Below are 54,296 nucleotides of genomic sequence, written 5' to 3' on the forward strand. Positions count from 1 at the left end.
ATTGAGTTTTTCTATTCAGCTTTCAACAGAAATCAAGGAAATCAATAGTATTGCCAGGAAAAATTAGCTTCCTAAGGAATGGTGTAAGCAGGACAGGTGCAAAAAAGATGTCAGAATCTTACTTTACAACTGCCAAAAACCAATGCAAAAAAAAAAAAAAAGAAATAAAAATTAAAATTATATATATATATATATATATATATATATATATATATATATATATATATATATATATATATATATATATATATATATATATATATAAAAAGAAATTACAAGAAGTTACGGCAATCTGACTCCAGTTCCTCAGTGACAGAGACTTAGCTCCTTTCGGACCGAGCACTTCTTGCACTGGACCACACAACACCAGTGGAAACGACACAGACAGTTCTCCTCCAAATCCACAGTTTCTTCGCGGTAGCCACGCTGGCAACAGAGCAGATCGCAGCCACTGATGTCCATGGCGGTGCTGTTGCACATGCGCCCCCGCGTCCCCAGTGAACCCGTTTTACGATTCGCCACACAGAAATCGGGCGACTCGTCCGAGTAGATCAGATCCTGCCTGTCCGGGGGCTTGATGTTCTGGCCTACGGGGATCAGGGTCTTGCCGTCGTTGCCGCCCATCACTTTGGAGGCCCCGTTAAATCTTTCCAGAAGGCGGTCGCCCACCTCACGAAAATGAGGCATCTTTTTCCAGCAAGTGCGTAACGTGCAAGAGCCGGACAGTCCATGGCACTTACACTCTGTCCGCATGTAGAGTTTCACTGCCTTGGGAGGGGACGGGGGCAAACAGGTGGAAAAAAGACAAAGAATATTAGTCAAACAGGGGTAAAGAAACCCATCCTTAAAGACCCTAAAAATGATTGAGAGATTAGTTTCTACATTATACACATTTGAAGCTAATTGCTGAAAATGTGCCAAGCCTGAGAACTACGGAGTACTGAATTGTGGCGCTTTAGGGCTCTAATTTCGTAGACAGCACATCTGTGGTGGGGCACGAATGCCGGCGGATTGTGATTTTCATACAAGTGCAAGGTTCGCTGTGCATGTTTGCCAATTTGGCAGACAAGTCTGCACCAAGCTGGGCGTTCCAGCTCAGCTACGGTGTGTCCTTGGAGATGCACCAGGTGGAGTGACAATTTGGTGGGAGAAAGTCAGTCTAAACGCCAGCTCAGACCATGTCCAAATACAGGTGCAAGGTACACCACCGGTCTATCGCAATTTTGGTGAATTCGACTGGTTTGACATATTTAAGTCGCCAGCACTTATCACCAGCTCATTCTGTATTTAATAAGGGTACCGACTCGTATTGTCTGTTGCCACACCGACCAAGAACAGTGAGAATGCTCCACTGACACATGGATCGCTGGGATTATGCATCATCCTCTTTCTTACAGAGATGTCTGTCTATATATATATATACATCCATCCATCCATTTTCTGAGCCGCTTCTCCTCACTAGGGTCGCGGGCGTGCTGGAGCCTATCCCAGCTGTCATCGGGCAGGAGGCGGGGTATACCCTGAACTGGTTGCCAGGCAATCGCAGGGCACATACAAACAAACAACCATTCGCACTCACATTCACACCTACGGGCAATTTAGAGTCACCAATTAATGCATGTTTTTGGGATGTGGGAGGAAACCGGAGTGCCCGGAGAAAACCCACGCAGGCACGGGGAGAACATGCAAACTCCACACAGGCGGGGCCAGGGATTGAACCCGGGTCCTCAGAACTGTGAGGTTGATATATATATATATATATATATATATATATATATATATATATTATTATTATAATTTGGCAGGGTTGTTCACAACATTCTTCTCTGGTGTGTAACATTTAGAAGACGTTTATTTTCACTTTACAGGGATTTTAAATAAAATGCTTCTGACATATGGTCACTGCTATGAGGAGATTAGATAAATACAAGATAACTAGCTCGATATCTAGATAGATAGATATCTAGATAGATAGATAGATAGATAGATAGATAGATAGATAGATAGATAACATAAAAGCAGATGCTATTTAGAAGGAATTTAACTCTCTAACCCGCCCTCGCCCTTCATTTCGCCTCTGGCCTTCCTACATCTAACAAGCCTTGACAACAGATCATTCACTTATACTGCACATAATTAACCCATCACACACACACACACACACACACACACACACACACACACACACACACACATACACACATACTTTCAAAATGCCTCTGCACACATGCATGAATGCACATAAACAGACATTTACACGCATCATAGCACGCTTATTTCACAACCTCCAGGCGCTTGAGTGTCTTACGTTCAAAATGGTTTGTTCGCTAATGCTACATTTGGAAAATATCCCAAAATCCACGCCTGTTCTTCACTACCTGTCTGTGACCTCGGTTGCAGTCAGCTGTAATTATGTCCTTTGCTTGTATCGTTGCTACAAAGTGTGTGTACCCAAAAGTGCACTGAAAATTAAAAGGTTGATGTCAGTCTCGAGATGTTAAAAGCCGCACTTTAAATCAACACCATTAACCGATCTAAAAGGTTGCTACTTCATACCCGGTCTTTAAGAAGGATTATGACTTGCCCGGTCCATAATTCACGTGGTGTTGGTACAGGCGACAAACAGGAACTTTGGGGCGTCTACACGAGCTGTGGAAACGTTAGAGGCTACCTGCCTTGGAGGCTTGAAAACAAAATGTGTGGCACGCTCTTGTTTTTGTGTTTCAGAAACCTGAGTCTTGTTAGAATATCGGTTTACAGCACTACACGAACATGGCCGGGGGCGATCTGTTTCTCCTTTGAATGTTTGCGGAATGATGGAACATTCCACAGGACAAGCAGTGCCTTGGGAGTTAATCTCTTGAAAAATACTGTGAAATATTAAATCTGCACAGCAGCGTGAGTATTTAAATGAAGTGTATCAGGTACACCTATATACTGTAATAATACAGTATCTAATACCCAAGAACTGTATACAAAATTGGGCCGTTTAAGGGCGACGCAGCCAAACTTGACTGAACGGTGTGTGGTGTTTGGCAGCTAGTTTTCATGAGTGGCTAACTGTTAGCCACTAGTTTTGCTTCGATTAAAAATTTTAATCACAGGTGAATGGAATCGCAACATCGCATATGTAATGGCCATTCAAAAATGCCATGTCGTATCCAGAGGTGGGTAGTAACGCATTACATTTACTCCGTTACATTTACTCAAGTAACATTTTCCATAAACTGCACTTGTCAGAGTACTTTAAATGCACCGTACTTTTTAGTTTTACTTGAGTAGCTATGTGAAGAATGATCGATACTTTTACTCCATTACAATGATTGACTTGCCGTTCGCTAGTTGTATTTATTCATTCTTGCGTGCGCGCGTCTATTTTTAGACTCCATCTTCGACTTCCGCATAGGGTGCCCGTTGCGCCAATCAAACAGGATCACTAATGTCGTTTAACTCCAATTCACCAATCAGACGACACAAGGCAGTCACATGACCGTGCACGTGGCCTTCGCAAGCCAATCAAAATGACTAATTTTGGGGAAACAAAAAAAACAGCCGCGCGACTATTTATTTTGCAGACTCCAAAAAACAACAGCTTTGTCATGCAGCTCTTAAATTGTGACAGCCCAAACTTGGATATTTCAGCCCGCTTCTAACTTGAGAAACGTTGCCGATGTTTCTATTGTTGTTTTGGCAGTGGATATGACAAAATTAGCACTATCACTGTGGTGTCGTACACACACACACAATAAATAAGTCTGTCCAGCAAAAAGCTTCTTCATGAAGTAATTTAAGCGAATAACATCAATAATGTTTCTCGAGGGCCCGATGTGTGTGTTTTTGGGCAGTTAAAAATTCAAATGGTCGACTCCCATATATATATATATTTATTTTATTTTATTTTATTTGATGTTCATGCTCCGATTAAAATAAATAAATAAATCAGAAATTACTCACAAGTTACTCTTTCTTAATCTTACTCAAGTAAATATTTGGATGACTACTTTTTACTTTTACTTGAGTCATATTATTCTAAAGTAACATTACTCTTGAGTACAATATTTGGCTACTCTACCCACCTCCGGTCGTATCGCATGAGCTATTGCTACCGAAATACATTTTTCTGGAGAGAAAGCGAGATTCAGCTGGCTGCAAGCATTGCCAAGATGTACCAAAAATGTAGAATACAGGTGATATAAAGAGTTAAAATGTAAAAATCTCAATTTTTGTGAATTTGGTAAAATTATTGCTTTTATTTTCAGGTTTCCAGGTTAAAGCTAATAATTTTCCATCCATCCATTTTCTGAGCCGCTCATCCTCACAAGGGTCGTGGGTGTGCTGGAGCCTATCGCAGCTGTCATCGGGCAGGAGGCGGGGTACACCCCGAACTGGTTGCCAGCCAATCGCAGGGCACATACGAACAAACAACCAGTCGCACTCACATTCACACCTACGGGCAATTTAGAGTCTTCAATCAACCTACCACGCATGTTTTTGGAATGTGGGAGGAAAACGGAGTGCCTGGAGGAAACCCACACAGGCACGGGGAGAACATGCAAACTCCACACAGGCGAGGCTGGGGATTGAACCCTGGTCCTCAGAACTGTGAAGCAGACGCTGTAACCAGTGGTCACCGTGCCACCGCTAATAATTTTTATTTAGGGTATTCCAAGGTGATATAATGTAAGCTATTAGGAAACCCATCTAACTTGACTGGAGACTAGTGGCGACCTAATGGCGACATGAGTCTCCACTGGTTGTGGAGACGTCTCTGACGTCTCCTGGAGACTAGCCAGGGTGCCAAGGAGTCACGGTGAAATGGAACGAATGTTTGATTTTATTGGGGACCCTTTGGGGACTCCTCTATATGTTAACTATAGAGAAAAAGCTTAATGTACCTTATGTCACAGAACTGCAATCAATTGTCCCCAGAATTTATGTGGACATCTCTACTTATGCTCACTTCAACCTCTACAAATATCATACCGATCGCCCCAATATTTTTTAATTTTTTAGGGGACGTTAAGCGCTTTCCTCATATGCTCACTATTTAGAATATACTGTACTGTATATAGCCCTATATCAGCGACTTCCGGGTGAATTGGTTGTCACCTTGTCTAGAGACATCTCTCAGACATCTTTCTAGTGAGAGTGCAAGCGATATTTTGGTCTCCCGGGAACCAGAGTCTCTGCGGCTGATAAACCTCGGCAGTCTCTGTGACTTCTCCGCCAGTGCGATAGGCCCTCAAGAGGCTAATTTGGAAGACAATATAACTCTTAGGTGGCACGGTGGACGATTGGTTAAAGCATCTGCCTCACAGTTCAATCCCTGGCCCCGCCTGTGTGGAGTTTGCATGTTCTCCCCGTGCCTGGGTGGGTTTTCTCCCGGCACTCTGGTTTCCTCCCACGTATTGGATGCCATTTGTTTGTGTACTGTATCTGTACAGGTGTATTATATATTGAAGCATTTTTACCAGTCGCCCAGCTTCATTGTTGTGCAGATCAATTAACGTCCTGATATCGCTCTTGCCTCGTCTCCTCTTGGCATCCATGAACTGTTTGGACTTCTCATAACCAAACTCCACGTCGTCTCCGCAGCCGCCCCACTCCCACTTGACTCCGTCACCAGAGGAGGACGACAGAGGTTTCGGGGGGGCTCTGTTCCTGGTGGCCTCGCAGCCACACTGCAGCAGGTCTCCCATACTGCACGCCTGCGTCACCCCGTGGGTCACACCGGCTGCCGTGATGGCGTAGACAAACGCCGTCTCTCGGATATCTGAAACGCAGACGAGAGGGAGGTTCATTCGGTTCAACCTGCACAAATAGTCACCAGAATGCATAAGTAAAGTTCTGATATGATTACTATAATTTTGATATTGCTCTTGTATTAATTAGTACATTTAAAGCAATAGCCAGTTATCTACAAGACAGTTAACTCACTGACTTGCCAGCCATTTTAAAAGCAGAGTTCCTCATATTGCCAGCCGTTTTAGAGCATTTGGACTGCTCTTTAAGACCTACAGAATATTGTGTTCTGCCACAATATAATGAATTATTTACAGTTAAACAACTATGAAACACGCTGTGATCCACAGGAGTTCCTAACCCATTTTGGGGGGTCCTCAACACCCCTAAATTGAATCCCAGCACCCCTAAAACTTTCTACTGTATATCCTTTTCAAACAAGAAAAGTGTATACCCAACTTACAACTAGCTGTGAGCGATGCTGACTCATATGAGGGTGCGTTAGGGACAGTTAGGTTGAGCTCTCACACTTACTATTCAAATGCACACTACTGAAAGGCTCTCATACACAATACTGAAATGTTTTCGCTCATAAACACTTGTCAAATGCTCTCAAAAATGCTTTTGAAATTCTCTCAAAATTGAAAGGCTCTCATACACACGACTGAATGTGTTGCTCTCATAAACAATACTCAAACGCATTACACGCACTTATCAAATGCTCTTTGAAGCACTTGTCAAACGTTCTAAAACCCACTTGTCAAACTCTTAAACGCACCTGTCAAACACTCTTATACACACTACTCCTTCTTACGCTCTTATACACACTTTTATATGCAATAGTCAAACACTTTTGTAGGCACTACTCAAACGCTTTTATATGCCCTTGTCAAATACGCTTATCCGCACTTGTCAAATGCATAATAATACTAATATAACTATGCTAATATAAATAGCATTCATACACACATATAAACCACGTTCAAACACTCAAACAGTGTCAGACAGTGTGTCCACATCCAGGTGAAATAAGCATGACTAATCAAATGTGAAATGCAATCATCAAATTTACTGAAATCCTTTCACACATCAATCTGAAATGCATTCATACACACTCCTGGAAAAGATTTTCCTGATGATTTTTTTTCAGAGATTTATTTCATTCTAAGATAGATAGATAGATAGATAGATAGATAGATAGATAGATAGATAGATAGATAGATAGATAGATAGATAGATAGATAGATAGATAGATAGATAGATAGATAGATAGATAGATAGATCAATATAATCCTTTTAATCTAAAATTCAGCAGCATAGAGGGGTAGTGGTGAGCACTTGGGTCCTGGGTTCAAATCTTGGTTGAGCCCTTTCTGTGTGGGGTTTGCATGTTTAGTTCAATGAAGACTAAATTGACCATGGATGTGAATGTGATGTGAATGGTCATTTGTCCATATCTGCCCTGCGATTGGCTGCCAACCAATCAATGGGTGTACCTCACCTCTCGCCCAAAGTCAGTTGGGATAAGCTCCAGATCACCTTATCAAGGACAATCACAATAAAAATGGATGGATGGATGGATGGATGGATGTACAACCTTTCCAATATACTGTCACACCTGTCTGGCCATCAGTCTAGTCACTCTACTGTACATGCACAAGGATCAAAGAAACTTTCACACAATCATTACTACATTCTCAAACAACATTTGGATTTGCAGTGCTGAGAGGATATTACACACATACACACACACTCAGTTTTCAGACCACAGCTGCTGGTTTATTTCTGGTTCAGAGCTATACTGTCAAGGCTACAGGCAAGTCCGTCGACAACTGCAAATTGCCGTGTGTCCTCAGCCCCATTGCCATCATCAACACACTTTTATCTGTACTCATTTCTCTTGACGTGAAGAGCTGGGAAAGAATCCGACAACTGGCCTTATGCGATTTCAATTTGAAGTTTCATTCACCATTGGTGGAATATTCTCTTTTTGACCGTTTCCTCACAGGAGTCTGAGCCTGGGCTTGTAATGTCTTCCGAACTATACCCACAGTATGTGCTGAGAATAGAGTTGTTCGATCCCGCTTTTTTTTTCATACCGATACCAGTATAAGTATTCACTCATGAGTACTCACCGATACCGAGTACTGATACCACTTGTACTTTTGATACATAAAATTGCAGATTATTGTAAACAAAGACCTTTTTCTTTCTTTCTTTCTGACTGTTGTGCTCTCATCAGCGGTTAGGTTACCTAGTCAGTTAAACACAGAGTTCAAGAAATCCAGTTGAAGCCCGACCACAGTGTGAGAGTTGAACACAAAATATTCCAAAATATAGGTACATACAAGTAGAAAAAAGATTAGTACAGCACTCTGTATAATAGACACAGGTAAGTAAACGAGCTATGTATAATAGACACAGGTAAGTAAACTAGCTATGTTGATTGTACTGCATTCAACGTGAAAAATATACCTTATTAAGTCACTGAATAACAAAAACATTCTCTTATTCTCAGTTGATGAAAGCAAATGTGTAAATGTATGCATGAAATACCGTAATGCAGAAATTCATCATACGACCCAAATTGAGTTGGCAAATTAATATATACATTCCAGAAGCAAAAACACTAATAATGCATTCCAAGCATGAATGTTGACATTTACACTTACACACATGGAGCCTTAATGCTCGTATGAGAGGAGGGAGAAAGATGCAATTCACACAGAAAATGTTCTGTCAGCCATGCATGTCAGTATCGGTGTCTGGTATTGGCAGCCTTCACAAGTACCCGATACATTGAAATAAGGCTGATATCGGCCCGATATCACTCGTCCATCCTTTGCTGAGAATGAAGCGCTACAGACAATATTAATATTATGAGATATTATGATCAATTTTCTTGTGTCTTAACGACACCTTTATTTCAGGCAAGAAAGCAAAATTAGCAATTTTTTCAACCACCGATTTCCACAAATTCCAACTTTTTCACGGCCAACTGCTGAATTTGCTGATATGGCAAAAATTCCCTGTGCGTTGCTCCTTGTCTAAGAAAAGCAACAATGCCAAACGAACATCATTCCTCTCGTTACGCGGATCATGTCAACACTTGTTCATGAAACATTGTGTCTCATCAAACCCTCATTCAGTCATCTTGTTATCATTCCCCTTAAATTGTTCAGATAAGTGATGGAAGAACTGGCCTGAGTTCTGGATGGCCCTTTCGTCTTTGTTTACCCAAGAGGAGATTAAAATAGCATTATTCATGCGAATGGGCCTGGTCTGTATCAGATTAAGGGAGCTATTATAAAACTGGCCAAATCTTTTGCGTGATGCACTTGTCATTTACTTGCTACGCAATGACCATGCAGTTATTAAAAAGGAAATAACTGTCATGTTTTAGTCACAATTCTGACTCTCATTCTCATTCCCATTTCATGTTGTCATCGTCAAAGCTATTTTGGATAACTGTTAAATTAGGATAGTGATTACATTAGGATAAGCGTTATGTTTGGGTAATGGCAACTTTTAGAATTTTAACATTTGTCCTACAATCGATATGACGGTTGTGGTCTCCCCCATGGTACCCTAATCAAACATGCCAAGATAAATTTTACAGCTAATGTTATCATTCATGCAGATTGGTTAATTAAGGCCCTAAGGGTCTATTTACACCACTTAGTAAAGATGGGATGATCAAGAGGATCCCTGTTTAACGCAGACCTACCAAAAAAATGACAAATATTGAAATATTCATACTATAAACAAACAGTGCAACACTTTTGTTTTCAGAGGAGGAAATAAAAATAAGCAACTGAAATAATGTGGTTGCACAAGTGTGCACACTGTCAGTGCCTCTGATTAACCCCAAATAAAGTTCAGCTGTTCCAGTGGGCTTCTCATGACATGACATGATTTTTTTTTGCTTTCTGGTAGAAGTCCAAGGTTTTGTGCTAACGATGACTGCTATTTGGAATTGTTCATAATTTCTTCCACCTTGCCTAAGGCCCGAGTTCCCGCTGAAGAGAACCAGCCCCAAAACATGATGCAGCCACCACCATGCTTGACTGTAGGCATGCTGTTCTTTTGGTGATGAGCAGTTTAAACATGCCTTTTGGAATTGTAGCCAAAAGGTTCAGCCTTGGTTTTATCAGAACATATCACATTTGCCAACATGTTTTGGAGATTTTGTGAATTAGAAACAGTTCGAAATAGTAATCAGTGTTACCACAAAAGCTTCAGAAAGCAAGGCCCACTAGAACATCTGAAATTTATTTGGGGTAAATCAGATGCAGTTAGTAGCAGGTATATTTAAAATTTAAAAAGTGTGGATAATAATAAATAATAATGTATAACATCTGCACATTCGTGTACAATCCTATTTTATCTGCTCCAACCCTGACTCACTGCAATTTTTACAAGAACAATAAATGTCTGTAATCTGACTTCTGAAAATATCTGCAAACAAATACCTAAGACAATGAGTGCAATAAACGAGCCGTCAAAAATACAAGCCAAGTGTCCGAGGTACAGTAGACTGTTTAGCCCCTTTTTTCACTACTGGTCTCATCAATGTTGTACTTGTTGAAGCGTTTCCCTCGTAAAATCAAATATGGGATACGATTTATAGTAGTAACAAATGCATTATCAGCAAACACAGTCTTGAGTTATGGAGTTTAAAGACTTTCACCTTTGACCACCAAAATATTAGCTGTTCATCAAGTGGACATTATTAAAAGAAGAACTTCCCTGAAGGCGTTGGGCTACGCATGCAGCGAGAAAGATGGACAGCCAGAAAACATTTCCTCGAGCCATGCCTGTCTCCACCGCTGAGGTGTGAAAAGTTCTCGAAAACAATTTCTCAATACTGGCTCAGCATCAAATCTTGCACTTTGCACCAAACATACCTTATGGAATTAAGGCCAAAAAGTTTGGTTTCATCAGACCATAACACATTTCCCTACATGCATTTTAGAGATTTTAAATGTGTGTTTTTGTTTTTGTCAGAAAAGGCTTCCATCTTGTCTCCACAGTCCTGACATATGGAAAAGTCAGGAGATTGTTGTCATATGTACTAAAGAGCCAGAAATTCATACAGCCCCTTCAATGTTGCTGTCGGCCTCTTGGAAGCCTCCCTTCTTCTCGTCTTTTCATCAATTTTGAAGAAATGTCCAATTTTCCTTGATGTCGCTCGTGTACCATATTGGTGATGACTGTCTTCACTGTTTTCAATTGTTTATTTAATGTCTTGGAAATACTTTTGAAATGGTGCCAGGTGTCTGCTAGCTCCCATTTAGCATGAGTTTGGATGTGATTGGTTAATTTTGAACACAGCCACATCCCCAATTTTCTCATTCACTGGCGTGGACATTTATATTTGTCAACTGGAATCCAACCGTTTAATGCCACCAATGTATATCTTCGTCAAGTTTGTTTTTAAATGGGCAGGGGTGGAAGGGGTGTCTGTGAAATTCATGTTTGTATACCACTGTAATGTCTAAAAGAAGATGGTGCTATTGCAGATCAGCACAGCTTTTGAAAAGAAGATAAAAGGTTAGGGGGTGAATCTCAGCTTGTCATGTCGTTTATGAGGGACCGAAATGTCAAGACGTTGGAAGTCAAACATATAGGCACCTCTCACTGGAACGGAATAAATATTTGTGTGGCATAAACAGAGTATTTGTCGCGGTTGGTAGTAGAAAGTGTGTGTCACGATTATGAGAAAAGATTATGCCGTTCAGTTGTGCAGGTTATATATAATTTAAAAATGTAATGAAAACTAACCATTGAAATTCAGACATTGCTTTTGAATTGTGGCTCAAGTGAATTATTTTTAAAAAACAAAGTCGTGAAACAGGCCTGGACAAAAATTATGGTAATGAAGAAGACCTACTGAGAGGTGCAGAAGTCTCATTGAAAGTTACATAAAACATTTGATTGCAGTGATAGCCTCAAAAGGTTATGCAACAAAATATTAAGTGTACTATTGTTTTTTTGCAGGCCTGTTTCATGAGTTTGTTTTTAAAATATTTCTGTTGAACCACAATTCAAAAGCAACGTCTGATTCCCATTGGTTAATTTTCATTTCATTTTTATTATTATTCCTTTTGACAGATTCAAGTTATTTCAACGACCGCTGTGGGTTTTTCTTTCATTAAGAGAGGGGTACCAACAATTTGTCCGTGTTATGTCGCAGACATTGACACAAATAAATCCCAGCATGTGGGGGTTATTGAGAAGTGATATCCGTTACTGCAACACACACACACACACACACACACACACACACATCAGCAACAATTCCAGCCACATGTGACGACAATAGCTGGACATTGTCTACTGAATTTGAGGCATGAAAATTCCTGTTCATCTTTCACTTGCTATAAAACACCTGTTGCTTAATGTACTAATTCAAAATATGTTTACGTCATTTGCACTTGTTGTACAATCATACAATATACAGTATATATTAGTGGACAATAGTTACGTAAATAGCTACAGTACTCATTTGCTAATTACTATTTGTCACTACCTCGACCTTATACACTTTCCAAAATGTGTTTAACCCCCCCCCTCTCCCCGACAAAAAAATAAAATAAAAATTGTTATATATATATATATATATATATATATATATATATATGGTAGGAAGCATTTATGTTATTTCACTTACGAACCCAATATTGTCCCACAACATCGCTACAGTTATGTTATGTACATTAGAAGCATTTGGGGTAAGAATGTATTCAGAAATTGTGTAACATTGCAGTAAGAATCTGAATGTGAACAACAACACTGTTGCTCCCCTTCTGAATGTGTAAATTTGCGAACAAAAGTGACACTTATTAACAAACACAATATGACATATCTAGCTTGTGGACTGACAGTGTGTGCGTTCGATAGATTTTGAGAATGGGTGTGTGCGTGTGTGTGTGTGTGTGTGTGTGCGTGCGCGCGCACGAGTCTGCAGCCAAATTCAGTGACTTTTATGTCTAAAAGCTGGAAGCGGATGAGTGTGCAGTCACCACCATCTTTCCTGCCAACTCCATATCTCATGATTCTGAGAATGGGATTCATTAGGAATGGTAACACACACACACACACACAAAATGGGTGGCGTGCAATGAGACCGGCACACGCCAGTACGTTGTGATATCAATACCAGCTGTGCACCGCGCAACGCAGCGAATACAGAAACTTCATATGTGTATACATTTGCAAAGCATTGTTTTAGTTAAGACTTTGAACCATCACATATGGTTACATACTGGACAGGATGATGCGAGCATGATGTGATGCGTGGTGAGGGTGTAATGATGTCACATTGAAACGCAGGCAAAACATCACAGTGTCGGTTCAAAGAATCTGGTGTGCGTTTGCGTGTCTGTGTGTTATCAAAGGTTATCTGACGTCATTGCGACGTGCCGTTAGCTACCTAGCTGAATCTTGTCTGGATGCCACAACTGACGGAACAGCTTGATTTAAATTCCCAAGTGAGAAGGTGACACCCCCCACCCCCCACCGGCCGAGAGGATCCTCATAAGCCTGTTAGCTCGCAAGTTAGCAGGCGGCTAGCACCTCGAGTCCGGTGGGCTCTATTTCAGCCACTGGAGGCTTTAAGCGGATATATTTACTCGGCTCAAACATATAGTTATGTATAGGCATAAGAAAGTTACTAGAGGAAGTAGCATCCATTTGTTTTTCAGGTCGTAGTAGTGGCATTTGATTGACAGTTGACATTTCAGCGGGGGCGTGGTTTCAGCAGATTCGGCGAACTCGCCCACAGCATTCGCGAGTGGAGACGCCGTTTGATTTTTTTTTTTATTTAGCATTCTGAAGCCTCATTTTACCTGTATATACTTTTTTAAAAATCTTTGAAATTGGGTAGGGTTGTTAACAACACTACTCGTTGGTGTGTCAAATTTACAGTTTTCACTTTAGAGAGTAGATCATCGCCATGCAGCTGAACAGGACAGGTTTAAACAAAATAAATAATTAAAGTAGATTTTGCATGTAACTGTATTTCATTTCCGTATTTATTTTTCAGATGATTTTTTTCCTTTGACTGTCCACATTTGAAAAGAGATACATGTGCTTTCTGGGTTTTACTTTGTCAAAATAGGTTTGTTCCTTTTTTGAGCCTCTGCCGATGACTACATGATGAAAAAAAAAGAGAAAAGAAAAAAGATGTAAACAGAGAGCGGTTAAGTCAACTGTGGTTGAGATCTTGATTGATTAATATCTTGGTGACTTACAGCAAAAAAAAAAAAAAAAAAAAGATGAGATATTTCTCATCTGTGAGAGATTGTTTTTGGATGTTTTCGGCTATGAGAATGAGTTGTTGTGAATGCCTTATGTCTCGAGTCAGTCTACAAACCATTAAATCTGAGAAAACACATACAGTAATGAGGAAGGTGCATTTTTTTCCAGTTGTTATCATTAGCTATGTTTTTTGTTATGTTGTTTTGTCTTGCTCATGCAGGACATGTTGTCAGTTCTGTCTTGATTATCCTATCAGAATTGAGCTTGTTGCAAAGCTGTGTCCAGTGTTTTCTTTCCTTCTCAGTACGAGAACTATGCAAGTTAAAGTCACTATAAAGTAAAAATAGATGTGTCTTGTAAATTTGACACACCACCAAGAAGAGTGTTGTTAACAACCCTGCCAAATGTTAATCATTTCAAAAAATTGTCAAGTATGTAAGAGTGCGGGTGTGGGACCGGGTTTCAGTCCGTCAGTGCTGTTTCCCGGTCTCGACGCCCTGCCTGCTCCCTACGATTTTAATGCATTACACACTCTCACCCCCTTCTTTTAATGCACTACATACACCTATCTCTGGAGAGCATCAGGTTTTGGGTGGGGGGTTGGCTGTGGGGCAGCAGTGCCCGGCAGCCTCCACCCCCCTAACCCCAACCCCTCCCCCCACCCTCATGGGCCACACCAGATTTTAATGCACCACACCACTCTAGGGCCACTCTTGGGCCGATGGACATGTCAGTTCAGCCCTGATTATCCTGTCAGAATTTAGCTTGCAGCAAAGCTGTGTCCAGTGTTTTTTCCCCCCCCCTTCTCAGTACGAGAACTATGCAAGTTAAAGTCCCTATAAAGTAAAAATAGATTTCATTAAATTGTAAATTTAACACACCACAGAGAAGGGTGTTGTTAACAACCCAAATTTGAATAATTAAAAGAAATTGTCAAGTACATAAAAGGAGACGTCATTCGTTTTTATCAATTATCTTCAAACACGTATAATGTAATTAGAAACAAATCTCTGAATTGACTTTACAGGGTTGTTAATAAAGGAGGGAAACGATATTTGTGTACAGAAAAGGTTTTGTTTTTGTTGTGTCAAGTTATAAAAATGGCTATCGTATATAACTGACACTAATTTTGACTTTTTACTTTTGCGCTCAAGTACATTTCAGTTTGAACTGGAGTTGATCCAGTTCTTCTACTTTTACTGTATCAGACGTTTTTTTGTACTTCTACTACTTGTACTTCTACTTAAGTACAGAGTACTTTTGCCACCTCTTCTAATATTAGTCAAACAATGACCGTTATTTTGTCTCCTTTATCAGCAAATCATCCCAAGCGTAACAATAAAGCGCTCGGTTGTCAGAGCTTGTTGTGCTCCGTGGAAGCTATCAAAAAGTTGGAAGATACAAAGTGCCTTGTTTCATATTTTCCTTGGAGACATGAATTCCAAACAAATTCTCTGCCACAGCGGGTGTCTGGGCCTGTCTACGTCTGCTTCTAATTCCACAGGGCCCTTCTGCGGGAATTAGCGCATATTCTTTCAATCTTCTGACTTTTAGGCAATGGTACCGGGAGGTCTGGGATGTCAAAACATGAATTACGGAGGCTGACATAATACAAATGTGTTAACTGCATTTTTCTTTGCTTTGGAGAATTATTTGGTGACACGTAATGGGTGGCAGACTCACATCATCCACCAAAATAGATAGGACTTACTGAAAGTGCATTTATCCAATTTGGCGATCCATTTGTATTGTTTCAAGAAAGACATGCCCAATTTTATTGGATAGGTCTTTGGGTTAATAGTGTGTGGAAATTGCGGTGGCTTACGTTAGCCTCAGGTAGGCAAAATGTATTCGTCATACTCGCAATGATTTTTGCTTTTCCAACTCTGTTTGATTTATTTCCCGAAAACAGCTGCACCTAATATATTTCTGATGAAAGTAATTGATGACAAATTAAACTTTTCCCAAGCGACAGGCAAATGTCGATACCTACCGCACGCATCTCAATCATGCCAAAATCAAATAATATCAACATGGGAAACGCATTTCTCTCTCTCTCTCTCTCTCTCTCTCTCTCTCTCTCTCGCTCTCTCTCTCTCTCTCTCTCTCTCTCTCTCTCCGAGCAGATGTTTTTCCAACATGATATATCGCCTGAATCATATTTTCTTATTGTGTTGTATGGGCTGATGTAAGTGTAATGTGTGACACTAAAATGTTTTCACAGTCCTTGATCAACACATACTGTTTGAGTATAAAATGTATATTTTCTGTGTATTTTGGTACTGGATCATTATAACTTTGACATTTTAGAGTTTTTTTTCAACAAAATATGTTTTGTTCCTTTTTTTGGGGGGGTGGGGGGCGTAATCCATGCCACATCTCAACTGCATTACTGTACTTTACTTTGGAGTCAGCGAGTTCGCCCTCAAAGAACTGCAGTTGGTTCAAAATGCTGCCGCTCACCTCTTAACCGGAACACCTACGAGGGAGTATAAACAATAACTCATATTCTAGCGTCCATCAAGTTCATTTTAAGACCCTTTTATTTGTCTTCAAATCTCTAAATGGTTTCACCCCGGATGACCTCGCCAAAAGGCTCCATCCCTATGCCTATGCCTGGAACGACGTCTCAGGGCACATCAAACAAGCACCACTGAGCCGTCATGGATGATCCGTATTTTGTTACGGAAATCACTGAACACTGACTCGTTCTGCCCGTATCTCTGAATCCTCTCGATATTGAAGACAAAAAGCTAAATCTAGCACCCAACATTAACGCCGCTGTGTTGGGCTACTGAGACGGGTTAATAATGCTGGTAATCATGACGAGCGTTCAAGGAATTGCTTTCTGAAAGGATTCAGACGTTTCGATGTCCGCTGTTCACATATTGATGGATAAAATATGTCTGATCTACCCAACATGTCCGCGGAGGTCATGTATTTGTCTGTCTACTCTGAGAGGAGGTGGGCTAGACCCAGTTTTGGTACTTTCGTGGACCGGTCTACCCCAGCACATTTAAAATGGGACGTCTGCATTGATATGGGCATCACCACATCCGGCTTCAATCCTGTCCAATCAAAGGGGGTTATGGCATACCCTTTAAAAAGTGGCGCAAACAATCTCGCATGGTGAACTCATATATGCAGAAAAAGTCTCAATGACCCATGTGAAGCTGAAGCATTCCACCTTAGCGGTATACCCTTATTAAATACAGAATGAGGTGGTGAAAATTTGCTGGCGACTTGAATGCGGACCTCATTGACCTAAATAATTTGGAATTGCTAAACTATCGTGACGTGACATGCAGTCGCCAAACACCGAAATAGGTGATCGGGTGATACAGTTCACTTGTCACATAGGTCTGGCTAGAATGGCATTATAGCAGAGAGTAACCAAATTTGAAGAGCATAATAGTAGGCAAATGAATTAGTGTCTGGGGAGAAAATAACACACTGCCTTTGACAGCCACACAGGACGCCATCTGAAACATCACTGCATACGTTACCGGAGAACAACGGCCAATAAGGTTAAAAGTATAGTATTATTAAAAAATATATTTATAAGATAACTTTTATCAGTCTCATAATGGGGAAATTTGCATCATTTTAGTAGCAATCGTGGATACAGGAAATAAAAATGGCATGTGAAGAGAAGAAGTACATTGCACAAAATAGATTATCCAATCCAAACAATCACCAATGGTATTTGTTTGTTTACAAAATAAAGTTTTAATTACTATTCATATTTGAGTAATCTGATTGAATAGACTTGCTTTTTTACTACGGTTGAATACAGAATAGGTAAAAGCGAATTAATCCATAGAGAGATTTTTGACGATGGCACATCGAAATCCCATATACAGAACCATGACAACTCTGTCCGCTAATACAAGGTTGATGCAATAAATACAGTACATTCAAAAAACAAACTGAAGCCACAATTAATGATTACGAGTAATCATTCATTGATTACTTATTGATTACGTAATAATTATTATGTTGTACAATTAACAAAATGAAGTTTTATTTTAACCCAATTACATCATATATTGCAGTAACTGTGCCGTGATCATGTTTTTGAAATTTGAAAAAAATATGGAAATCCAGACAAATTTGGATAAATAAATAGGGGATTCCTATGGCTTGGCAGCTCTGGCACCCTCACTCTTCATTTTTAAAACCCTTTTTTATTCCTGGCTTTCCTTTAGTGTTCCATTTATTTTTATTGTTTTGACTTTGTTATTGTTTGTAAATTATGTTATGTTCAATTAACTCATGTTTAATTTGTACTTGTTTCAGCTGTAGTTGTTTTTAAATGTGCTCTATAAATACAATTGAATGGCGTTTTTTTTTTGTTATGTTGTATTTACATTACCTACATGACACATTTTACTTGTGTTTGTGGAGTATTCTGTCACTATTTTATTCAACTGATCCATCCATCCATTTTGTAGCGTTATCCTGTTCAAGGTCGCGCGACAGGGTGAAAGGCGGACCACACCCTGGATTGGTCATGAGTCAATCAGAGGCAACATACCGAGACAGGCAACTATTCACATTCCAAATTCAATGAACCTAACATGCATGTTTTTGGACTATGGAAGGAAAACAGAGAAAACCCACACAAGCATGGGGAGAACATGCAAATTCCACGCAGGAGGGCCTGAGCAGAGATTGGAACCTTCACTCTGCGGGAGCTGTGAAACATTATGTAAGATTGAAAGTCAGGATGTTTTTTTTTTTTTTTAATGAGTCGGCGCGTGCACAGACATTTTTGGTGGCAGGTGCTCAGGCCAAAAAAGGGCACCCATTGCCAAAATTATTCATACAGAAAAAAAAAAAAAAAACAGTAGTAAGTGTTTAAATTATGAATTATATGAACACAATTATTATGAACACAAGCAACACAGTCAATCCATCCACCCATTTTCTTTACCACTTATCCTCATTAGGATCGCGGCCAGCTGGAGCCTATCCCAGCTATCTTCGGGCGGGAGGCGGGGTACACCCTGAACCGGTCGCCAGCCAATCACAGAGCAAATAGAAACAAACAACCATTCCTACTCACATTCACACCTATGGGCAATTTAGAGTCTTCACTCAACCAACCATGCATGTTTTTGGTATGTGGGAGGAAACCGGAGTGCTCGGAGAAAACCCACCCAGGCACGGGGGAAAAACATGCAAACGCCACACAGGCGGGATGGGATTTGAACCCCGGTTCCCAGAACTGTGAGGCAGATTTGCTAACCATTTGGTCACCGTGCCGGCCAACGCAGTCAATATTACCACTACTAACAAAGGAGATGTAGGGAGGCTACAGTGGATATAAAAACAAACCCCTGTTCAAAAGGCACGATTATGTGAATTACAAAAATGACGGAGATAAAAAATATAACTTTTTTAATAGTTTTTAAACTTTAATCCCACTATTAGTTAAGCGTTAACCTGTAAAACTCAATTAAAAAAATACATGTATATTAAAGGTACATATTTTACCAAACCAACTTTTTCTAGTATTTGGGATGTAATATTTTCTCTGTGGTGCCTCAGTAAACATGTGAAATATGAATTAAAATCCATTCCTTAGTTCCAGACGGTTGGAGGCCTGAAATCAGGTCATTTGAATTTCTCGAGCTTATCCACGTCAATAGCGAAGATCTCCGCCTACCTCTCCACTCCTGAGTCAGCGCTGTCAACGTAACAAACGTGTGCTCTCACAAGTGGGTCTTCTACACAGAGGCAACCAATCAGAGGAAAAGGGGCGGTCTTAGCCAAATATGGACAAAGCAGATACAAAACTGGGTCAAACAGAAGGAACTGTCAGAGGGACCTTTTCTGGACAGTAGTACGACAAAACCAAGGTGCTTTTTTAAAAAATGAAATTGGCACTTTTATACGAAGTCCATGTTAGAGAGTCACTCTATGGAGGTCTATATTGCCCAAATATGGGACCTTTAAAAAATAAACTGCAGCAAAAAGAGCACTTTTTTCATCCAGGGCGAAGAGGCAGGTGCTTGAGCATAGCTAGTGGCTATGTGTGCGTGATAACGAGGGAAAGTAAGTTCAATACATTTGAGCAAGCCTATTTTATTAAAAATGGATTGCTGTAATGCTTCGGTGCAGAAGGAAACGAATCGCCACGAAGGTAAGTTGCGTACATATTCATTTTCACCTATTACGCTGCTTCGTCAGCTCATCGTTTTATTTATTGCATCACTCATGCCTCTAAGACCTTTGAAAATGTGTTTGGGAAGATGATGTAACCACAATCATTTGCTTTTATGACATATTAACCATTTAATCAATGGAAATGGAATAAAATAGCTTCTTTTTTTTTTTTGGTTATTCAATTAATGTTTGAACAGAAATGGTGTGGACAGGTTTTGTCAGCCCAGGAGTGGAGTGGATTTAATGCTAGCTTATACAAAAGTTGAAAAAAATAAAAATAAAAATGCACCCTTGGAACATCCTGCAAGCTGTAAAAGGTTTGTAAAAGTTTATGTCCAGGGGAGACATCATAGACTGCCATGAAAAGTAATGTTGTGAAATCAATTAAAACTATTATTGTTGTGAATACACTCCTTACACACACAAAAGCACACTCACATTCACACAGCTTGTTGGCATGTCGTCAAAACATCTAACACTAACTGAGGTTTAGATGGATAGCCTGGAGATATTTTCACAGAGGGAGATGAGAGTGATGTTTCAATCATTCATCTTTGTGTAACCCTCCAACGGCTCGAGCAAAAGAATTAGCGCAAAAGCAAAACAGTGTGCGCATCATTGCAATTGTTTGCGCGGTAGAATTGGGCAAAACACCCAGAGAAAAATAAATAAAGGTTAAACGGCTCAATAATATTGATGATAAACATAACATATGGGTAGAGACAGAGCAAACACGTTGTGATAGTTTGTTTTGACTTCGGTGTGGTGAAACAGCAGTCATTCTAGCAGCAACAAAACTTAAGTGGAAGAAACAAGCTCAAAAGGTGAACAGAGGCAAATGTCAATAAGCAAGTTAAATACACTTTTTACTATCAAATAACAGCTAGTACAAGGTCTCCTGATAAGAAAATAATTCATACACTATTACATCCACATAAATTCACTGCCAGCTGTTTTCATACTCTCTTCTTTCACCAGAAAAATGTCCAATGTTTTCCTTTTCTTTAGTAATCAGCAAAAGAACATGGGTAGGTGTCTGACCAAAAAGTGGACAAAACAAGCTTTTTGTGAAAAGAACCATGTCAAGCAGAATAGCGATTTTTCAGCATACTAAATTAACGATTGAACATAATGTTGGGGTGCTATAGCTCTTTTTTTTATGTCAGAGAGGAAAGAAACGGTGTATGATTGTTTGGGTTCATGAGGCTTGCAAGGAGGGGTGTCACTCTCTGTCATGTTTGCATCATTTTAATCATGACACCCTAACTAACTGGTGCTTTTTCAGCATGTTAAATTAGTGATTGACCATTATTTTGTTGAGCTAGCTGTTGTTCATATTGTAGTGCAATGTTACAGTATATGACAGCAATATCAGGTATAATATCAGCTTGAACAAAACACTGCTTTCATTTTCTTGCGCTAAAAACTACATAAAATCAACTTGTTAATGAAATAAGGACCATTAAGACCTCATATTCCCTTTAAGTTTGTCCCTTCAATGTAGCTGTAGATCTCCATCCTTCCCTTTTCCCCAAGTGTAATCTGTTGCATCCATTCATTGCATTCTGAACTATAATGTACATTAAATGCAGGCATGAAATAGTTTCCCAGACAAGAAGATATAAGTCTTTGAAGGGTTATAATTTACCCTATCACTGGCGCTAATGTATTTTTTTGTTTTCCTTGAGTTTGTTGTCACACTTCTGTCGGGCCAATTATAAATTACTCGTGCACTCACTGTAGTAGCCACCCTGCACTATTTGCATATTTGTTGTTGACCAATACTGGCCACTCATGTGCCTGAGTAGCATCTGCACCATTTGCACAATCGACTGACTGAGTAGCATCAGCAACATTTGCACAATCGACCTTGTCCCAGATTATCGCACTACTAGTCACTTTAAAGCGCAAACCTGTACATTTCTTGAAGTCTCAGCGCCCTTTGCACAATGGTCATTGCACCAGACTACTGTTCCATTAGTCATTTCAAACTGCTCTAATTGCTAGAGGACTCAGCATCTTTGTTTGCACAATTGTCAAAAAATAAATACATTTACCATTACTAGAGTACTAGCAACCTCTTATTACTCAGTGACTGTTTTTTTTTTCTTCCAATGTCTTTATGTCTCAAAGGTATTCTCTGTCAATTGACTGTCTGTTGTCGTACTAGAGCGGTTCCAACTACCGGAGACAAATTCCTGTGTGCGTTTTTGACAGGTGGGTAGCCGACATGCGTTGTTTAATTCTTTGTTTTACGTGACAGTTTTCCAGTAAACTACAGCTGGGAGTGACGAATAAAATCTTATTATTTCGAGAATGTTTTGCTATCTGCCAAACTATTCACAGTATGACTGTGATTGCTGAAATGATGCGCACAATGCATGTTGGGTGCCTTAGTTCTTTTGCCTCTGTCATCGCAGGACCTTGCGATGTGACTATTGCGCATGGGCACATCGCGATGACGATGCTCAAACAATTCATCGTGCAGCCCTCATCATACACTTTCTACTACCTATCATGACACATACTGTTTATACCACACATATACATACTGTCAGGTGCCGATTGTCATCCGAATTCCAACGTGTTGGCATTTCTCTCCCTCATAATCAATGTGACTAGCCAAGATGAATTTCCTCATCTTTATCTTTCACTCAAAGTTGATGAATATAAATGTCTATGGCAGTAAATGAGTAAATGGGAAACATAAAATTTAATGTAAGCAATACTATGTAGTTTCAAAAGCAACCAATTGTGTGTATTGCTGACACAGCATTACTCCTTTACGATCATACGATACACATTTAAGGATTTACGAGTTCTTTCAGATATGTTAACAATTAAGTTATAAAGTCAGGTATAAATGGCTGTGGGCTATTACTGGGCAAGCTACTGCTGCACTGTATGAAAGCAGAACAGCCAAAAGTAGGTCTTCTATTTGGCAAGCACTAAGTCACGCTTGTATTCTTATCAAAGGGGGATGCGTATTGAAGTTTTATGAAGTGTTGACAAACTATTTAACGATGCTTATTTAAACGGTTTAGAATTTGATGAGCGTGCCTAGTCTGCATTACTTGAACGTTCTCCAAGGAGGAAGACTTGTTAGAATGTGAATCAGCGGCCCTTACAAGTAGATGCAGGTCATTGAGTGCTGCAAAACAAAAGAGCAATTTGGTCTTTCTTATAGACAGGCAGGAATGTGTGATTAATTGCCAGTCTGTCTTCTGCCGGTACATTCTTGTCCTGTCTTCCTGTCTTTTTGTTTTTTTTATTGCTAATAGGATAACAGCCAAGATTCAAAACCCTAATGATGGAATATTGATAAATGTTAAATGAGCATAGGACAATCATCATAGGACAACAAAAAACAGGTAAGTGCAAACTTCCAAGATGTCTGAGAGATGACGCCCGAATTGACTCATCTCTTGTGTTGGTAATGAATATTCCTTTCTCCTGTTGGTCTAGCACAGAAAATAAAGGCCATGCAGTGTCCCTCAATCATCTTTCTATGAACAGAATCACATGATAGGAAGAGCAACAAATCTTGGAGGGCCTACCTAGGGCAACCATATTGCAGACATCAAAGAGCTGCAGGAAGATGCTGGGAGATCTTAAGAGGAGATATTACTTGATCATTTCAAGCATGCCCAATTTGATGAAGAGTGGAAGCAGTCACTTGTGAACATGTCTACGCTCTGAGACAAGAGCTGCCCTTGTCTTCTAGACTGGTATTAGACAGGCATCTGACCTCCAGTTGGCACGAGACCGTCTAGTGAGGTCAGAGGTTTAAAACCCTAACAACCCCTGGGTGGAAAATTGGATATTGCATTATTACTATATAAGGTTCACTCACTAGGAAGTCCATCCATCCATCCAGCCAGCCGAACATCCAGTGGTCCTCCCAGTGTTGCAGAGTAACGAATTACACGTAATGACGTTGCGTTATTTAATTACAGAATTTACACAATGGTAATATGTCACATTACTCAGAAAAAGGGTAATTAAATTTGCTTTTGGAAAATTCTTTTTAAAAATAGCTGCAAAAGATCTGATATATGTATATGTTATATCTTTGTATATGTTTTTTAATTTCGACTTCCTCCTTCTAAAGCCAACACTTGTGATTGTCTCTCTCTAGTCATGTACCATTATGCTGTAGTCTCAAACATGACATGCTGGTAGTTTTTTACAAATAAGACCTTGAAGACTAGCAGTAGTCTTCAAGTGACAAATATCTCCCTCTTGAAGGAGGAGATATTTGTCCTGTTTGTTTGTTTTCTTTTGTACTGCATGTTTTAAACAAACTTCAGTTAATCAATCAAGCAACATCTTGTGTTGCAATCTATAAGTTTGTCTGGGATTTTGAAAAGGTTGCACCCATAATGTATAGGTAAATTTTGAACACATAAAAGAACATGGACTTTTTGCACACTTTTATCTTAAAAATTTATGGAATATTAATGGCATCACTTATCTGGGTTGTCATTTGAAGTGCGATAGTGCTATTGTCTAAATTGGACACCTTTGTCATGAGGTCAACATTGTATCATGTTTTCAATATGCTGTGCACATACAGTATACTGTAATGCAACAACAACAAAATTTACCATGTATTTACATTTCATCATGTTCTGCCATCTGTTTATTATTTGGGTAAAGAAAAAATACAGTATGTGGTTAATTTAAAAAAAAACATTTTTACCTACATTTTAGAGGAAACATCCAAGCATCCCGTTGACGCATTCACTCAAAATTAAGAAAGGTATTCAAAATGCAATCAAATGTAATTAGTTATATTACTTTGAGAATCAAATTGAAACAGTTACACTCCAATTACATTTTCAACAGGGTAAGTTGTAATTGTAACCAACTACATTTTGATTATATACTGTTCATGGTTGATGCCCACTGGGGATAAGAATTTTTAACCCACCCTGAGCTGTTTAAAAAAACAATAGTGTGTTCACGTTGAACATTCACCCATCTTTTCTTGCTTTACGCGTGAACTCCTGGGGCAATGCTAAGCGCTAAGCTAACTTGCTCCGCACGAGCTGCGGCTGACTACCGCGGCTAAACAATGTCCTAGCATGTCTTCCCCAAGTAACTAATCCTGGCCTTCATAAGCAACGTTTTTTGACGAGTATCATCACTAAAGGAGGTCAACAGTTAGCTAATCATGTGACACACCAAGCAAGAAGAGAGAAGGCAGAGAAGCTATGCTCAACGCTAAGCTAATTTGAAAAGTAGCGCAGCGAAACACCAGAATATGCGCTTACTGCATGTGGTACAGTACACTTTGAACAGAAGTCTGAACAGTGTGGAGAGAAACCAACTACGAACAGCAAATTGGCAGGTAAATTCAGTGTTTAGAGAGAAAATATTGGAACAGCTGCACAGTAGGCACACATGACAATAGTATGTTATATTATTTGTTATGGGAAAATATAACACATTTAGAAATACTTGCATTATTATTTTTTGCGGGCGCCACGGTGGACGACTGGTTAGAGCGTCAGCTTCACAGTTCTGAGGACCGGGATTCAATCCCCGGCCCCGCCTGTGTGGAGTTTGCATGTTCTCCCCGTGCCTGCGTGGGTTTTCTCCGGGCACTCCGGTTTCCTCCCACATCCCAAAAACATGCATACATTGGGGAATCTAAATTGCCCATAGGTGTGGATGTGAGTGCGAATGGTTGTTTGTTTGTATGTGTCCCGCGATTGGCTGGCAACCAGTTCAGGGTGTACCCCGCTCCTGCCCGGTGACAGCTGCGATAGGCTCCAGCACGCCCACAACCCTAGTGAGGAGAAGCGGCTCAGAAAATGGATGGATGGATGGATTATTTTTTGCACGATATTGCATATATCGTTACCGTGAAAGGATTCAATTCATTCAAAATTATCAAGTTATCACTCTGGCTTGATATACCAATTGCATTAAACCTGTTAACGGGGAAAGGTGTAGAATGAAAGAAACAAGTCACAAATTCCATGTATGTTTACTCACCTTGTTGCAGTATTTTGCCAAAGTACTTGTTGTGGCTCGTGCAGTTCCACCGGCGGTACCTGAACTGGTACTGACACTCCCTAATGCCCAGCCTGGCTCCTTTGGCCACCTCGCTGATGATTTCCGGCTGAGTCTGACAGAGCTCGGCATGCTTCCCCACCAGACGCTTTGCCTTCCTGCATATGCTGTTAGGATCCATCAACAGTGGACTGCCCACCGCCCTGGACAGGATCAAACAATATTAGTAAGTACAATAGGCGACGCCTGCAAATCATGCAGTAAATACTGTACATTGAATGGTGATTGCAAATTCAAGCCATTGGTAGAGTCCTGGTTCACATAGTTGACTTTCATGCAGTCGGTTAAAAGGTCACATTCAGAATTCTCCTGTGATTGACAGCCAGTCCAGGCTGAAGTGTACCTTTCACCCTTAATGAGCCAGATGGTTGAAAATGGATGGATGGCAGTGGAAGTCTCTTAACCCATTCAGTGCCGTGTACGTTTATATTTGTCATCCAAATGTTGACTGCCACCGACATAACTATTTATCAAGTACGTTTTTCAATGGGTAGGCGTGGAGGAGGGTCTCGCCCAGCTTGTCTGCAAAATTCAGGTTTGTAAAGCGCTGTCAAAATGAACGGATCCCTGTAGATGGCAGCGTTGCATCGCTTTGGATTTAAGACCGGCAGATTTTGAGATTAGGGGGTGAATTCCTCAAGTATTAGCCACCTGTCCCAGTCCCTCAGTGCCACCCCTGGTCATCATGGCAACGAAAGCCATACTTGCCATTAGCCTAGTAGTATATGAGACAGGGTGTCAAGTCGCTCGCTTGCATGAGAAGAGACCCCCCACAACCCCCCACCCCCTGCCCCCTTTTCAAATTGGCTTAATTCAGCAAGACAAGACATAGGGTAAGGTAGGGTAGGGTCGCTGTAATTCTTGAAAGCAATAATGACGCCTGAAAATTGGATTAAATTGTGTCAGGGAGAAAATGAACAATACTCTTTTAAAATTAGATTTTTGGTAAATCTTTGGCCAGTGTGCTCATGATCAGATCATAGCTTCTGTCTGCAAACTGACTGAATGAATGAATTGTTTAGTCTAACGTAGGGGTGGATCAATTATTGGCCGGGTCGAATCAATTATTGGCCGGGCCGATTATTGGCATTTTGACGCATATCGGCATCTGCCTTTTCTTTTTTTTTTTTTTTTTTCGTTTTATCTGACGGCCGATAAGAGAACAATTTAAAACTGTGTTAACTTCAGGGAAATATTTATTTATTTATTAAAATTCTCAGTTAACTTAACAAGGGCTGCTGCTGACCCTGGGAATACTCTGCACTTTTTGTTTTCGTTTGAACATGACAACAACGTGAACGATGAGCATGACGGTTATACTGAAATTTTGGAAAATGTTATCTACTGAATGTTATTTATTTGTTGAAGTTTTCATTTAACTTCATAAGATATGCGGCTGAGCCTGGGAGCTCCCTGCACTTTTTGTGAGAATTTTAAAACAACTTTGGATATTGTCTTCGATTAAAAAATACTACTAATAATAATAACATATGGCAAGTCTGAAGAGCTGTTTAATAAACATATGCTTAAAGGCATTTAAAAAAAATTTTGGACTCTGTATTATTCAAACTTTTGATGCTAATATCCTCTACTCTAAGTCTCGTGTTTATTTCAAATGCCTGCATCATCAGTCATCACCTCTCTCTCAGTCTACCTCGACTTTGACTTTGCATCCGAGCAGATGGGATCCATATCAGCAAATATGGGCGTGGAAAACCAAATGTAAGCCAAAAAAACGATTTTCACACACTTGCGCCTCGTATCTGTTCATCGCCGACACCTGAAATCATTCATCGGCTTCTTGAGTTTGTTTGCAGAAAGTAGAACAAACACTCTCGCTGGGAGGACTGATAACAAGAAAGACGCACATCTGGACACCTTTAACTCTCAACAAAGACACAAAAAAAACAACCTGACTATATTTATAAGTGATCTCTCTGAGTTGTTAAAAGTGAGTACGTGTGAGTATTGAAAAAAAAATAAATGTGAGCGCATGTGTAAATTAGCAGGTGCTAGAACAGTACTTAGCAACACTAACTCCCACTCAACAACCACTTATTATCTACACGCTGTCATCAGGATGGGCCTGTGTCTGTGTGTGTTTACACATGTTTGTGTTTGTGTGTTTTTGTGTGCGTGTTTGTGTGTGAGAGAGTGAGTGAGAGAGAGAGAGAGAGAGAGGGAGAGAGAGACAGGCAGGGAGAGAGAGAGCATTAAAGAGAGAGCGTGAATGAGATAGTGTATCAAAAAAATCAGAAGTCCACACATGTAAGAGTCTTCGTGTCTCCGTGTGTGTGTGTGTGTGTGTGTGTGTGTGTACATGCTATGTAGTGAGCTCAGTCAGCAGTTCACAAAAGCTCGTTTTACAGCAGGAGGCAAAGAGCAGTAAACGTACTCAAGTGTTACTTCTGGGTCCACGATGGAACAGTAGCAAGGGTTGAGGAATTTTGTGAAAAAACATGAAAGGGCCATGGATGAAAAAAAATTCTATGTGTGAAAGATTGTGAAATAGAATGCTCCAATAAACATAGTCAAAGGGGAAACACTAGCAGCACATTTTGGAGAATATTACATAATTCATGGATTCAACATGAAAAATAAAATTTTCTATAGCGCTTGTCCTTATTATGTTACATGAGTACATTGGGTGGCGTTCCAACACATTCATTAAGCACCCGTATGTGTGAATTCTCTTAAACTATTCTGGCAATTCCCAATGAGTGAGTTTAAATGTTTTTGTTTTGTTTTGTTTTTTTAGACAGAACAGCGAATATGAAAATGGAGTGAGCTAAGGTGAAAGAGTTCATTGGCGGAGATATTTCCAAAAAAAGGGTGTATCAGTCAGATCGTGACATGACTGTGGGCCAAGCATTCTTGCCTTTGTTTGGAGACGGGTACACTACATCAAGGTTTGTGTCCCTGCAAGGTGTGACTAGTGTAGACTCATAAAAGATTTGAGAAAATCAGTTGTCTTAACCTGTTGTTACAGAGGATATAAAAAGTCGACACATCACTCTTTTTGAGATGTAAAAAAAAAAATAAAAAAAATAGTATTGACAGTATAAAATAACTAATTAAATAATAATCAATATAATGCCTATTCTAGTGTAGGAATATCAAAGGCAGATGGCACTTCATTTGTTTGCATTGAGGTGTGCAGGTCACATTGATGGCGGATTTTTGGGGAAATGATCTATTTTACTTGCCCTGCGATTGACTGGCGACCGGTTCAGGGTGTACCCCGCCTCCCGCCCGCAGATAGCTGGGATAGGCGCCAGCACGCCCGCGGCCCTCGTGAGGAGAAGCGGTAAAGAACATGGATGGATCTATCTCACTCTCATCCCCAAAAATGGCCATTTGAACAGGGGTGTGTAGACTTTTTATACCCAATGTACACTCTATTGACAAAAGGTGGTGTCCACCAGCGGGTTCGGGGATTTCCGCCACGACAGGCACCGACCACCTTACGGCCACAGCTCCGGTCGGCCGCCTCAGCAATGGAGGCGCGGAACATGTTCCACTCGGACTCGATGTCCCCCGCCTCCCACGGAACATGAGCAAATTTCTGTCGGAGGTGGGAGTTGAAACTCCTTTTGACAGGGGATTCTGCCAGACGTTCCCAGCAGACCCTCACAATACGTTTGGGCCTGCCAGGTCGGACCGGCATCTTCCCCCAACATCGGAGCCAACTCACCACCCGGTGGTGATCAGTTGACAGCTCCGCCCCTCTCTTCACCCGAGTCTCCAAGACATGCGGCCGCAAGTCTGATGACACGACCACAAAGTCGATCATTGAACGGCGACCTAGGGTGTCCTGGTGCCAAGTGCACGTGTGGACACCCTTAGGTTGAACATGGTGTTCGTTATGGACAATCCGTGGTGAGCACAGAAGTCCAATAACAGAACACAGCTCGGGTTCTGACCGGGGCGGGCGTTCCTCCCAATCCCGCCCTTCCAGGTCTCACTGTCATTGCCCACGTGAGCATTGAAGTCCCCCATCAGAACGATGGAGTCCCCAGTGGGAGCGCTCTCCAGCACCCCCTCCAAAGACTCCAAAAAGGGTGGGTATTCTGAACTGCTGTTTGGTGCACAGGCACAAATAACAGCCAGGACCCGTCCCCCCACCCGAAGGCGGAGGGAGGCTACCCTCTCATCCTCTGAGGTGATCCCCAACGTATAGGCGCCGAGCCGGGGGGCAATAAGTATACCCACACCTGCTCGGCACCTCTCACTGTGGGCAATTCCAGAGCGGAAGAGAGTCCAACCCCTCTCGAGAGGACTGGTACCAGAGCCCAAGCTGTGCGTGGAGGCGAGTCCGACTACATCTAGTCCCAACTTCTCGACCTCACACACCAGCTCGGGCTCCTTCCGTGCCAGAGAGGTGGCATTCCACATCCCCAGAGCCAGCTTCTGGAGCCAGGGATTGGATCACCAAGGTCCCCGCCTTCGGCCACCGCCCAGCTCGCACTGCACCCGAACTCTATGGCTCTTCTCACAGGTGGTGAGCCCATAAGAAGGGGACCCACGTTACCCTGTAAGGCTGTGCCTGGCCGGGTCCCATGGGTGCAGGCCACCAGCCGCTCGCCTTCGAGCCCCACCTCCAGGCCTGGCTCCAGAGGGGGGCCCCGGTGACCCGCGTCCGGGCAAGGGAAAACCAAGTCCATCGTACTTTTCATATAATTTGATCAATGACAGTAAAGACATGGCCCACTGAATTTCCTTTTGAGAAACAATTCATTTTACTGATATGAGTATTTGAATTATTGGCCGTTGATATCCATCAAAAGGTCCTCATTGTTTATAATGACTTTTAATGTCAACTGTCTTTACCGATAGTTGTCCCAAATGAACTGAATGATTTGCAACAAGTTTTGTGAAGATCCTAATTACATTTTTGGATATACAGGATTTTGTCATACTGCTTAATATGCCTTATATACAGTATGCACAACATACACAAATTAATTTTTTTTCTTCTTTTTCCTATTTTTTTTTGGTTCTTTACATTCGTTGTTGCAACACACCAGAAGGATCTGTGATCCGAAGTGCCAGGATGAGGCAGTCCTTTTACATTCAGACAAGACCGCAAAATAAATGGTCTTATTTCTGAGATATGAATGAATATATACAGTATGAATTTGTCAGTGTCGGAACTCCAGTATTGCATGTATTTACCGTTACTATGATTGCATAAAAACAAGAACGTAATAGGTTTCATGAATAGTTAGGCTCATTTATGCACTTGTTTCTGCAGAGTTTGAGGGGCAACGTAAATTTTGCAACCTGCACGATTTTTATGAAGCTCTTTGTGTCTTGCCTGTTATGCAAGTTTGTCTTTACCGTTATAAAAAGAAGTGTATTTCAATGGGCCACCACCATTTGCTCTGTCAATAAAGATTGCTTTTACTATGAATGGGTAACATTTTAAAACATCAATAACTTTGAAACTAGGACTTCAAATATAGTTGTTAAAGCATGGGAGACATTTAGTTATATAAAACCAAGTCAGCATAAAAACAACAGCTAAATTAGTTTTTTAGTATCTCTACTGTTATCGATCAAATTATATGAAAATGAAAGGAATCAAACACAATTATCATTTGTTGCAATAATTAACAGACCACTCATAAATACATGCAGCATGTGCACAGAATCTTGTATATGCAAGCAGTACATTTGCCCATTTGCTTCTAACAGGTGAAGCCCCCCAGGTGACCCCCCCCCCCCCCTCCACACACACACACATGCAGTTAAAAGCTTGCAGTCACTTGTTAGAAGCCTCTCAGGTCCTGAGCATACAAAGTGCCAGTGTGCCTCAGGGTGTCATTCATGACATCCCTTCCTACGCGGACAATGAAACAACTGAGAGGAATTTACAGGAGCTGAAATTAGGGGAAAAGGGCTTAAAAGTAAAAGCTGTCCCACATGAATGCTTTGTCAGTTTGACATCAAAAAAAGGAGTAGAAAACAAAACAAAAACAAAAAACGCACAGATAAAGCCTTGACAAGCAAGATTTCAAATACTGCTCTCATGCAACATTTTTGGAATGTCCTTTGAAAGTTTTTATGATTTGCACCGCTTGCTCATATTGAAGAGATGTTATCCACTCATATATTGCTTGAAGTGCAAACAAAATATCAACTTCAAATGACTATATGACGATTAAATGGCTTATTCATTGGTTGTCCAGCTGCGTGTTAGGCACACAAGATTGTGTGCAAAGTGACCTCAGGTTTCATTGAGGATCTGAAGGTGCTGTACTATATGGAGCCCCTCTCTCATTTTTTTTTTTTTTTTTTTTTTTTTTTTTTTTCCATCCCTGCCTAATCCCTCAAGTATGCTGGAGATGAAGACAGTCACGACAGGCGCAAGTCTGACACACCACAGTGAGGCCGAACATGAGAGAAAGAGAGAGCACATTGAGAGACGGCCGGGGGGGCTCCACGTGCGATAAAAGTGGCAGCGACATTCAACAAAGACAATAAAGCACAATACAAAGGATTATTATTTTTATTTAAAAAAGTAGTTTTGTGTTCAATTCTCAGACAGAGACGGATAGAGAGCAACTTGCTAAGATCCTTGTGTGAGATGTGTGGCTCCCTGCAGTGGTTAGCATATCCACCACACACTCTTTGTTAAATCGTGCTGCTTTTGTACCTCAGAAGTGTTTCGAATGCAAGCAATTTAAAGAACAGAAATAAAAAAAACATCAACAGCAGGAAGTAAGCGCCACATATAAAAAGACATTGCGTTGGTTTGCTCCTAAGTGCTTGGCACAATTGCACATGCCAAGGCACTGACAGCCCAAAGATAAATGGGATGCACTTAGACTGTGCCTTCATTCAGCAAGGAGCTCAGACTCCAAGCTGCCATGGAAGGCAACCGGCCATCAGCATTTATTTTTTTTTCGTAAGGATGTCTGGCTAGTTTTTTGAGTTGTAACTTAAAACAACGACAAAGTGTTTTAGCACATGAATGGTAAGAATACCAAAAGATATTCAGTAAATGAATTGAGGATTACAACGCAAGTTAAGGCTTCACAACTTATTTTAGCAATCCTCCATTACAGTCTCCATGCAAATGCGAAATCTGAAAACATCTCATTGGACACGCAAGAGGTGCTAGCATCATGCAACAACACATCGTTGCCACATCAGTGGTTTTGTGTTTGATCACATTTGTAATTTATTTTTTCATGATCATTACTATTCCTGTATTCTATTACTATTGCAGTTCAGTTGTTGAGCTCAATATTACGGAATGGAGAGAAACAACCGCTCACCAAATGTGTTGGCGCTAGGATTAGTAGCAAAATCACAAAGAAAAGGAAAGTGAGTGTCAGAGTCACAAAAGGTTGTTGCACACTTAAAGTAAGCAATAATAAAGTACTTAAAATAAATACACCAGTTGCGGTGCAAATGGACTAAGCTCCTGTTTTTATTCAGTAATGTACTTATACTGTATGTGTATCATTTAGCTGTCAAGAGGGAATTCTCAACTGCTTACTGCATGGAACATCATTGTCAAGTTTCCAAGAGGATGGAGTACACGAGCCAATAACTGACAGCATTACAATATCGATGCAGTAATCACATCTGTGGTCAAGCGTGAGCTGTCTTTACTCAACTCAACATTTTTACAGAGCACTTTAAAACAATCATAGCGGCACACAAAGTACATTATATAAGAATAAAACATATGAAAACAGTTAAACATGGGGCAAATTGAGTTATATTGTTTTTTTCAACAACAAAACCTTTCCGCCGTTCAATATAACTGACGCTAGGATGATGTGATTGACTGGCCAACAAAATCATCGGGGTGGCCGTGGCCCTGATGGCGGGGAATAAATATGCTCCCCGTCCCACAACGGACTGCCTCCAAGTTGTGTTACGCCCTATTAAGTACTGTGAAGTTGAGCTCTGTGCACCCAATTTTACTTTGACCATCTAAGTTTCTGATCTGCACCATGACTTCCACAAAAAATGTTTTGACAATTTCAACCTCTTGCTGGGCACCCATAGCAATCGCCGACTGTCACATTCACCCAGCGCTTACGGCCATCCCATTTTGTCCACTTGGGCCTGAAACTGGGCTGGCGTAGCCATCAGTAACACAGTGTAAATGTACAGTGTGCTCACATGCATATATATTCTTTATCCTCAGGGAAGAACAACAAAAATTTGGCATGATACATTGCCATGAATGTGAGTATGAATGCTTATTAATCTTAATTAGTCCGAAGTGCCCCAGCGCTTTTGGCAATAGCCTGTTGACGATCAGTGTGTTGAAAGTTAGGCGGTAATCATGGACTTAATTTTCTTCACGCATCTGCATATGGCTCTGACTTGGCCACCTGGGGTCAGTATAATACAGACATACAGATATACATGAAGGAGGGGGTAACAATTGCGCACTAAGCTGCAGTACTATGAGTCGTAAGGAGAATGTTGTATGCCTGTGAGTAATGTATCATTTTTCCATGTGTTGCTCCACTGTGTTCAAATAAACGCTGATGATATTCGTCAGCCCATCTACAGTGTTTCGGACTTATAGCAAAGTGAAATACACAAAGTGTAATTGTCTTTGTTGTATGTTTAGTTTAACAGTAAACGTCAAGCGGAGGTTGCAATAAACAGCTTCAAACCTGTTTTTTTTTTGTCAAGAATTGTTTACTATCTGCCAAACGTTTACTTGTTGTTAAATGAATTGAGTTAACTGCCACCACACAGCGCTCGTATCTCGATTATTTATTTATTTTGCTCACAAGTCAAAGCAAAAAATCGAATGACAGTTCAAGTCTTGAAAAAGTCGGGTCGTTCGTATCTCAAGGCGCCACTGTACTGTAGCCTATATATTTTATTGTGTGTGTCCAAATTTAACATTTTATCTAAGTGCAAAGACATTTATCCTCATTTCTGACTTAAGGGCTCTAAACTGATGACTCATGGAACAGTTTGGGCAGCAAAGTGTTCCATGAGTTTAAAAAACAAAAAAAAATACATTTGTGATGGGCCCACTGTTGTATTCTGTCAAAGCTGATTCATTTGTCAAAATGGAAGCAAAACCAGAGCCCAGTTCTGCTCCTTCTAATTAGAAGACCGTTCAGACTCGTAGCTTCTGCAAGGCATCAGAACCTAAAACCCAACAGGCCAGTGTTAAGCTTGTATTCACTGACCACTGTTGACGTTTCTGATTTGCTTTCGCCAACCAAAAATGTCAGACTGTTTTTGCACTTCTATCAAACTTTGTCAACATTCTTGGATCCTTCTCTGGCATGAGGACATATTAAAGATGATAAAAAAGGGCATGCCTCTCGACAAGCACAGACACAAACACACACAGTCATGCATCACAATTCAGTTTAACACCTGATGCCAAACCCACATCGTCATTTCATCTTTATCTGTGCCCACTCTCTGCTTCTGATTAGACATCAAGCTATCAGACCGTGGACGAGATAAGATCTGCTACACTGAAGTCTCTTCTGAATACTAGGTGTGTGTGTGTGTGTGTGTGTGTGCGTGTGTATACATGTGTGTGCATGCATAGGTTTGTGTGATTACAAAGGACACACACATAAACACGGAGACACAAGAGAGGTCTTACATACAGGTTTGTGTGACCACCTGTGGGCCGATGGCACACTCCATGCCAACTGTACGCCATATCGTGACACACGTACGCACGCGCACACACTTAGTCCCTGTAAAGTGAACATAAGTCTTCTAAAGCTGACAAACAACAGAGAAGAGTTGTTAACAACCATGCCAAAAATGAATGATTTAAAAAAAAAAAAAATCGGCATTTAAATAAAATGAAGTTTTCAAATCTTAAAAAAATTGAGGCGTTGTCTCCACTCTCAAACGCTGTGGGCTTGTCTGCTGAATGCGCTGAAACTATGCCCGCTCAGCTATCAACTGTCAATCAAATACCACTCCGCTACGCCCTGGAAAAATGGATGCCACTTCGTCTAGCGCCTTTCTTTTGTCTACACTAGTGCTGGGCGATTATATGATCTTGATTACTGATCGCGATAAATTTCCCGTCGATCAAGGTGATCCGCAGTGTGTGTATTTCATCGATCAAAAATTTTAAATGTTTAAATTTTAAAAACAATGTTTTATAAAATTGTGATAATAATCTAGATCTGAAGACATACAATTGAAATATATATATCAATATATATTGCCAGCTTGCCCAGCCCTAACCTACACGTAACTAAATCTATCCGCTTAAAGCACAGGTACCAAACTCAAGGCCCGGGGTCCACACCCGGCCCACTACATCCTTTTTTGTGGCCCACGAAAGCAAATCATTTACATCAACTTCCATGATTCTTGCTAGACTTTGTACCAAAATTTCCAATCATCAGATGTAATAAATAATGCTGTTGAGATATTGAAGACCCCTTATCAAAGTAACTTGAACAATAGTTGAACAAAGTATTATCCTTGACTACTGATTTCGAAACTAGTTATCCATCAATTCGTTGTGTATATGTAATACTATGATGAGGCAATGAAACAATTGTATGGTCTCGCAGTCATAAACGGCTGGCTGAGGGAAACTGTACCACTGACGTGGCCCGTAACAAAAACGTGTTTGACAACCCTGGCTTTAAGCCTCTGGTGGCTTGAAGCGACCGGCGACACCGAGGCAACGAGGCCATGACAGTGAAAAGCCCCAGAACACGCAATGGCTGTCACAACAGACTTATTATTATTTTTTTTTTATCAAATTATGTTTTACCCCTCCTTGCTCTTTTGTTTTTCGCTGCGTGATGTGCGCACACTCACGACAGACAACGAGGCGCTCCAAAGCCTAAAGATCTAAGCTCCAAAGGGAAGATGCATTTTCTGGGTGTCGGCGTAGCTAGTTAGCTAACTGCACGTGACAGATGCGACAGATAACCACTGATGTGAACGAAGGCGCTTAAGTATAGTAGGGCAGGGGCGACTCATGCTGGACCCCAAAGTGCGTCAGGTGGCGTTTAAAAAAACGATTGCTCTTTACAACTGAGTACTACCTAGTTCTCAGCCTTTACACACATTTTCAGCAATCTTCAAACACGTATAATGCACTTAGAAACAAATCCACGGCAAGTTGGCCCGCCGAAGCACGGCGGTCCAAAGTAGTAGATGAGAGCAAAGGCATTCCTCTGTCCTGCGAGCTGTGCTGTCTGCTCTCAAGCCAAATGATTAGGGTGCTGTAATCAGCAAGAGGCTCTGCAAGGACAGCTATCTCCCAGCATTTCATCCCTCTTACAGTCTCTCTCCCTGCTTAGTGTATCTACGCGAGAAGTATTTTCCTACGAGCGAGCGAGGCAAGACAAAGACAGACTTGAGAGGGGAGTGAGCGAGAGAACTGCCGCAAGAAGTGTATGAAGGCTCATCCAGCAGTTTTCAACAGAGAACGTCATTGTCCCAGGGATGCACAGGTGTGCTTTCACCCTCACTGCACCTCACTGCCGTCTGCAGGAGACAAGTGAAAGAAGATGACAATATATGTCAGTGGGGATGAAAGGAAGTAGATGGGATTGGTGTTGATTCCTCGAATCAGTAACGGCTTCATTTAAAATGAACGATGTCTCGTATATGCGCATTGAAGAGAAGGTTGATATTCGGAGTGGGAATCTCTCAGTGCCTCACCATTCGTTTATTCTCTTCATTAGCTGCTTTTCTTAAACAGTGGTGCCTTGACTTACGAATTTAATTCACTCCACTTGTGTCGATTTATCGAAACCGCAAGCAACAGACTTCAGATTTAATGGTTCCAGTTCCAGAATTGGCTGCTCTTGTATACTGGCGCAATCACCAGACACAGACTGGTACCCGTATTTCCGGGTTATGCTGCTGTCGTCACACAAATGAAAACTACACCCGGCTAACCGATGTGCCTACAAGGCGGCCGTGTTGGCAGGGGCAACGTTCGCAATGAAGCAATATAAACAATACATATTTGATGTCATTTCTAATTCATTTTACACATAATTTGGTCATAAATGAATAGGATATATGCACAACAGACTTCCGGATTGGGCAAAACAGGTCAAAGCACTTCCTTCTGCCTCGAGTAAATGGCGCAACTCTTATTGCAGGACAAAGCACCGATATATGAACATTAATGTCTACAGTGTCTTTTGTTTTGCACAAGATGTCTTCAATAGCTACCAAAAATGACAATAGGTGGTGTTTAGGCTTTGTTCATGTTTACAAATAGCATTTCATATTTGCATAAATAAATGATATACATGCATGACACCGGTCATGATGAAAGCACAATTTTAACAATTAAGTTGGGCTTCAAACAAACGTCATCAAACTGTAGTTATATGAGGAGAGATTTGTCTCAAAATTATTTACACAAATATATCCGCAATTTTACACATTTTTCGGATCCACAAATACTCCATATCCACAATTTGCACTTGTTTTTCAGATTCATAAATTTAGCCGCTATTTACACGCACTTTTTAATGTCGTCTGTGCATTTATCATGACTTAACATTTGTAAACGGTCAATTCTTCTTGTGAATTGTTGAAGGTGCGTTTGTGGATCAGGGGCACGGGCATTTATTTTTTAAAGACAAACGTATCGCAGTTTTCATATTCACACACAAAAATTGAGAATATTCATACGAGTGGGAAGGCCCGTCCCTCCATCCGCTAGGTGGCAGTGTTGCTGTCTCCGTTGATGACTGCAAGTCATTTTCATGGGAATCCAACAGCTTAAGGTCCGACCATGCTGAAATCCCCGATAAACCGACCATGGCTGAACAAGGTGGACAACCCTGCAGCGGCCCCGTCATTAGTAAGTCAAATTTTATTATCACAGTGTTTGAATAATTTTTCATGTTGATGCGGCGGCCTTGCCGGAAGACAGTGGCTAGCTCTCAATCATCTATTTTATAGTCTATGATCAGCAACACTGCCGCCGCCACACGTGTATTCTCAACTTGTGTGTGTGAATATCTTGAAAACTGCGGTACGGTTGTCTCAAACATAAATGCGTGTGCACAAACGCACTTTCAACAATTCACAAGCAGAATTGAATAGTTAGAAATGATAAGTTGATGATAAATGCACACACAACATTAAAAAAACGTGTAAATCGTGGATATATTTGTGAATCTGAAAAACGTCTAAATCACGGTTATATTTGTGTAAATGATTTGGAGACAAATCTCTCCCCAATTAGTTATGCTCGTAACTGCAGCATGCACAGGAAGTGCGCTAAGCATTTTTCCGGGTTTGGTAACGTCACGTTCCACAAATAGTGGATTGAGTCAAATAAAACTAACTGAGGAGCCACTTCGGAGATGAAAGTGCCGGCTATTTTTGGGAAGCAGAGCCTAAAGAAGCAACTCTTAAAAACTGTAATTCCCCTCACTGATCCTTGGAGTCCAAAACATAAAATGTTAAAGATAACATCGAGAACTGAAAAAAGAAACAGAAAAAAAAAACGTAATGAGACAAGACAAATCTTGGCATAAACTGATCTCTCTCGCTCCGTTGCCCTCAGGTTTGGCTTTGTGAGTGTGTGTGTGTATATATATATATATATATATATATATATATATATATATGCATATACTCTTTCACAAGTGTATTATGATGAATATGATGACGATGATTAAAAAAAAAAAAAAGGAATGAATTGGACATATCGCCAAAAGCGGTACACGCCGAAGGTAAGTACAACTGTTATTACTTTGTGTTCAGATGGCAATTAAGCATGTTGAACTGTTACTTCAAACTAGGGATCACCATATTATCAAGTGTGCCACATGGGCAGCAATCAGTCGGAACAGCCTACATCCGCACAGATCTTTGGAATGACACAACTGCTCCAGGTAACATGAATTTGCTCAATATGAAACCGGAATAGAGGAGCTCAGACAATTCTGAAAAATTCTCCCACCCCTCAATTTGCAACATCAACATACAATCTAGCCAATTTCGCACTACTTCAGCTGTGTTTACATGCTGGACTCAACTGATTGTCTGGCGACATACATTTCTCAACAACAACAACCAGTAAGCAGGGGAGAGGGGTAACAACAGTTGTTGTACAAATAATGTTCTTGAAGTGGAAGAGCATCCAAAATGTATATAAGTAAAATGTATGGCGCATTTAAACAAGGAACTCTTCAATGGACAACTGGTCCATCCATCCATTTTCTACATTTTCTCATTCGAATAACGGGTGATCCTGGACAGGTCACCAGCCAGTCACTGAGCACATATAGACAAAAAAATTATAATTCACACTCACACCTATGGACATTATTCTTCAATGAACCAAACATGCCTATTTTTGGAATGTGGGAGGAAGCCAGGGAACCTTAAGAAAACATGCAAACTCCTCACAGCAGAGATTCAAACCCCAAACCTCACAAATGTGAGGCAGTTGTGTTAACCACTAGCGCTGCCCCAACCTGCAGGTGTGCTCGAACAAGATACCAATTACTGATCAAATTTTCCCATGATGTGTACTCAAATGTTTGATTGAGCCAGGAAGCAAAAATATTTCTGAATCCATTATTTCGTAAAAGTTCAAAATCAGAACAAAGAAAAGGTTGAACAGCCATATGGAACAGATTTGGTCCTACTTCTTCTGTATAGTAACTCATTATTGTTCGTCAACCGGAATCCAACCGTTTACTGCCACCGACATATATATTAGTCAAGTATGTTTTTCCACGGGTATGCTTCGAAGAGGGTGATGGCCCAGCTTTTCTGTGAAATTCAGGTTTGTAAACCACTGTAATGACTAACAGATCCCTGTAGAGGGCGGCTTTGCATAGCTTTGGCTTAAGATCAGCACAGCTTTTGAGTAAAAGAAAAAGATTAGGAGTGAACCTCGGCTTTTCACGTCAATTACGAGGGTTAAGAATGCCAACACGTTGGATGGCGGACAGGTTTAGGCACCTCACACTCCAACTGAGTATGCGTATTTATATGATATAAACAGAGTATGTGTCACGATAGGTTGTAGAAAGTGTGTGTCGCAACTGTGAGAACAAGTGTAGGTGTAGAAAATGTAAAAAATAAAAATAAAAATCCACAGAGGTTCAACTCGCACCATGCGGTGAGTCAGCACGGCTCATGGTGCATTTTTTGGTAGTTTTATATCTGTAAATAAATGATTATTTAGCCATCAAAAGCCGTTTCTCAGTTTTGTTTTTGTTTTTTGGATAGTTTGATGTGTCACAAAAGCATAAAATATTCACATCAAAGCCAACACCCTGCTTGACATGTTTCTTTTCACAAAAAGCTTGTTTTCACTGTTTTCTTTTCTTTTCTGTGAAAAACTGTTTGAGATGAAACCAACCCATGTTCTATTGATGATTACAAAAGAACAGAAGAAGCCAGGATCAAGCTTTTTTCCCTTTGAAAGAAGAAAGTGTACTCTTGCTTTCAGTTAGTTTGGTGCTTACGTTGTCACAGAACACACTTGAAATATCAGTCAAAATGCTTGGAAAAAAGCTGGCAATATGGGGAACTGGCTGCTTTGGCAGTGAATGAGTTAATATCAGACAAAATACAAAGACTGCATGGCCAGTAAATGCGATAAAGACACCTCGGTCCGCTCCCTCGCTTTTCCAAATGTGCCGCATCAGCACATGTAACAGATTCCATTTGGGCAGGCAACTCTCTCGTCAACATTGTTGTGACTTCCCGGCGAGTCGATTACAACTCGTTCTCATCACTCTCCAATTTGGTGATGGGAAAATCCATTCTAAGGAGTGCGAGTTCGCTATCACTCGTGACAGGACGGAACATGAGTGCCAGGCCATACAAAGAACCTCAGCGCACTCGCGCTCGGACTCGCACGGCCTCTTTGGACACCACAGCCCACGCTGACCTTGACCGACATGGTCAAGTGGGAGGATTTGCTGGAAACAAATCCTACAAGATTGTGTGTGTGTGTGTGTGTGTGTGTGTGTCTGTCTGTGTGTCTCAGTGTAAACCAGAAATGAAGACAAACTAGATGTTAGGGAGGAAAGCAAAGTGATGGACAGAAAATATGTTATCTGTGTATCTGCATGCTCTGTCTGTCTGTCCGTCTGTCACACACCTTGCCGAGTTGAGCCTGCACGGATTGTTTTATGATGACATATCCACTGCGCCCTGAAGGGCCACCTGACATTCCTACCTCTGACCCCCAAACACACACACACACACACACACACACACACAACTGCAAGCAATGAGAAGACCGCTATCACCGCCCTGCTTCTTTCTTTCTTATTTCCTTTTCTGCAAACACTCGTGGAATTAACCTTCACTTTAAATGGGCAGATTTTGGATACAGCAGATGGAAGGGTAGATTAGACAGACAGACAGACAGACAGACAGCTTTCCACCCACACCAAAATCATTTTAAATTAAAAAAAAAACAATTTTCTTCAAATATATTCTGAAAAATTATTTCTGAAACATTGCAGTCCCCCATGAAAAAAAAACAATCAATAAAAAAAATCCCACTTTGCCCGACACAAACACGTCATTTTAGTGTTAAAATAACATGAAAATTAAATTTTTATTCCAAATTAATACAATCAACTTATTTTTTTCCTCAGCAAATCATTAAAATAAATCCCCAAAATAAATAAATATTGAGAAAACAATTGAAAAATTTGAAATAATTGCAGCCCCTCCTCATAAAATCAAGAAAATAAAATCACCTTTTGTCTGAGACAAAATTATCTGCCACAAAATAAAATGTCAATTTAAAACAAGCAAATTAACAAATAAATAAATTCCATTTTTCTCAGAATAAATCATTAAAAATTCCAATTTAAAGACAAAAACAGTTCCTCCCTAGGGGAAAAAAAGACTTTTTATGTTAGACAAATTATTCGCCACAAAAAGGTGAATTATTTTTTTTTTAAATCAAGTTTCATCCCTAAAAATCAAATTTTCTTATTAAAAAAGGCAAAAAAAATTCCTCAAGAACGATAAATTCCAGTTTTCGCAAAATAATAAAAATTCCAGTTTTCGCAAAATAAATTGCAGTCACCCACGCCCACCCCCAAAAGAGAAAAGCAAATTTTTTTCTGGGAAAAAGACAGACATAGATAGATAGATAGATAGATAGATAGATAGATAGATAGATAGATAGATAGATAGATAGATAGATAGATAGATAGATAGATAGATAGATTATTGCAATCTCGATCGCATTTGCAGGACAGCGAATTGCGAATTGCGTGGTGCGTGTGGTTGCGCACAAGGACACGACTGCGCACACGCATGTGCGCAAAACGCAAATAAAAGTCGTTGCCTCGCAGCCATGGAAATATTGAGCACTTACCACCACAGTCCGATGATATTGACCGGGCACAGCAAGATGAAGAAGAGAGCCAGTTGGATCCCAGACAGGCGAACCGTCATGTTTGAGCGCTCGATTCGGATCTTCCAGCTAATTCAAACAGAATCCCCTTCTTGTTTTCAATGACCAAAGTGTCCAGAAAAGTGTGAAGTCAATCAAAGTTCATCATCCAGCTCCGATCTCCCGTCGGGCGCATGTTCATGCGCAAGCAGCGAAGTCGGTCAAGAGGTGACTGAGGAGGGGTCCGGCGGTGTGCTTAACGTCTTCATTGTCGCAAGTCTCCCGACGAACGCGACCCAAACGTGGCTTCCTCGGAACCGCCGACGGAGCTTCATAAAACTTCAGCCCCCACAAAAGAAATAATAATAATAAATAAATGAAAAATCAAATCAAATACAAAATCAATTCAAAAGACGACTTCCAGTGAAGATGGGTGTGTGGTTCTGTTCGGTTCCGCCGGGTCGACTTTGGAAATGACTCAGTGGAGGAGGACCTGCACGTCGTGTCAGTGTGTTTGCTTTGGATGATGAAGGGAGGAAAAATGCGCTCTTCTTCTTCTCGCACCTTTTGGTGTGACGCCGCTCCAGGGCAGGCGTGGTGAACGCGGGAGGGGGAGAGAGAGGAAGAGGAGAGAGAGAGAGAGAGAGAGAGAGAGAGAGACTGCAATTAGTTGCACGGAGATCCGGCTCGTGGGGGGGCACAAAGAGGCCAAAACACACACGAGCATAAACAGAGCTATAATGTGACTTGATGTTTATGGTGGACTCGAAATGAGAGCCTGTTGGAATGGGCTGACGTCATCGCAGGTGTGTGGTATACCTTGGATATTTGTGCAGCCCTCATCCATAATGTCAAGCAAATAGGATAAAACTTGGTTCACCTGGATGTCTGAGTGCGGGGGGGGGCACAGTCTCTCACGTTCCCTCCCTCCCTCCGCGAAGTGCTGCCACCGAAGTGAAATTTAAAATTTAAAACAAACAAACTGGGGACAATCACAATTGACTTTTGTCAAAGCAACGAGGCAATTATGGTTCATAGATACTGGCTGTGATTGTTCCCTCGCTATATTGCAGTTCACCTGTTGTGGATTCAGTCCATTACAGATTTTTTTCATAGTCTTCATCACGCATATTTCACCATTCTTTTTTTTTTTCTTTAATAGTTTTAATGTTTTAGGCTTGGAAGTGTTTATTTTACCACCCAAAATGTTTTAGCGTACACTCAAAATCCCGCAATACGGCGAATTATGCACACTATAAATATGAACAAAAATTTGCAATGCACTGAATCCGCAATAGGTGAACGGCGATACAGCGAGGGAACACCGTACTTTGTAATAACATACGGTAATGACATAATTAAATAGAATTAAAAACATGAGACTGTTTCTCAGCAGTCGGACAACCAAGATTTTGGAAACAGAATTCTGTGAATTCACAGCATTCTGTGTGTGTGTGTGTGTGTGTGTGTGTGTCAAGTGTTACCACTTATCTGGCCAAGGGCCATAATGCAACACCATTGGACTGGTCACCCGTAAAAGCCACGACAGCCAAGTTGATTCCCGCTCCACAATCCATCATGTGCAACACGTAGTCCCGCCGATCCGACTTTAACGGGGGCCTGCGTTCCGCTCCACAGCAATAACCCTCCACGTCCATCCTCACAAAACAACCTTCAACTTTCACTACAGTCCCAAAAGTGAAAAAAAAAAACAGGTTTGACGATAAAAAAAAAGAAAACAATCTCACATGCCTTTAAACATCCCACGGTCGCTACAAATCAATACAAATTACCATTGCTGGGCAAAGAACACCAGAGCTAGTTTATTGCCAGATAGCCCAACATTCCTCGAGAATCAGATGGAACAAAACAGTCGGTAAAACCTTTCCATAAACGCGCTTGTTAAACAAATCCGTATAAGAAATAGACGATAGAAAGAATTTGGAAAAGGCTCGGCAATATTTTGTATTCTTCCCTTTCTGAATAATTGTTCTGAAAAATTGTTTTCAGCATCCAGTTCACAGTCAACCAGGGGTTAAATGACTTCACTTTTTTGTGTAGTTGACCCAAATTTAGAGTTGAAAACAGCTCAAGAACAACTCTAATAACTCTCCTAGAAACTCCACCTCTTCCTCAATCCGCGGTAACCATGTAGCATTATATTGTCTCGAGATTGAATGTGTGGATGGTTTTTAGACAATAACGAGAAGATTCATTTGAGTAGGCCTGTTTTGTTAAAAATGGAGAGCTGTAATTATAAATGTATAGAAAATACTGTACTGTATTGTAGTGTAAAGTATGTGTGTTAGATAAATGCATGTGCGTTTAGGAGGCGGGGCCTGATGTAGTGACGTCCGTAAGTCTGTGTGTGAGCGCCTGGGCGTGAGCAGTGGCTGACAACAGCTCCTGAGGGAGTGCGCTCATTGTGCGCATTTGGTTTCGATGGCACTTGAGCTGAAGACTGGAACCACTCCAACAAAATTAGCAAGTTATGCAAATGGCATTGTCTTAATGGCCTATAAATAAATCGAGCCACAGTTGGGATCTCGACAACTGCGCTGGGCTTTGAACTTGCGCACTTCTCTCGCCACCTCCGTTTCGCACAAGCATTTTCTTTTCCCCAATGTCTGGCTGTCTCCTCGGGCCGCGACTCTCTCCCAAGTTCCCTCGCTGCTGGGCGAGCGTGTTTTGTAAGGGAGGGCTGATTTTTTTCATACTTGGCCGAGGCTTTACGGACAATAAAGATCTGATTTCAAAGTCCAGCATGGTGTTGGGCCTGGGGTCTTGGCTCGCAACTTAAATTGCCTGCTGGGAGGAGACACCACACAAGGCCTAACCAGATGGCCATCATCAGCATACATACACAAGATCCATACAGTACATGATGTATATGCTTCAACCTCTTCTAGGTGTCATATTTCACATTGTCGGCTGAGTTACATGCTTGCTTTTTGCATTCACGTTGTGAATAATGAGGGTCAAAAAAATATCACTTAATGTTATCCACAGCGAAACAATGCTTAAGGCAGTGGTGATGGTGGGTTTCCACCTTTGGAGGCGAGTCAAGTACAACCCCAATTCCAATACAGTTGGGACGTTGTGTTCAACATAAATAAAAACAGAATACAATGATTTGCAAATCATGTTCGACCTATATTTAATTGAATACACTACAAAGACAAGATATTTAATGTTCAAACTGATAAAATGGATTGTTTTTAGCAAATACTCATGAACTTAGAATTTTATGGCTGCAACAGGGTCATGTTCACCGCTGTGTTACATCACCTTTTCTTTTAACAACATTCAATAAACGTTTGGGAACTGAGGACACTAATTGTTGAAGCTTTGTAGGTGGAATTCGTTCCCCTTTTGCTTGATGTACAGCCTCAGCTGTTCAACAGTCCGGGGTCTCCGTTGTCGTATTTTACGCTTCATAATGCGCCACACATTTTCGATGGGAGACAGGTCTGGACAACAGGCAGGCCCGTCTAGTACCTGCACTCTTTTACTACGAAGCCACGCTGTTGTAACACATGCAGAATGTGGTTTGGCATTGTCTTGCTGAAATAAGCAGGGGCGTCCATGAAAAAGACGTTGCTTGGATGGCAGCATATGTTTCTCCAAAACCTGTATATACCTTTCAAGTTACCCATGCCATTGGCACTAACAAAGCCCCATACCATCACAGATGCTGGCTTTTGAACTTTGCGTCCATAACAGTCCTGATGGTTCTTTTCCTCTTTGGCCCGGAGGACACGACGTCCACAATTTCCAAAATCAATTTGAAATGTGGCTGGTCGGACCACACAACACTTTTCTACTTTGCATCAGTCCATCTTAGATGAGCTCGGGCCCAGAGAAGCTGGAGACGTTTCTGGGTGTTGTTGATAAATGGCTTTTGCTTTGCATAGTAGAGTTTTAATTTGCACTTACGGATGTAGCGCCGAACTGTATTTACTGACATTGGTTTTCTGAATTGTTCCTGAGCCCATGTGGTGATATGCGCTTTACACATTGATGTCGGTTTTTGATGCAGTGCCGCCTGAGGGATTCAATGTTGCTTTTCGGCCTTGCCGCTTACATGCAGTGATTTCTCCAGATTCTCTGAACCTTTTGATGATATTATGGACTGTAGATGATGAAATCCCTAAATTCCTTGCAATTGTACGTTGAGGAACATTGTCCTTCAACTGTTCGACTATTTTCTCACACACTTGTTCACAAAGAGGTGAACCTCGCCCCATATTTGCTTGTGAATGACTGAGCAATTCAGGGAAGCTCCTTTTATACCCAATCATGGAACCCACCTGTATCCAATTGGCCTGTTCACCTGTGGGACGTTCCAAACAGGTGTTGGATGAGCATTCCTCAACTTCCTCAGTCTTTTTTGCCACCTCTCACATCTTTTTTGGAACGTGTTGCAGCCATAAAATTCAGAGTTAATGATTATTTGCTAAAAACAATAAAGTTTATCAGTTTGAACATTAAATATCTTGTCTTTGTAGTGTATTCAATTAAATATAGGTTGAACATGATTTGCAAATCATTGTATTCTGTTTTTTTTTATGTTGAACACAACATTCCAACTTCATTGGAATTGGGGTTGTATTTGCGGCCCCTTACCTTTGGACCAGTGGCGGTCCCTGGGCCCACCGCTTTTGAGCCTTTCGAGACAAATCAAGCTCAACTCGATGTGTGAAACAACCCACATCACATATCACTCTGTCCATTATTTGGGTCATTACCATATAATTTGCTCAATAATGGTAAAGACACGGCCCACTGAATTTCCTTTTGAAAATCAATTAATTTTACAGATATGAGTATTTGACTTATCCATCAAAAAGTCATAATTGAAAACAATCACGCTAAAGTAATACTTTCAAACTTTTAATACCAAAATGTCATTATTATTAGGTGTCTGAAATGAAGTTTCATTATTTGCAACATGTTTTTTGAAGATGGTGATTAAATTTTTGGATATATAGGATTTTTCTCCTATTGGTTAATATGCACTTTTCTGTGAAAATGTACACAAATTCATCTTTTTGTCTTCCGAGTTCCTATTTTGGGGTTCTTTTAAAAACAGTCCGTCTGTGTCATTCAAGCTGTCTTTCCCGTTAATGTCACTGGAGAGAGCCTCGTTATGTTGTTGCAATACACCAGAGGGATCTGTGAGCTGAAGTGCCAGGATGAAGCAGCCATTTTAAATTCACACAAGAGCAGCCAGCAAAATAAACGGTGTTATTTCTGAGCAATGAATGAATATATATGAATTAGTGAAAGTGCCGGAACTATTGCATGTCTTTACCGTTATTCCAGTTATATCAAGACAAGAGTGTAATGGGTACTTGTGTCTGCAGAGTTTGGAGAGCAACATGTAATTTTTAAAATAATTTTAATGAAGCTGTTTGTCTTTACTGTTATACTTTTGTCTTCACCGTTATTTAAGAAGTGCATTTCAGTGGGCTGCCACCATTTGTTCCGTCACTACGGATTGACTTTACTATGAATTTCTAAAATTTTAAAACATCAATAACATTTTGAAAATAGAACTTCACACATGGCTGTTTTGAGGATAGGATACCCATATAAACTAAGAAGTCAAATTGCTAAATTATATCTTTTTTGTTTTCCAAGTGCCTTTGTGTTATCGATCAAATGTTATGAAAATGACCAATATATGTATGGTATAAACAGGGTATGTGTCGCGATAGATAACAGAAAGTATTTGTTGCGATCATGAAAAAAGATGACGCAGTTCATGGAGTGAACGGCAAATGCTGTGTAAAAAAAAACAAAAACAAAAAAAAAAAAGCCACTGATGTTCTACTCGAGCCAGGTAGTGAGTCACAGCAAAAAAAACAAAAACCATAACATCAAAGTCACTGTTCTGCTTGACAGGTTTCTTTTCACAAAATGCTTGCGTCCTCCACTTTAGAGAGTAATGTTTTTGGTGAAACCAACCCATGTTCTACTTCTGATTACTAAAAAACGGAAAAAGCTACAAACTTCTTTTTTTTTCGAGTGAAAGAATCTTCTATTTCCTTTGGTAGGTTCAGTGGTTAAAGTGTCACAGAACAAAACATTCTGCTGGTCTTGAAAGAGGAGTACAAATGTTGTCAACGGCTGGCAATATGGTGAACTGCTTTGAATGAGTATTTGGCTGTGAGTGAGTATTTTACTTTTACCTAAGCACACAAGTATGCATACTTCTACTTAAGTCCAGAGTTGGAGTACTTTGGCCACCTCTGCTGTACATCCATGGTGCCAAAGTCAGCCTGAAAAGGAAATCAATGACCTCCTACTGTCCTGCACAACACGAAGCCAGAGCCTGAACGTAACTGCGCAACGTGCTACTAAGAAGTTCCGATTGCAAGCAGGTGGACCCAGCGGTTCTTGGTTCTGGATGGAATGTCCAAAGCCACTCTGCTTTCTTTTCTCCGATAGCATACGGCTCACTTGCCTACTTTCCAATTACTCCTGTTCCGCACAGCGTGACGTTTCCATCACCGCCATCATCATCACCGCATAGCTCAGACGCATTCGAGGTGTCCCTCCATTTACCGGACATCTGCACAGCTGAGTTTTGTGATTCGGTCACAGCTGGCAATAGACACCATGTGCTGGAATGGTTACCTCATTGAGCTACATGAGAGTCAAAATACATACCCCAATTCCAATGAAGTTGGGACATTGTGGAAAACTTAAAATGAAAACAGAATTCAATGATTTGCAAATCCTTTTCAAATATTCAATGTTCAAACTGATTAACGTTATTGTTTTTTGTTGTTGCAAATATTCTCATTTTGAATTTGATGACTGCGGCACCTTCCAAAAAACCTGGAACAGGGGCAACAAAAGACTGGAAAAGTTGAGGGGGGGGTGGGTTAAAATACCTGTTTGGAACATTCCACAAGTGAACAGGTTAATTGGAAACAGGTGAGGGTCATGATTGGGTATAAAAGGAGCATCCCTGAAAGGCTCACTTGTTCAGGAATGTAGGGATTTCATCATCTACGGTCCATAGAAGGGCGGCACGGTGGAAGACAGGTTAGCACATTGACCTCACAGTTCTGAGGTCGCGGGTTCAAATCTGGCCTCCCCTGTGTGGAGTTTGCATGTTCTCACCGTGCGTGCGGGGGTTTTCTCCAGGTACTCCAATTTCCTCCCACATTCCAAAAACATGCATGGTAGGTTGATTGAAGACTCTATATTGTCCGTAGGTGTGAATGTGAGAGCGAATGGTTGTTTGTCGATATGTGCCCAGCAATTGGCTGGCGACCAATACAGGGTGTACCACTGCCTCTTCGATCCTTCAGGTGGCACTGCATTGGCAAAACCAAACCAAACCAACGTGTAAAGAACATTGCCATGTGGAACCCTTCAGAAAACCATTGTCAGTTAACACAGTTCGTCATTACATCTACCAATGCAAGTAAAACTCTACCATGCAATGCAAAAGCCATGTATCTGAAACACAGAAAAACCGTACCGGCTCCTCTGGTCCCGTACTGAGATGGACTGACACAAAGTAGAAAACTGTGCTGTGCTATGACGAGACGGGACGAGATGTGGGAGGAAACTAGAGTGCTTGGAGAAAACCCACACAGACACAGGGAGAACATGCAAACTCCACACAGGCGGGGCCAGGGATTGAACCCCGGTCCTCAGAACTGTGAGGCAGACGCTCTAGCCAGTCGCCCACCGTGCCGCCGTTGAACTATGGGTATGTTATTACTGCAGGTCAATTTCAGCATTTTTTGCCCATATGTGACGTATCTTTTTTCATGTCAATATGAACATTACAATTCTGATTTTTTTCAAATCTGACCCAGGCCTCTTTCGTGTGTGGATAGAAATCGGATATGTATGCAATGCGACTGGAGTCTGGATGCACAGGTGGCACTTATCTGACCTGCAAGTCATTGAAAGGTGACAAACATTACAATTTTTCAGCAAAAGAGACACTGCCACAGGCCCTAACCCCCAGCCCAAAATTCGTGCCCTTGTCCCTCTTAAACTCCTACATGAAATTATTTGATTTGCACAAAATCCTTGAAATTGCCACAACTGTGTCAGGACTGAGACCTACACGAAGGGCCCTATACGTCACGTGCTGTCGTATTTTATGCTCATGCGTGTCACTTCACGGACGCATTCCGTTCACATTAGAAGTATTTGTAATGTCCATCCATCCATCCATTTTCTGAGCCGCCATATCTGCCAAACCGCTGCTTATTGTGAAGCCAATTGAGTTCACACGCAAAAAAATCGGCCCAACAACGGCTTGCATCTCAAAAGAATTGTAAATCGTGTCACTCGTATCTCAAGGTGCCACTATATACTTGTTTGCTGTCATGACAACACAGACTAGAAGTCCCATGTGCACATATTGCATCCCTCTTATTCCCTAAAGGAGGGGGTCATCCGCTTTCATTCTCTTCCAGCTTTCCTCCAGCATTTGTCACACTAAACATGACTAAATGCTCAAGGATCAGGGGTAAAGTACATGTTGTAAATGTATGATTTCTAATATTGAGCTGCATAACCAGTACCGTCTGCGCTGACCTGATATGTCTGGACAAAAATAATAACGAGTAAATAATGACGTGCAATAACGTGCGGACTCATCTGTGCGTGTGGAACTGGGAGAGCATCGGGCTGGGTGATGAACGGGGCCCCCTCCCTCCTTCCCCAAACACTAACAGGCCTAACCCGTGTCCTACCACACCTATCGCACACACATACACGTGCTACACACACACTCCCCCCTCATTTTGCTTTCATTTGGGTGTGAAATGGATCCCTACTGTCAGACAGAATGCGCCACAGATCTCTGGATAGAATTCTCCTTCACTTTCTTTTACTCTTAACTCCACATGTGCCCCTTTGCTTTCCACAAAAGGGAGGGGGGGGGGGGGGAATGTAGGGTCTCCGCTGCCAAATCCACAAAACAAATTCCCAGGCGATTATGATCAAAAATGATTAGGAATCCCATCCGAGCTGATATTTTATGTGACGGCTCTAATTAGATCTGAAGCAGAAACACATGACAGCCCTAAAATGTTGAAACGGGCCGCGGTCGTCCCTGGGAACGCCGCTCAAAAGCCACGCTGATGAAATTCTTCCACAATCAGCACATGTCACACGGTGCATGTGGGGAAGAGATGATTGGTGGAAATAATTAATAGTGCTACATGATGTTAAGTGTCGAGAAGCAGAGAAGCAAAGGAAGGAACAGGTGGTCCAAATGACAGTCTTGTAACGAAGATTCAAAGCTTTAAAAGGATTGCATATGATGTCCTAAAACCGAACATATTCGAAAGTGCCTTGCAAATGCGTATGCATGGTTCAGTTTTGTGATGTAATCGCTACGCAAAGACAGAAAAAGAAGTTTAACTAGGCCTGTTTAGGTTTTAGGATATCTTTCTGTTTCTTTTACAAGATAACAGTAACAATAGACAGCAAGGAAATTTAAATTATGCATAAATATGGATCAGTTGGATACAGTTATTTTCCAGCTTCACTGCAACACAGGAAATCATCCAATTTTACTTAATTGGTTTGAAAGGTATTACTACAAATAATGTATTTTTGATCATTTAGCTATGCCAGCACCATGTAGCTACAGGTCAAAGGTATAATTACCGTGTATTTACGTGATGCGATTCATACAACAGAAGAAAAAGCTACAGTGTGTGTTTAACTAAGCAGGTCCATATATATAAATTTGTCAGTAAATTGAGAAAAGATCATTATTTCACTATACAGTGCTGTGAAAAAGTATTGCCCCATTGTTAATTTCTTCACTTAAACGTTTAAGATCATCAAACAAATGTAAATACCAAAGATAGCCCAAGTAACCACAGAATGCAGTTTAAATGATGATATTATTTATTTAGGGGGAATTTATTCGAAGCTACCTTTTAGTGTGGTAAAAAGTAACAGCCCCTTAAGGCTAATAACTGGTTGGGCCAACTGAAATCAAGCGTTTTCTAAAACTGGCAATATCTCTGTGGAGATATTTTGGCCCACTCTTCCTTGCGCAGTTGTTTGAATTCAGCAAAAAAATGGAGGGTTTTCTGGCATGAACGGCCTTTTTAAGGTCATGCCACAGCATGACCAAATTCAATTTATTAGCACATCATTTTTTAAGCTTGAATCAAATTCAAGTCTGGACTTTTAACTACGTTTTCATACAGGGCCAAGTAGCTTTGAATAGGTTTGAAAACAAACAACAACACGTGTGCTATGTTTACTTTTGGTTATCTTGGACATATATTTTGTTTGATGTTCTTACACATCAAAGTGAGAAAACTATGCAAAACTATGCAGGTGGGCTGAAGGAACTGATACATGTTGCAAGCTAAGACTGCAGAACAGAATGAATGACCTGCCCCTTTGTCTGCCTTACTCAAAAGGACAATTCGGTTCTTCATAAAAGACAATGAGATTTCCATTTTAATCAGTTACCCTAATGCGACCGATGAGAAATAAACCACAAAATGAGTTTTGCAGCGTGGGCAAAGGCAACAGAAAAACATGAACGTCAATGGCAATTACCAGTTTGTTTGCAGTGGTCGCCACCTAGTGGCCGCTTTAAATTGTAGCCCTGTCCTGGGTACTCTCACAATACTGAATGGGCATATTGTTCAATGAATATTCTCTGGCAGTTAATATTCGCTTCCCGAGT

The 54,296-nt window shown here is 40.9% G+C and overlaps 1 protein-coding gene across 1 annotated transcript; it reads right to left on the reverse strand.

Annotated features, from left to right (window-relative positions):
• Positions 1 to 291: 291 nt before the first annotated feature.
• wnt6b (wingless-type MMTV integration site family, member 6b) lies at positions 292 to 44,153 on the reverse strand. Its single transcript, XM_061691698.1, has 4 exons — positions 43,580 to 44,153; positions 26,179 to 26,399; positions 5,472 to 5,773; positions 292 to 768 (listed from the first exon to the last, which is right to left on the reverse strand). The coding sequence occupies exons 1-4, from the start codon at positions 43,657 to 43,659 to the stop codon at positions 307 to 309; spliced, it is 1,065 nt and encodes a 354-aa protein (XP_061547682.1). The 5' UTR covers positions 43,660 to 44,153; the 3' UTR covers positions 292 to 306.
• Positions 44,154 to 54,296: the final 10,143 nt, after the last annotated feature.

The sequence above is a fragment of the Phycodurus eques genome, chromosome 12 (assembly GCF_024500275.1).
Source record: "Phycodurus eques isolate BA_2022a chromosome 12, UOR_Pequ_1.1, whole genome shotgun sequence".
NCBI lineage: Eukaryota > Metazoa > Chordata > Actinopteri > Syngnathiformes > Syngnathidae > Phycodurus > Phycodurus eques.

Bases quoted from the DNA above. Each gene is read 5' to 3' on its own strand.
- wnt6b (XM_061691698.1), bottom strand. From the start codon at position 43,659: ATGACGGTTCGCCTGTCTGGGATCCAACTGGCTCTCTTCTTCATCTTG. The intron at 5,774-26,178 runs GTGAGTAAACAT...TCTGCGTTTCAG, and splicing joins TGGCAAAATACTGCAACAAG to ATATCCGAGAGACGGCGTTT. The intron at 769-5,471 runs GTAAAAATGCTT...TCCCCTCCCAAG, and splicing joins ACAATGAAGCTGGGCGACTG to GCAGTGAAACTCTACATGCG.